The 70,595-nt window shown below is 53.5% G+C and overlaps 1 protein-coding gene and 1 pseudogene across 1 annotated transcript in view; one reads left to right on the top strand and one right to left on the bottom strand.

The window, feature by feature from the left end:
* LOC145418542 (protein misato homolog 1-like) overlaps positions 1-15,945 on the top strand; it is a 43,422-nt gene extending 27,477 nt beyond the window's left edge. Inside the window, exons 7-10 of the mRNA XM_080286910.1 lie at positions 159-290; positions 3,929-4,089; positions 10,097-10,218; positions 14,878-15,945. Of these exons, the coding sequence (XP_080143036.1) occupies positions 159-290; positions 3,929-4,089; positions 10,097-10,218; positions 14,878-15,146 (684 nt within the window). The 3' untranslated portion in view covers positions 15,147-15,945. The remainder of the gene's footprint in view (positions 1-158; positions 291-3,928; positions 4,090-10,096; positions 10,219-14,877) is intronic.
* An 8,143-nt stretch (positions 15,946-24,088) lies between these two features.
* LOC145418620 (uncharacterized) lies at positions 24,089-56,007 on the bottom strand (annotated as a pseudogene).
* Between the last annotated feature and the right edge of the window lie 14,588 nt (positions 56,008-70,595).

The raw sequence follows: 70,595 nt of genomic DNA, 5'->3' as shown, positions 1-70,595 counted from the left end.
TGATGGAGATTGATGATGATGATGATGATGATGATGCAGCTTGATGATGACAGTGATGATGGAGATTGATGATGATGATGATGGAGATTGATGATGATGATGATGATGATGGTGAATGGGTAGTAAACACTGGCTAAAGAAGACTAACAACTTTTCAGGAGTCCAATGCATACTTGAGCAGCAGTGTCCTTGGAGCCTTCTTGGAGACGGCCAGCACAGTGTATCGTACCCGCACCGGCCCTCTTCCTGTGTCTGCACTTGCACACATACTTACACTGGGAGGACGCAAGGTTAGTTTCATTTAGTGTTTGTTTTGAAAAGTGTTTGGAGCCATGTGCAGAATGTTTTTATTTATTTATTTATTTTTTACCAATGGTGTGGAGCCATGATTCTGGAAGCTTGAATAGTGAGTAAATGGTAATGAGGCTTATTCATTTGGACAGACTTTGTTTAGTATCTCATGCTATCAAGTTTTCCTGGCTTTCTAGACCCTACCTCACTCCATCTTGGTATGGGAAAGATCTTGATGATGATTGTGGTGATGATGGGAAAGCTTTGTAACTGGTGGTATGTGTTGTGTGGTTTACCTTATGGTGACTCTCAATGCTGCATTGTCTCTGGCAGCATCTTTTATCAATTCCTTAACCATGAGGTAGTTAAAGAATGTCATCCCGGCTTCACAGACCTGCCTCTTGGTGCTGTGCTGTCCACAATCACATTCATAGGTGTGTTCGCTCTGTGTTCATCCTCCATTCTCTTCACATGTCCACATTGCCTTAGTTTTCCCCTACACATCACCAGTGCCACCAATTGGCTACTTGTGTTTTTCGGCCTACAAGGAAGTTGAAAACACCAACATTAATAATTTTCAGTGTACCAGCATAAATGGCATCTAAAATAGCTAAATATTGTGCGAGAATAACTTTGACCTAAAATTAAATGCTTGCTGGATGGTGTTATGCTTCGGTTTAGCTGGAAAAAAAGAAGGGAAGGGGCAGTTTCTTAAACATCAAAAAGATCTTCAGTCTTCAGTGCTGTCTGTTTTCTTATATTATGGCTGCATTGAACCATAACATTGTTCAGCAAGTAGTTGATACTGCAGAATTAGTATGCACTGAGTAGTCGTGAACAGCACGGTGATCTTAAGAGAACTGAGTGAGCGAGCACCACTGCTGGCTGCGTGATGTCATGCTTGAAGATAGACATGTTTTCGTCCAGCCACGGTTTGACCTGTTGTATTCTTTTGACCTTGGTTGAGGTGACGTGCTGTGAGTACATGATGTGGTGTGAGTAACACCTGGTTCCTGCCTACACATGCCTTCCCCTCCCCCCCCCCCGTCTCTCTCTCTCTCTCTCGCTCTCCTTATTCCACTTTTTCTAGCTACAGTACCTAATTTCCCTTTATCATTGAGGTAAGCAATGGGGGTCGACAGAACGATTATTTATCTAAGATTGCAGAGAACAAAAGGGAGGCGGAGGAAAGATTTAGGAAGTGGAGAGATGGCATGGGCCACAAGGGCTTAAGAGTAAATACAGATAAAATGAAGGTGATGGTATCTAGGGCTGGTGGCAGTACTGTCAAATAAGGGGGAGAGTGGCCATGTATGATTTCCCACCAGGGTGTGGGAAATAATTCCATCTTATGCAGTGTATGTGATAATAGGATGCATAAGAGATGTAGTGGTGTTAAAGGTAGACTACAAGATAATGCAGTATATGTGATAAGTGGATACTTAAGAGATATAGTGGTATTAGAAGTAGACTGTTGGATAATGCTAATTTCATGTGTGCATTGTGTCGGGGAGAGCAGGTGGAGATTGTCAGGTGTGAAAGGATTGATCTTGCTGGTGAGTCTCTTGAGTGTATGGAAGAGTTTTGGTATTTGGGGACATGTTGTGTGCTGGAGGTGAGGCAGGAGCTAGCCCTGTGGCTAGAGTGAGGAGTGGTTAGAAGAAGTTCAGGGTGCTGTTGCCTCCCCTGACATTGAGAAGACTCTCTCTCTCTGGACTAAGGGATCTTTGTATGTGGCATGTTTTAGGAGTGTAATGCTGTATGGTAGTGAGATCTGAGCAGTAAAGGAAGAGGATATTCGCGGGCTCACACGAACAGAAACGGCGTGATTAGGTGGATGTGCAGTGCATCCCTGAGTGTGAGGCCTGGGGGGGTCTGGATTTACGATGGAAGAGCTGAGGTAGGTTGGGACTGGAGTGTAATGGTGTTATGATGAGGAGGGGTAGATTGAGATGGTTTGAGCATGTGGAGAGGATTGGGGATGATAATTGGGCGCAGAAAGTGAGAAGTGTTAACGTTAGGGGTAGGGTAGCAAAAGATAGACTGAAAAGACCCGTGACGAGGTTATTGAGTGCTGCCTCCGGGATAAGGGACTAAATAGGGAAGCTGCCAGAGATCAAGCAGCATAGAGAGCTGCCATTAGGTGATCAAGGCCGGCGCATGCAAGCATATTGGAGGCTTGAAAAACAAAACGAAATTAAATGAAACGAGTCTCAATACCAAAAGCGTTATATTTCTCACACATCTTTTCATTTATAAAGGCCCCAACATGCTTGCATTCATTGGCCTTGGTCACCTAATGGCAGCTCTGCATATTGCTTGATCTTCAGCAGCCTCTCTGTTCAGTCCCTTATCCCTGAGGTCACAATGTATGACTTCATCCCAAGTCTTTTTTGGTCTGCCTCTCAGAACCCTACACCCAATATTCATGCAGCATACAATTTCTCTTAGTGTAAGGGGGATAACAGTTTTGCTAGCTTCTTCCAACCACCCACAACAGAAGAAATTGTACTGTTTCAGTTCCCTTCCCCTAGTATAAGCACATCACACAAATAACAAGATGCTTCTGCTTCCAAAAAATTATTATTATGCAAGGAAGAAGGAACCAAAGGCCCCAAAAGACATCTGTCCAGTCTTTCCAAATACGTCCACTTCTCTTGCCTTGTTGATAAGACTAATTTATCGGTGTTTTCTGATTGTTACACTGAGTGACCAGCCAGATGGTTTTCTGTGACCCGGGAAGGCATTTCGTACAGAGGGTGGTACCACATAACCAAATGATGGCTGGTGGTCTAGTGGAGTAAGGTGTTTCAACCAGATGGAAGCTGTAAGGGCTTCCATCTGAGTGTTGTTTGGGGTTAATTGCTCACGTAATGCTGTTGGGGCAAGTGAAGCTGGTCACCCTTGCGTTAATTGTTGGAGCTGTGAAGCCTGGCCCAAGGCCCCCGTTTATATGGAGCACTGTGGGATTTGATGATGATTGATGTAAAATGCATTTTTTGTTGTTGCTTCAGACTTGACTGGATCTGAATATGAGGTACAGTACTGCAGAAATTCAGTCACTTCATCTGGCCACTTCCAATAATATTTTGGGGTTTTTGTTTGATGGGAGTACAGTAATTGGCCACTTGCAAGTTTGTAGTGAGGCCGAAACTTTTGACATATACCAATTTTTGTAGTATGAACATAAATTGTGTTTAGAACTGAAAAATTGTTGGTGAAAATAGCTTTTACAGTATCAGGTGTTTGGCAACCATTGTTATGCTTTGATTTTGCAGTAAAAAAGAAAAATATTGAGCAATATCTCAAGCATTTTGAAAAGGTGGACGGTCTTCGATTGTGTACTCTCATTATTTACGACAGAATGGAAACAGAAAATTGTTGAGCATGTATTTGATTTAATGTCAAAGCAAGTTTTACATGATATTTTTCTGTTTTAAGTGTGATATATTTTAATACTATGAAATTGACCGGTGTAGATATTGTGAACTTCCTTGTAGCCCCAAACTATTTAGTGGTCAGTTGGTGAGAATATGGCTTGAGGGGTTCATGTGACTTTGGAATTGATGCTTATATGGAGTTAAGAGAGTGGTAGACATTGTGCTTTCCATGTACATTAAATATGGTGTTCTTTCAGGTGGCTGGTGGAAGCATAGTGCTGCCCTTTGATGTCAGTATAAGTGATGAGACCTGGTTATCAAAGCACCTGGTGCCACTGAGTGCTGGTGCTGCTCTAACGCCAAACCTTATCAGTCAACTGCGAGCCATCAGAGGCGTTTTGCCAGCTACAGCTTCCAGGTAAGCTGTCCAAAGGCATACAATAATCTGTCCACTTGAACCCTCATCATTCCAGTGATGTATTTTTCATTTTAATTGAGCAGCCACCAGGAGAGTTGACTCTGTAGTTTTATTCTCTGTTCTAAGGTGTTCTTGTGTGCAGCATGTGTTAGGATTGTAATATTGTATGGTAGTGAGACTGGGCAAGGAGGAGATATGTAGGCTCAAATGTACGGGGATGATAGTGATTAAATGGATGTGTAAAAATGACAGAGGGCAACAGAGTTCAGTAGATATCCTGGTCACAGGTGCAGTTTTGTACTGCACATAAGATTAATAGCCATATACTATATGTAAATATAATATAGGTGGGGGCGCTCACCATCCACTCACTCAGTGTAGTGCTACTCTCAGGTGTCTGTCCTTTCCTCTCCTGCATCCTTCTTTCTTTCCGTCCTCTATTGTGTTTCTTTCCTTCATTCTTTCCTTGTCTTTCTTCCTACGGATGACTTTGCACTCCCTCTTCTGTCTTTCTTTCCGTCATTCTTTCCTCTTTCTTCTGCCTGTGGGTGACTGTACACTGTACACCAGGAAACCATTTACTACCTCAGTGATAACCATATACAGTAACCAAAATTTGGCGCCTGGTGGTTTAGTGGGTATTTACGGTGCTCTAATCAGATTGAGCCAGTGAAGGTTATATCTGAGGAGTGGTTGGGGTTTATTGCTCACGTAATGCCACTCAAGGATGAGTGAGGCTGGTCACTATCATCTTAAATGTCAGGACCAACTTGCCTAGCCCCGGGCTACACTCCTCATGGGACGACAACGTAGGATTGGGTGATGGATGGATGTATATATGCTAATACAGTATATATATATATATATATATATATATATATATATATATATAATGTGGTAGATGGGGGCACTCACCATCCACTCACTCGATGTAGTGCTGGTTTCAGGTGTCTGCCCTTTCCTCTCCATCCTTCTTTTCTTCCATTCTCTTCTGTCTTTCTTTCCTTCATTCTTTCCTTGTCCTTCTGCCTACAGGTGACTTTATACTCCCTCTTCTGTCTTTCTTTCCTTCATTCTTTCCACTTCCTTCAGCCTGTGCGTGACTCTACACTGAGTGACAAACCAAATGGTTTCCTGTGCATCAGGAAACCATGTACTAAGCTGGGTGGTAACCATATAACCAAATTATGGCGCCTGGTGGTTTAGTGGGTAATTATTGCGCTCCAATATGATTGAGCCGATGAAGGTTTATATCCAAAGGGTGGTTAGGGTTGATTGCTCATGTAATGCCACTCAGGGATGAGTGAGGCTGGTCACTCTCATCTTAAATGTCGGGACCAACTGCCTAACCCCGGGTTCCTACGCTCCTCATGGGGCAATTAAGGATTGGATGATGGATGGATATATATATATATATATATATATATATATATATATATATATATATATAAATAAAAGAGGTACAAGGTAGGGTAGTGGATGTTGGAGTGGCCCTGGTGAGAGAGGATAGTGTTTGGAAACTCCCTGTACTGTTGTTTGCAGATGATACTGTGTTGTTGAGTGAAGAGAAAGGGGAGCTGCAAGGCTTGGTGGATGAGTTTGGGAGAGTGTGTAAGAAACGGAATCTAAAGGTGAATGTAGGGAAGAGTAAAGTGATGGTCTTTGAGAGAGGTGAAGTCAGTGAATGGACAGCGAGGTTGGATGGTGAGGAATTGGAAAATGTGAGTACGTTTAAGTACAGTACCCATGCGTTCAACACGCGTTTGTCCAGCACGATTCTTGTCCAGCACGGAGAGCAATAATTAGTAAGATTTAATTCAGTTTAGTTACTGTAACACGGGTGCATTAGCATAACACGGACGGAGCTCTGAGAAGTGGGCGAAATCCGCAGCGTTCGCCTCTAGCACGATCACCCCTGGTCCAACACGGTCATACTGGACGTTCCCATGTTGCCGACAGCCAATCAAAACTTCCGATCAAGTAGCCTTCCCCACCCACTATCGTGAGGTGATCGTGATGTCGCCCAGTTAAAAACGCTTCTGCTCTCACGTGATGTTTTGTTTAAATTTCTCCTGCCACAGCGCCACTCAGTCACATAATTCGCATTGGAAGATGCTTTTTTCTTGCTGCATTTACTGCCCTTGTTACTGCATTTTACACTGCTCACGATGCCTAGGAAGCCTTCTGAGAACCCCAAGAAGCGGCGGCACCTCCCTCAGGCCACCAAGCTAGAAAGCATCAAGAGGAAGAAGAAAGGGGAGAGGAAAGTGGACATTGCCAAGGCCTACGACATGAATGAAGCCAACGTGAGGACCATAATAAAAAACCAAGACAAGATCCTGGCAGCAGTGAAGGCTTACAGATTGCTAGGACAGGCAGAAGCAGGACCTTCCATGGCTGTGGACGAAGATAGTGATTCTGAGTGTGATTTCGAAGGATTTATGAGGGAAGTTGAGGAGGAGCAGCAGCCATTACCCGCTAGTGACGCCAGCAGCCATCCTCCGGGGACCCAGTAGGACTACCTACAGCCTTGGATACCACCTTCCATTCCCAGCAAGCCCACCAACACTATCCTAAAAGGTTAGTTATCATTCATAGTACAGTACCATTTATTACAATAACAATAGTACCAATATATGTATAGGTATATGGTAGGTATTTAGGGTGACTTTTCCTAGGGTTGCTGACATAATTCATTTTTCCCCATAAGCTCTGTTGTTTGTCCAACTCGTTTTTGGTCCAACACAAGACCCATGCATGACGATATTACCGTGTTGGACGCGAGGGTACTGTACTTGGGTAGTGTGATGAGTAAGGATGGAGGTTTGGAAGGTGAAGGGCTTGAAAGGGTACAGCAGGGAAGAAAGGTTGCTGGTTCTTTGAAAGCAGTGATAAGAAACATGGAAGTGAGCATGGAAGTGAAAAAGTTACTACATGACAGTATTGTGATACCAACTCTGACGTATGGAAGTGAAGCTTGGACGTTGTTGGAAGGACACAAGTCAAGAGTGAGAGCAGTGGAAATGAGTTATTTAAGAGGAGCCTGTGGAGTCACATGGAGAGACAGGCTGACGAATGAGGATATAAAGGAGCGTTGTGGTGTGGATGTGGATGTGATAGGAAGCATTTTGAGGAACACACTGAGGTGGTTTGGGCATGTGGAGAGGATGGAGGGTGAGAGACTGATGAAGATAGTGTATGTGAGTGAGGTGAAGGGAGGGGGAGGCCGAGGATGAGATGGAGGGATGGGATGGAGAGGTATATGAGGGGGGGGGGTGTGAATTGGGAGCAGGGCAGTGAAATGGCGGGGGACAGGGCGACGTGGAGGCGATTTGTTTATGGCCACCCCAAGCGGGATTGAGGCGTCTGGGAATAGATAGATAGATATATATATATATATATATATATATATATATATATATAGATAGATAGATAGATAGATATACAGCTACTGCAAATTGACTTAGGACCTCCCCCCACAAGGTACAAAAAAAACAGAAATCATAGTGTATCACAATGTTTGTTCATGAAATGCCATTTATTGATAAAAAAATCATGTTTCCCTTGTTTTTCATGACCAGTTGGATGCATTTTGGCATGGAAGTACTTAGATCTCTAAAGTAATCTAAGGACATATCTTTGCACCAAACATTTGTCAGTTCAGTCCTGAGGTTGTCCAGATTGGGTGTCTTTTTCTCTGCCATGCTTTTCTTCATATTTGCCCAGCAGTTTTCTATCGGATTTAGATCCGGACTGTTGCCATTTTTCACCTTTCTTGACTTGTGACATGGAAGTGAATCATGCATGAAAAAGTCGCACCCATGAATAGCCAAAAAGTTTAACTAATGATATTTCAGAACTTCAGTGTACTAGGCACAATCCATCATTAAGTTCTTAGGAAGAAAGTAGAGGCCTCCCCTTCCCATTTCACCTGAGAAACACCCCCATACCATTACTGATTGTGGGTGCTTAACAATCGGTACCGTGTAAGCAGGGTGATATCAACTATGGGAGGCAGGGCGATGAACCTTGGCAGAACGCACCTGGAACACTTGAAATGTGCTTTCATCGGAAAACATAACTTTTCTCCACTCACCCGATGTCCAGTGTGCATACTTCTTGGCAAACTGAATGCGCTTCTTCTTCATGTAGTCAGTGAGAAGTGGTTTTTTGGCTGCGGTGCGGCTTGGCAAACTCAGCTTCTTCTGCAAGCGGTGTTGGATAGTTTGAATTGAGACGTCTTGTAACAGCTGGGGATGCATTCTCTTCAATTCGGCTGCCGTCAGTCGAGGAATCTTGATTACTTCCCTCTTCAGAAGTGAATCTGTACCTCTGGAAGTTGTCTTCTTTCCACCGCCATGCTTGTGCTCTGGTACGACATCATGTGGCAGACCGCGTGCTGCAGCAAGAATCTTCATGCCAGTCAACTTTGTGCATCCAGTAGGTTCACAAATCATGTTGATCCTGCCTCCAAGCAGTGGTACAGGCCCTCTCATCCCTTGAGCAGTACTTCCCAGGCTTGGCGGCTCAACTCTAGGAAAATAATAGGGCATCAGTAATGCATACGAAAGAGGGAGGTGCAAGCTCCAAGCGATGGGAACATATACTCCCAGTCTTGCTTCTTGGGAAGTACTGACGTGCTGAGTGTTTCACCACCTCCTGCCAACACCAGAGGAGTTGCCAGTTACTTCTTGCCTCCAAAAATAACTTGGTAGAGGTGGAAACACAAAGGAAAGACAGACAACTCTCCCATAGCAATATCTGTGTGTAGGTCCTAATTCAATTTGCAGTGGGTGTATATATATATATATATATATATATATATTTATACAGTATAGTACAGTATATATGTATGTAGGCCAAAGGGAAGGTGAAGAGATAAGGTGGATGAGTGTGTGAGGAAGAGGGGTATGGTAGTTGGTGAGGCTAGGGAAATGACAAGAGATTGAGCTGGCTGGATGAATGTTGAGAAGAAGTGCACGATCAGGGATATGGCACTCTTTTTTAACATTACATTGTTCGGATTGACTCTATCGAATACGTTTATATGAAGCTACAGAATGTGGTGAAAGCTATTTGGTGCATCAGATAGAGCCAGGATTCTGGGGCTTGAATGATGAGTGAATGGAAGTGTGGCCCATTGGACTGGGCAAACATGGCCTGTCTGGACATTGCTACTCCCCACCCTGCCCTGGGGTGGGAAAGGAGGTCTGGATGATGATGATGATGGCAAAGGATAGCCACAAAATTGACACCAACCTTGAAGGAATTGTCTTATGAGGAGGGATTAGAAAAGCTGAAACTGTAAACCCTGAGAGAGAGAAGAAAGAGGGGAGACTTGATTGCAGTATTTAGAGGCGTAAGAGGATATAGAATGTGTGGAGATACTTTTGTGAAAGCTGATGGAAGAACAAGAGGACTTCAGTTCAAGCTGAAGAAGAGTCGATGCCTCAGTGACATAAAGAAATGTAGTTTTCCAAACAGAACAATAGACGGTTGGAATAATTTAGAGGGAGAGGTGGTGGGAGCCGAGAGCATCCATGTGTTTAAATCTGGATCGGATAATAAACAATTGTATGAAAGAGATGGCACAACAGAAGTTTAGCTCATATGCTATATAATACAAATAGGTAAATACACACACACACACACACACACACACACACACACACACACACATACATGCCTACATACGTACATACATACATACATTAGGATGGAATGTGAAGTCTGGATGATGATGATGATGAGGCAAACCTTATATGTTATGGCAGAGGAGAGTGGAGCAGTACACATGGTAGATGAGAAAGAAGGGAGAGGAAAAGGAGTGTTTGACGGAGTGAGAGAAGTACATGAGGATAAATTAGCCTGGAGGCACTTATGTTGTGGCCATCCCCTTTTTTTTGGGGGGGGGGGGTTCATCCCCTTTTTGAAGGGTTCCCAGGAGGAAGTAAAGTGTTGAAAGTGATGCGATGATGATTTTGATGATTGTTACTTTGTATTGCAGAGGAGAGAGTAAAGCGTCGTGGGAGCCTCTGTGTGTGCAGGCCCGTGACCCTCTGTGCACAACACCACCCTTCCCACCCATATATGCACACCAGCATGATGCCCACACACCAGCCCACACCAGTAAGTACATTGATTTGTTTATGTACTAAGTCTTATTCCCTACACTCCTGTTTATATGGAGTTAAATGTGATATATTGGTTTTGTTGCAGTAAGTGCTTCTTATGTTACCTTTTCTGTTTATTTTTTGCCATGTGATTAGTGAAAGTTATGGAGTGAGGAAGACTGTGGACACCAGAATTGAAGAGAGTGTACTGAGATGGTATGGTCAGGTGGAGAGAATGGATAACAGAGTGGTGGAAGAGGTATATCTGAGTGAATTTGAAGGAGGGAGGAGGCGAGGTAGGCCAAGGAGAAGGTGGAGGGATATGGTGGATGTGTGTGTGTGGAAGAGAGGTATGGAAGTCGGTGATGCTAGGGAACTGACAAGAGACCGAGCTGGCTTGGTGAATTTTGTGCAAAGAAGTGCGTGATCCGGGATTTGGCACCCCTTTTTAATCATGACAGTGTTTGGATTGGCTCTGTCAGATAGGTACAGTATATATGAAGCTACAGAACATGGTGAAAATTTTTTTTTTTTTGGCCTATCTGATGGAGCCAGGATTTCGAGGGCTTGAATGATGAGTAAATGGAAGTGTGGCCCATTGGATTGGGCCAATTTGTGCTGTCTGGACGTTACTACTCCTCACCCTGCCCTAGGGTGGGAAAGGAAGTCTGGATGATAATGATAATGATGATGATGATGATGATGTTACATTATGTCAGAGTTCAGTGTTGTCCATAAAACTGATTTGCCTGTTTCCTCCAGTTAACAGTCAGTTGTATGAAAAAGGTTATAATGTCTTGTAAGACACACCTGGCTTATAATGAAGGCTACCTCCACAGAATGTTGTCCTTGCCTTTCTTAATCCACTCTAGGTTGTGGCTTCTGTTTGAAATGGTAATGCCATATGGTTACATTGAACTGAGAGTGAGTTGTACAAATCTGACAATGTTGTTGTTTGCTACAAGAACAAAAGTGGCAATATCTGTGGCAGGCAGCAGTACTATCAAAGCAGGAGTGTGACCATGTGCATTTTGCCACATGACTGTTGGAAGTAAATCCATTTTGTGTGATGCTTGTGTTAAGTGTGTGCATAAAAGATGTAATGGTATTAGAGGTAGGCGGCAAAGATGTTCATCCATCCATCATCCAATCCTACATTGTCCCATGAGGAGCGTAGCAGCCCGGGGCTAGGCAGTTGGTCCCGACATTTAAGATGAGAGTGAAGATTGTTCATTCATTTATATGTAAAGGTTCAAACATAACTGCATGCATCAGTGGTTCAAACATAACTGCATGCATCAGTGGTTCAAACATAACTGCATGCATCAGTGGTTCAAACATAACTGCATGCATCAGTGGTTCAAACATAACTGCATGCATCAGTGGTTCAAACATAACTACATGCATCAGTGGTTCAAACATAACTACATGCATCAGTGGTTCAAACATAACTGCATGCATCAGTGGTTCAAACATAACTACATGCATCAGTGGTTCAAACATAACTGCATGCATCAGTCTTGATCACCTAATGACAGCTTTGTAGACTGCCTGATCTATAGCAGCCCCTTTCTCTTGAGTCCTCTGTCACTGAAGGCATACTGTATGACCTCATCCAAAGTCTTTTTTAGTCAGCCTCTTGCAATGCTACCCTCAGCATTCACACCTCTCACCCTCCACACCCATTTGTGATCATCCATCCTCTCCACATGCCCAACCTCCTCAGTCTACCTCTTCTCATTTGAAAATGTTAATGTTGTATACCCCGTTGATGCAAAAACCATGTATAAATATTTGAAGGGACTGTGTATGTGGTGTTATTTTTTTGACAAGAAGGGCCAGGTTTATAATGATGATGATGTATTGATGATGATGATGATGCTGATGATGATGGTGATTGATGATGATGATGATGATAGTAGAAATGGGACTGTTGAAAAATGTACAAGTGCATAGATTGCATATGTTGAACAGGAAAAGAGAGAGTTTTTGACGCTTGTAACTGATGGGCATCAACTTCATTTTATTCTTCCAACTGCCAGAGTGTTTACGCAGCTTAGAACAGCAGCTAAGTATAGTAGAGTTGGTTTTATTGGATGGAACTGGGCCAGTCATGCAGGCTGAATAGCCATGGTTGTATGAAATTTGGTGATCTTTAGTTATGGGGCAGGTATTAATCTCCTTGGTTACTAGTGAGAACAACTCTCTGATCTGACCATACCTGGCCATCACCTGAACTGAAAGGTGTTAGGGATATTTGTCAGGTTTGAAATGAATGTTCTGTGTTGGAGGCCGTATCTAACACTTTAGTAACAAAAAGCCTTTGCTGAGCAGAAAAAAATAGTCGATATTACCCAGAAGTAAATGGAGGAGCATGTATTCAATGTAGATGGTAGGTGTTAGTGTCAAAGTGGTGTCCAGTGAAGATATATGGTACGTAGGAGGACTGCTGGGCCTCGGGGAACGGGCTCTGAAGCCTTTGTCCAGTCGACACATAAAAAAAAGAAAAATGAAAAGTCTCTCCTAAATAGCATATACTGTACTATGAGACGAAAAGTGAAATGGTACTTTTATGATGTAAGGGTTGACCCTTTGATGGCATTGGTTGAATTTTGTAGTTTTATTCAGGTTCGTTCATACTGTTTTATTTAGCCGAGGCAAATGTTGGCAGGTGGAGGACTTAATGCAGTTAATTAAACCTTTCAGTGCAGTAGACACACACAGTATGGTATTTATTCAAACCAACACCAAATGATTTTTTGCAGTGGAGGAAGAACACTGAACACTCCAGTACTAATAGTAGGTCCCACCCCAGCTTCATCCCAGCATGAACCTGGAGGACTGCAGGATGAATTTGCTCTTTTGCAGTCCCTCCTCCTCTTGGGGGATAGGGAAGTAGTTGAGAGACATTTGTATAACCAGGCAGTGGAGCCAGCTGGTTATATTGGTTCCACCTTGAGGAGATGTTCCCCTTCAACACCACACCACACCACACCGCACTTCACTGCACCGCACCGCACCGCACCACACCGCACCGCACCACACCACACCACACAACACCACAGCCAAAGGATTGAAAAGTTTGAAAAAGACTTCATGTAGTGCTCCCCACGTACCCTTTTGCTTCCTTTTTTATATTTTATTATTTTAATAAAGGCTCCGGTATGCTTGCATATGTTAGCTTTGGTTGCCTAATGACAGCTGTCCATGGTGCTCAATAAGTAGTAGCCTCTCTCTTCAGTGCCTTACCCCTGAGATCACACTGTTTTTGTATTACATCATATGGGGTCCTAACTTGTTGGCATCCCATTTTTGCAACATTTTTTAAAACTTTGCTTACTTTTGACATTTTTGAGCACTACACCCCATCTCTGTGCATCAACAGAGCCAGCCATTTTCACCATTACTGTGTTATTTGCTTTGTTCGCTTTGCATGCATCGGCTTTGGCCACTTAAATGCAGCTTTTCATGCAGCTTGCTCTCTTGCAGCCTCTCTATTCAGGTGCTTTAGCCAGACGTCACGCTCAATGATGTTGTCCCACGCCTTTTTTTCGATCTACCTCTTGCAGCTCTGCCCTCAGTGTTTGCACTTCTCACTGTCTGCATCTAATTGTCACTCATCATTTTATAGAAAATGGTCTTTAGTTATCGTTGTTGTTCTCGTATGTGTAGGCATTTGTCTGTTTTCGTCCTTTATGCTTTTCCAATTTCCTGTGTTATTGCTTGTGGTTTGTTGAGTCCAATAGGGAGCTTGGCTTTGTAATGCAGCATTGAAATTATTTTCCATTAGAGCTGGGCCTAAATTGTTTTACTGGAAAAAAATTGGCTGGAATTAGTCCACCATTTCAGCAGGGGATCAGGGAACTGTTACTGATTATTCCAGAAGGCAGTTAGTGTCAACATGTCCACCTCCCTTTGTGCATTTCAAAATTTAGCAAGAGTGAACTAATCAGACTGAAATCCAGAACAAAATGCACAACTAGATTGGGAGGCTGTTATTAGAATTTTTGTGTACCTCCTTTTCACGTTTTTATTGTCAGAACATGACAAAATTTTGCCTTAGTTGACCTAAAGAATTGGATTACTGGAATTATTTTTCCTGAGATTACTCTACGGGAATTATTAAGTTGGAACTAGACCAGACTTGATTTCCAGGAAAATTACGCATAACCAGACCATGGGAGCGATATGGAACTTGATTTTCACTAATGGCTTCCAGCTTCTCTTTGTCATTTCTTTCCTTTTGCTCCATTCTTATGTTGGAAATAAGTTCATGCATGTTTTTTGTACAGTGTGAAAGGGCTGATAAAAGCTTGCTAACACTACTGCAGAAGCAAATTGTTGTGTTGATATGGGACTGAAGCATGACAGGATGTGAGAAGGCTGAGAGTATTGCTTCTGTTACCATCAACTGTCATAAGCTGGACAAATTTAGTATTTTAGTACATACTGTACAGCAAATGCCACATTTATTTCCTTTCTTTATGAAAGGAAGAAGGAATCAAAGGCTAAAGGCCTGGAAAATTGTTCCCTCCCCAAAAAAATTTGAGAGAGCGAGCCAGGTTCAAATGACAGTGTTTTCAGCTGAGAGTGAATTGGGATTGCCCATCATAAGTAAAGGAGTAACCAGGACCTTAACATATTTAGTGTTAATAATACAACCATTACTGTACAGGACATAAGAATGGCAAAAGCACACAAGAGGTTCAGCAAGTACTTAGAAGTGTGAGTAGCCTGGGAGTGTTGCATCAGGGGGCCGGTGTGGGGCATATGTTGCGGCCTCTGCTCACTGCTGCGCACAAGATTGACATCACCAAGATACCGCCACTGTTGGAAGAAGGACTCGACAAGGATACCTGGATGGCTCTTGTGGAAAATTTACAGACTCTTGTGCTAGACTACTGCTTAGAAAATGAAGAAATGGATTGCACTGATGAAGACTAAGTAGTGCTGGTGTGTTTGTTAACTGGCAGAAATGGGTTTCTTCCTGAACTTAGTAATAAGTCATGGTTGTATAAGTTTGGTGAACCTTATTTTTGAAGTAAGAATGAATCCCCTTGGTGTCTAATCAAAGGTTAAAAGGGGTTGGACATCTTCATCAGGTTAGAAAAGTGCTCTGTAGTAATCGTGCAGCTGATGAATTAGGCAGGGATATGTGATTGAGTGATATGGAAAATGTACTGCTAGGAAAAATGAGAAATGAATTGTTTTGATGCAGGCCAAGTATAAGCACAGTCAAGTCTCTCTTGAAGTCGTGAATGTATGCAGGCAAAAAAGATACAGAAAGTGAAACAGCTCAGTGTGAGGCATGCATCTGGTTCATGACTGAGCTTTACAGCTTGCTTGGCTCTGGCAGTATGGTACTGTATAAATGCATTATGCTGCCCCCTCTCATGGGCTTTCAGTATTGCTGGTAGTGTTGGATGCTTTGAAGAGTTGCCTTGTCAGCCATTGTATCACATAGTGCACTGGTGAGTCTTCTGTTTCTTGTCAGCGCATGCTCCTTCGATTTGCTTGTTAGTCTTGTATCCTGGCCTCGTCCTACTGAGCAAACTTCATTTGATCACCGTGACCTTCTTTGCTGAATGGTCACCTTTTGTGGCATGGTGATGCTATTTTTCTTTTCAAGACTCTGTCCTCTGTGGATTAGCATTGTAGTCATTGCTTTTGCCATGTTTTATTTGTTTCATTTGGCTGAAGTTCGATGGGACAGCAGTCCTCATATGAGTATTGATTTGTGTATGACATGTGGCTAGATCTGCCGTTTTTGTTGCCCGATACACCATTGTGACTGATAAACCAGCCTAGGTGTTTTTTTGTTTTTTTTTGCCTTATGATTAAATGATGTATGGATGTATGTCCAGCATAAACATTTTTAAAGTAACGGTTATCTAGGAGTTCTGAAGGGGCATGCTTACTGGTCAGCTGTAGAATCAGAGTAAATGACAACTGACTCTTTGCTTATGCTTGCATTTTGAAGTGCTTCACATATTTGCTGTTAGTTTGGCCTGCATGGATGAGCATACACTGGGAGAGTACCATCCCAGGGAAACTGTTAGTATGACAAATGCTTCCCCAGCTGCATTTTCATGATTGACAGAGCCATCTGTATAGAACATAGCTGCATCTTGTGCACGCGGTTATTATTTTTTCCCTGTGTCTTCATAGCAGGTTAGAGTTGCATATTTTTTTACTCTTTTGTAGATGCCAGATGATTACATTGGCTACAGGTATTAGCCATGGAGATTACTTTTCAGTATTCTCAATCATATGATCTTTTCCATTCTGTAGCATTGTTGAGGTGTATACAGTGCCCTGCTGTACTAGGCCTTGAAGCATGTCTGTGAGCGTATGCAACCACCTTCCTTCCATGAATGTGTTGTGGTTATGTGTGATGGACCTCAGTATCTCTTTATTGGCTGGATTGTCACCTCCCCTGTGGGCTACTCTCATCACATGTTCAGAGTCACAAGAAAATAATCAGATCACCATGTCACGACAAGTAGATCTCCAGTAGGATTGCGAAGTCATGGGAGCTTGAGGAGGGCAGGGAGAGATGCATCTCCTCTCCGAGAGAGCATGGGCATCTAGGGGATCACAAGGAGTAAGTGAGAATGCCGTCACAAGGCCAGACAGTCACAGGAGGAGGAGACAAAAAAGTCACAGTCCTGGGAAATTCAACATAAACACATTATTATGCTGAGTAGGTTGGGTCTTCTGCCAGAGTGCAGGATGGTGAGAGTGTGAGAATGGTGATGAGAGAGCCTATTACTTACACAGTGAGCCGGAAGAACACTGCGGCTCATGACAGGTAAAAAGGAAAAAAAATTATCTATCTATCTATGTGTAGCCAGATGCCTTAAGCCCATAAGGGATGGCTACAAACAAATCTCCTCCATGCCACCTGGTCCCCCGCCATGTCACTGCCCTGCTGCCAGCTCACACCCTGCTCTCTCATATACCTCTCCACTCTATCACATCCTTGGCCTCCCCTTCACTCTCCCCCTCTTCACCTCACTTACGTACACTCTCCTCATTAGTCTCTCATTCTCCATCCTCTCCACCTAGCCCAACCACCTCAGTGTATTTCTCCTAATGCTTTTTATCACATCCACATCCACACCACAGTGCTCGTTCACTTCCTTATTTGTCAACCTGTCTATCTATGAAACTGCACATGCTCCTGTCAGATAACTCATTTCCACTGCTCTCACTCTTGGCTTCTGTCCCTTTAACAAGGTCCAATCTTCACTTCCATACATTAGAGTTGGTATCACATTACTGTCATGCAGCAACTTTTTTACTTCCATGCTCAATTCCCAGTTTCTTATCACACATTGAGGTGGTTTGGCCATGTGGAGAGGATGGAGAGTGAGAGATTGACAAGGAGAGTATGTGTAAGTGACGTGGAGGGGGAGAGAGGGAGGGGGAAGGCCAAGGATGAGATGGAGGGATGGAGTGGAGAGGTATATGAGAGAGGAGGGTGTGAGCTGGGGGAATGGAGAGTGAGAGACTGATGAGGAGAGTGCATGTGAGTGAGGTTGAGGGGGAGAGAGGTGGGGGAAGGCCAAGGATGAGATGAAGGGATGGAGTGGAAAGGTATATGGGAGAGGGGTGTGTGAGCTGGGAGGAGGGCAGTGAAATGGCGGGGGGACTGGGTGACGTTGAGGCGATTTGTTTGTGGCCACCCTGTAAGGCGTCTGGCAATATATAGATACATAGATAGATAGGTAAAGACTTCTCCCCTAAATTGCATAAAATAATTGTCCGTTAGCCAGAGTGAAAAGAAAAGGCATCAGGGTAGGAAATATGTTAAGAGTTGGTGCGAAAACCCGAGAAAGAATACCGTAGAATACCATAGTTAGTCCTTTTGTTTTCGTTTTTGTGTTTTGAAGGCTCCAACATGCTTGTATGTGTGGGCCTTGGTCACCAAATGGCGGCTGTCCATGCAGCACAATCTCTGGCAGCCACCCTGTTCATTGGCTTAATCCTGAGGTCACACTTAATGACCTCGCCCCATGTCTTTCTGGGTCTGCCCCTCACAACCCCACCCCTAATATTAACGCTTCTCAATTTCTGCACCCAATTATCATCCCCCATCCTCTCCACATGGCCAAACCATCTCAATCTACCTCTCCTCGTAACAACACCAATACACTCCAGTCCCATCCTTCCTCCCAAACCATCTCAATCTACCTCTCCTCATCACAGCACCAATACACTCCAGTCCCCATCCTTCCTCCCAAACCATCTCAATCTACCCCTTCTCATCACAACACCAATACAATCCAGTCCCATCCTTCCTCCCAACCCATCTGAATCTACCCCTTCTCATCACAGACTCGAATACACTCCAGTCCTATCCTACCTCTCAACTCTTCCATCGTAAACCCAGCCCCCCTCAGCCCTCGCACTCGGACGCACTGCACATCCACCTAATGATTGTCATTTCTATATGTCTGAGCCGGCGAATATCCTCCATTGAGCATAAGAATTAATAATGTTATCCTTGCCACTACCAGATGCTTTTATTCAAGTTAGAGATGTTTTGTAGTGTTTTATATCCAGTATTTATTTTTATTTATTAAGAGAGAATACCGTATAATACCATAGTTAGTCCTTTCAGCGTACGAATTATTTTATCCTTGTTACTGCCCGATGATTTTATTAATGATGGTTTGTAGTGATTTAAATTGTTGTTGTTTTTGAAGGCTCCAATATGCATGCGTCGGCCTTGGTCACCTAATGGCGGCTCTCCATGCTGCTCAGTCTCTGGCAGCCTACCAGTTCAGTGCCTTAACCCTGAGGCTTCATTGTATAACTATCATTTTAGCTCAGTCCTTGTTATAATAAAATGTGAGTTAATAGAAGAGAGATTTTTATTATTATTATTATTAGTAGTAGTAGTAGTAGTATAATAGTTGTTGTTGTAGTAGTAGTAGTAGTATATCATTATTATTATTATTATTATAATAAAAACCTCATTCTTCTATGAATGCACTTTTTTTTATCATTATCATTGTTATTATTATTGTTATAAAAATGAGTGTTCATTGAAGAGTGAGGTTTTTATTATCATTATTATTATTATTAATATTATTAATAAAATGTGTGTTCATAGAAGAGTGAGGTTTTTATTATTATTATTATTATTATTATTATTTTTATTATTATTATCATTGCTACTTGTATCCATTAGGTTTAGGCAAAGGGCACACACCATCCACTCACATGATGTAACACTACTTTCAGGGGCTTTACACTGAGTGACAGGGCAAATGGAATAGTGAAATCCAGGATAGTCATGTGCTGTAGCGGGTAACGCAGTACAGTGTAATACAGTATAGGCCAGCAGTACTGTACACCGAGCCTACGTGTTTGACAGGATGGTGTTTGGCCATCTCCGTTTTTATCAGGTGAGTAAAACACAAAATACATCAGTTGAGGTGCATTTTGACATGGGCGTCCTGAGGGAGAGGCAAGGGGGGCAGTTGTCCCCCCTTGGAATTGGACGGCTTCAGTTCCTGTTTAAGGATGACAGTGATTTGATTCGTGCATTCTGTCACTTACGTATTTGATGTATTAACTCATGTATGTATATGCCTGTGTGTATTTGGAAGTGTGTGTGTATTGTTATAGCTGCACATGTATGTATAAACAGTATAATCATGTATGTATATGCCTATGCCTACTTGGAGTGTGTGTATATTGATATAAGTGCACATATATGTATAATTAATTTGACCTCCCCTTAAAAAAACCTGTGGACGCCCCTGGTTGTGCAGTACAGTATAATACAGTATAAGCAAGCAGTACTGTACACACACACACACACACACACACACACACTGTAAACAAGAGTGTCCTAATGTCTGGTGATGCTGTTGGACATGATGGAGGATTTTTATGTTTAATACATACATTATTGCTGTGGGAGTACCTACCCCCCCTTTACCCCCCTTTTATCCCCTACCCCTACCCCCTCAAACCCCTCCCCTTCCCCCAAACCCCTACCCCCCCTCCCCCCTCCCACCCCTTTTCCCCCCTTACCCCCTACCCCCCAATACCTCCTTCCCCCCATACCCCTACCTCCCCTACCCCAACCCCCCTAACCTCCCCTTCCCCCCCTCCCCCCTCCCCCCCTACCACTGTACTGTGGCACTCCGTGTTAAATGTGCACGTTGGAAGAGTTTCCTGTGCAAACGCAACACCCTGGATGAACAGAGTGCATTCCTACTGTTTAAAAAGGCTCGAGCTGTTCTTCGTAAGACTGTTAAACGGGCTAAACGCCGTAGCTGGAGATTGTACGTTTCCACCATTACTACCAATACACCCATTGCATACGTCTGGAAACGTATACGCAAAATAGCGGGTAAACATCTTCCCATGCCCTCCCCTGCCCTACATTTGGATGGGGTGTCAGTTGCAGATGCTCATCTAGTTGCTAATGGCTTAGGTCTTCATTTTAGTAATGTTAGTAGCGGCTCTCATCTCTCACCTGACTTCCATACCCTTAAAGCTGCTACTGAATGTACCCCAGTTGTCTTCAAGCTGTCGTCTAGTCAGTCATATAACGCGCCATTCACGCTCCATGAATTGTTGTCTGCCCTTCGCCTTTGTAAGAACACTTGCGAGGGCCCTGATGGCATACACTATAATATCCTCCGTCACCTTTCCCCCCAGGCTATGGCCTTATTATTAACTATTTATAATCGTATCTGGACAGAGGATATTTTTCCTCCCTCCTTTCGTAGTGCCGTCATTCTCCCATTTCTTAAACCAGGAAAGCAAGGCCATGCCCCTCAAAATTATCGCCCCATTGCTCTTACTAGCAAATTGCTCGAGCGTATGATAAATCATCGTCTTATGTGGCTCCTAGAATCCAAGCAACTTTTGTCCTCTTCACAGTTTGGTTTTCGAAAAGCTCGCGGCACCTTAACTCCCCTCCTAAATCTAGAGACTTATATCCGTTCAGCCTTTGCCATTCGACAATCTGTTATCGCGGTGTTTTTTGACCTTGAGAAAGCTTATGACACAACCTGGCGCTATCATATTTTACGCACAGTTCGTTCTTGTGGTATTGATGGTAACCTTGGTGTTTTCTTAATGAATTTTCTATCAGCTCGCTTCTTTAGAGTCTGTGTCCAGCATACTTATTCAGATCCATTTCCACAATACGAAAGTGTTCCCCAAGGCAGTGTTCTTAGCACTTCTCTGTTTTTATTGGCAATTAATGGGATTGTTTCTTGTCTCCCAGTTGGTGTCCGCTCTTCTTTATATGGAGATGATTTTGCAATATATGCCTCAAATTCTGACATCTCTGCCCTTAGTGCTCTTATTCAACGTGCAGTTTCCGCTGCCTCAGAATGGGCCACTTCTCATGGCTTTCGGTTCTCTCCTCTTAAGTCTCATGCTATTACTTTTACTCGCTCTCATTATATTTCTCAACCACCTCTTTTTCTTTATGGTACTCCTCTCCCATACAAAACCTCCGCTTCCTTTCTTGGCCTTCTTTTTGACTCTCGTCTTACTTGGAAAGATCATATTACCTCCTTGAAAACCTTAGCCTTGCAACGCCTCCGTCTCTTACAAACTTTGTCTCATGTGTCGTGGGGTGCTGATCGGACTACTCTTCTTCGCCTCCATATTGTTCTCGTTCTCTCCAAACTTGATTACGGTTGCCAAGTTTATTCTTCTGCTTCAGACACCGTCCTCCAACAACTCGATTCTGTACATCATCACGGTTTACGTCTGGCTCTTGGTGCCTTTAAGTCCTCCCCAGTTGAGAGTCTGTATGCTGAATCAGGAGTTCCATCACTCTTCCGCCGTCGCGCTCTACTTTCTCTTCGTGTCTATGCTAAGTTGCAGTTTTCCTCGTACCCCTTCTCTCCTTCCCCCCGGTCTTGACTTAGACAGGTTTTCTTCTCCTAGGACCAAGCCACCTTTTGCAGTTCAAGCTCGTACTCTTCTCTCACACTCCTCCCTTACAATTTGTAATGTTTTCTCTTTCCGCACGTCTTTTTCCTCCGTGGCTACTTCCGCGACCCCATGTTTGCCCTTCTATTTTCCCTTATTCCAAGTCCAATTCTCCTTCCTTCATTCTCCGTTCCCGGTTTTCTGATCATCTCTCCCACCATTCCTCTGCAATACCTATATACACTGATGGTTCAAAAACCCCTGCAGGTGTTGGATTTGCGATTCTCTTTCCTAACACTTCTTATCACTTTAGCCTTCCTGCTTATACAAGTGTTCTAACAGCAGAGTTATATGCCCTTTTGTTTGCATTACGGTATATTTACCGTGCATCCTCTTCCTCATTTGTGATATTCTCTGATTCATATAGTGCTCTATCCCTTCTCCAGTCACCTTCTGCCTCTCATCCATTAGTCCTTCGTATCTTGGAATGGTTGTTCCGTATCTCCTCTCGTTGTAAAACAGTCCAGTTCTGTTGGGTCCCAGGACATGTGGGCATCGCGGGCAATGAATATGCTGAGCAGATGGCTCGCATGGCAGTTAGCAGGGATCTCTCTCCTTCCTTCCTCATTCCAGTTTCTGATCTTCTGCTCTATCTTCCTTCCTTCAACACCGGTGGCAGTCTTGTTGGGACTCTATCACTAATAATAAACTGCGTGTTGTTAAACCTTCTGTCTACCCCTGGTCGACCCCCTGCCACCGTAACAGGTGGGAGACCGCTTTACCCTACCCCCAACCCCCCTTACCCCCCCTTTCCCCCAACCCCCCTACCCCCCGCCCCTCCCCTTCCCCCATACCGCCCCTTACCCCCTCCCCCCCTTACACCCCCCTCCCCCAGCCCCTCTTCCCCCTCCCCCCCTCCCCCAGCCTCTTCCCCCAACCCACACCAACCCCCCCACCCTTACCACCCCCCTCCCCCCTCTCCCCCCAATCCCTACCCCCACTACCCCCCCTCCCCCAAACCCCTACCCCCCTGCCCCCAAACCCCTACCCCCCCTGCCCCCCGACCCCCCTCCCCCCCTCCCCTAACCCCCACCCCCACAACCCCCCCCTTACCCCCACTTCCCCCAACCCCTACCACCCCTCCTTACCCCAACCCCTACCACCCCTCCTTACCCCCACTTCCCCCAACCCCTATCTTCCCCTACCCCCCATATCACCCAACCCCCCATGCCCCTACTCCCCCTTACCCCCCACCCCTCCTTTCCCTCCCCCTACCCTCCTACCCCTCCTTTCCCTCCCCCTACCCTCCTAATCCCTTCCTATCCCCTTACCATAACCCCCCAACCCCCCTAAGCAAGCAACCCCCTTACCCCCAACCCCCTCCCCCCACCCCCAAACCCCTAACCCCCCTACCCTCCAACCCCCCCCTACCCACCCCCTACCCACCCCCTACACCCCTTCCCACCCCCTACACCCCTTCCCTCCCCCTACACCCCTTCCCTCCCCCTACCCTCCCAACCCCCCCACCCCCCTTTCCCAACCCCTCTACCTCCCTGACCCCCATCCCTTCCTCCCCTAAACCCCCTCCCCCCCTCCCCTCCCTTACCCCCACTTCCCCCAACCCCTACCGCTCCCCCATCCCCCCTACCCTCATGTCACCCTACTCCCCCTTACCCCCTTACCCCCAACCCCTTCTTTCCCTCCCCCTACCCTCCTAACCCCCCCACCCCCTACCCACCCAACCCCCCTACCCCCCTCCGAGCCCCCCATCCCCCCCAACCCCCCCTTACCCCAGCCCCCCTCCCCCCTTCACCTCAACCAACCCTGCCACCCAACCCCCCTCCCCCAACCCCTACCCCCCTTGCCCCAACCCTTCTACCTTCCGACCCCCCTCCCCTAACCCTCCAACCCCCACTACCTCCCTCCCCCCTATCCCCCCCTTCCCCCTATCCCCCCTTCCCCCTACCCCCCTACCCTCCGAACCCCCCCTCCCCCATACCCACCCAACCCCCCTAACCCCCTCCCCCATACCCACCCAACCCCCCTAACCCCCTCCCCCATACCCACCCAACCCCCCTAACCCCCTCCCCCCCAATCGCCCCTACCCCACCACATAGCCCCCCCTACTCCCCAACCCCACCACATAGCCCCCCTCCCCCCCAACCCCACCACAGCCCCCCCTCCCCCCCTCAGACCCCCTACTCCCCTCCGACCCCCCCTCCCCCCCAACCTCCCCTTACCCCTGAACCCCCCAACCCCTTACCCCCCTCTCCACCAACCCCCCCTACCTCCCCTGCCTCCCTACACCCCCTACCCTCCCCCATTACCCTCCCTACCCTACCCCTACCCTCGTTTACCCCTCTTACCCCCAACCCCCCTATGCCCTACCCCCTTTTTCCCTCCCCCTTCCCTCCCAACCCCTCTCCCCCAACCCCCCCTTTCCCCCTCCCCCCAACCCCCCCACCCCCTCAACCCTCCTACTCCCCCTACCCCCAACCCCCCCACCCCCTCAACCCTCCTACTCCCCCTACCACCCCAACCCCCTACCCACCCAACCTATACCCCCCCTTCCCCTCTATCCCCCTTTCCCTCCCCCTACCCCCCTATCCGGCCCTAACACCCTCCCCCAACCCCCCTCATCCCTAATTCCTCTATCCTCTCTACCCCCCTCCCCACCCAACCCAACCCTCCCCTATCCCCCTCCTACAACCCCAATCCTCCCACTACTCCCTTACCCCCCTACTCCTCCCCCGCCTACCTCCCCACCCCCCACCCCCCCTCCCCCAACCCCCATTTTCCCCCCCTCCCCCAACCCCCATTTTCCCCCAAACCCCACCCTCACCCCCAAACCCTCCTACCCCCCTTACCCTCCCCCTGCCCCCCCTTACCCTCCCCCTGCCCCCCCTTACCCCCCCATACCCTCCCTCTCAACCCCCCCTTTCCCCCCTACCCCCCCTACACCCCACCCCTCCCCTTCCCCCAACCCCTCTGACCCCCCTTACACCCCCTACCCTCCTTGTCCCCCCAACCCCCCCTATCCCTATCCCCTCTACCCCCCCTTACCCCCCACCCCTACACCCCTTTACCCCTCCCTTCCCCCTTTACATCCCCGAATCCCCCCTACCCCTACCCCCCCACCCTTACACCCCACCCCTACCACCCCCACTACCCCCCTACCCTCCACACCCTCTTCCCCCCTATCCCCTCCCCCCCATACCCCATTCCCCCTATCCCCTCCCCCACAACCCCCCTACCCTCTTACCCCCTCCTCTCCCCAACCCCCTCCCTTACACCCCACCCCTACCACCCCCACTACCCCCCACCCCCCTACCCCCAAACCCCCTCCCCCATGACCCCCCTACCCTCCTCCCACCCGGACCCTCCTACCTCCCCCAACCCCCCTTACCCTCCCCTACCCCCTATTTCCCCAATTACCCCCAACTCCCCCTGCCCCCAACCCCCCTACCCTTCTACCCCCTCCCCAAACCCCCTTCCTCCCAATGCCCCCCTACTCCCCCAAACCCCCCCTACCCCCATCCCCCCTCCCCTCTAACCCCCCCTACCCCCATAACCCCCCCTGCCTCCCCTATTCCCCCTACCCTTCTACCCCCCTCCCCCAACCCCCCTACCCTTCTACCCCCCTCCCCCAACCCCCCTACCCTTACCCCCTATCCCCCAAACCCCCCCTACCCCCATCCCCCCACTCCCCCCCTACCCCCAACTCCCCCTGCCCCCCTATCCCTCCTAGCCCCCTTACCCCCCTATCCCCCTTACCGCCAATCCCTACCCCCCTCTCCCACAAACCTCCAACCCCCCTATCCCCCCATACTCCCCCTTCCCCCCCTTACCACCCCCACCCCCTGCTCTCGTTTCCTTCCCCCTACCCTCCTAACCCCCCTACCTCCCCCTCCCCCTACCCTCCGCCCTACCCTCCAACCCCCCCCTCTGCCCTACCTCCCTCATAGCCCCTTCTACTCCCCCCCAACCCCCCTACCCCCCAACCTCCCATTACCCCCCTACCCCCCATTACCCCCCTCCCCCAATTACCCCCCCTACGCCCTACCCCATCATTCCCTCCCCCTACCCTCCCAACCCCCTATCACCCCCTCCCCCAACCCCCTCTATCCCCCCTTACTCCCCCTACCCCCCTTTTCCCCATGACCCTCTTACCCCCCTTTTCCCCATGACCCTCTTACCCCCCTACCCCGAACCCCCCCTATTCCCCCTCCCCCACAACCCCCCTCCCCCCATTACCCCCCTATGCCCTACCCCACCATTCCCTCCCCCTACCCTCCCAACCCCCTATTCCCCCTCATAGCCCCCCCTCCCCCAACCCCCTCTATTCCCCTACCCCCCTTTTCCCCATGACCCTCTTACCCCCCCTATCCCCCCCAATACCCCCAACCCCCAATACCCCCCAACTCCCCCACTTTTCCCCTCTACCCCCCTTTCCCTCCCCTTACCCCATACCCTCCTGACCACCCCCAACCCCCTACCTCCCCCCATCCTTCCCTACCCCCCAAACCCCCCCTCCCCCAACCCCCCCTCCTCCCCAATTCCTGTACCCTCTCCTATCCCCCTCCTTGCTCCCCCTACCCCCTCAACCCTACCCCTCCTCCTACCCCCCCTTCCCTAACCCCCCTTTTCCCACAAACCCCCCCTTACCCTCCCCCTGCCCCCCTACCCCCCCATACCTCCCCATTCCCTCCCTGCCCCTCAACCCCCCTTTCCCCCCTACACCCCGCACCTCCCCTTCCTCCAACCTCTCTGACCCCCCATTACCCCCTACCTTCCTACCCCACTTTCTCCCCCCAACCCCCCCTATCCTACCCCCCTTACCCCCCACCCCTACACCCTCTTGCCCCCCTTCCCCTACCCCAAATTTTTCACTCCTACCCCCTCTTCTCCCCTTACCCCCCCTTCCCCTACCCCAAACCCTCCCCCCTACATCCCTCTACCCTCCTACCCCCTCTTCTCCCCACTCCCCCTACCCTCTTACCTCCTCTTCTCCCCAACCCCTTCCCTTACACCCCACCCCTACCACCCCCGCTACCCCCCTCCCCCCCTCCCAACCGAACCCTGCTACCACCCCTACCTCCCCCTCCCCCCCAAACCCCCCTTACCCTCCCCCAATCCCCTATTTCCCCCCTTACCCTCCCCTACCCCCTATTTCCCCCCTCCCCCAACCCCCCTATTCCCCCTACCCTTCTACCCCCCTTCCTCCCAACGCCCCCCTACCATCCCCCCACTACCCCCTACCCCTTCAACCACTCCTGCCCCCCCTATTCCCCCTACCCTTCTATCCCCCTCCCCCTTACCCTTACCCCCTGACACACCCTTCCAATGCCCCCCTACCCCCAACCTACCCTCCCCCACCCCCATTACCCCTTACCCCCACCCCAACCCCCCTTACCCCCACCCCCCTTACCCCCTACCTTCTACCAGCTCTTACCCCCCTACCATCAACCCCCCTTACCCCCCTACCTTTCTACCCCCCATTCCCCCCTACCTTTCTACCCCCCATTCCCCCCTACCTTTCTACCCCCCATTCCCCCCTACTTTTCTACCCCCCATTCCCCCCTCTCCCAACCCCCATACACCCCCCCTTCCTCCCAACGCCCCCCTACTCCCCCACCCCCCCCTACCCCCATCCCCCCACCTAGTCCCCCACTACCTCTTTCCCCCCTACCCCCCTCCCTTTCAACCTCCCTGCCCCCCCTATTCCCCCTACCCCCTTACCCTTCTACCCGCTCTTACCCCCCTACCCCCAACCCCCCTTCCCCCCATAACCCCCCCTGCCCCCCTACCCCCAACCCCCCTTCCCCCCATAAGCCCCGCTGCCCCCCTACCCCATACCCCGCTTCCCCCCAAAACCCGCCCTGCCACCCTATCCTTCTACCCCTCCCCCAACCCCCTTTACCCTTACCCCCCTTCCAACACCCCCCTATCCCCCAACCCCCCCACCCCCTTACCCTTCTACCAGCTCTTACCCCCATAACCCCCCTGTCCCCCTACCCCTCTACCCCCCCTTTCCCCCTTCCCCCTCTACCCCCCCTTTCCCCCCTCCCCCTCTACCCCCCCTTTCCCCCCTCCCCCCTTACCCACCTACCCCCCTTCATCCCAACGCCCCCCTACTCCCCCAAACCCCCATCCCCCCTACCTAGTCCCCCACTACCCCTCTTTTTTCCCCCTCCCCCCTACCCCCGTAACCCCCCCTATTCCCCCTACCCTTCTACCCCCCTCCCCCCTTCTCCAACCCCTCTTACCCCCCTACCCCCTTACCCTTCTACCCCCTTACCCTTCTACCCGCTCTAACCCCCCCTACCCCCTTACCCTTCTACCCGCTCTAACCCCCCCTACCCACGTAACCCCCCCTGTCCCCCTATTCCCTCTACCCTTCTTTCCCCCCTCCCCCCTTACCCACCTACCCCCCTTCATCCCAACGCTCCCCTACTCCCCCATCCCCCCACTACCCCTCTTTTCCCCCCTACCCCCATAACCCCCCCTATTCCCCCTCCCCCCCTCCCCCCACCCTCCTTACATCCCCTACCCCCCTCCTCCAACCCCCCTTACCCTTCTACCCGCTCTTACCCCCCCTGCCCCCCTATTCCCCCTACCCTTCTACCCCTCCCTCCCCCTCCCCCCTTGCTTCCCCTACCCCCTTCCACCAACCCCTTACCCCCCCTACCCCCTTACCCTTCTACCCGCTCTTACCCCCCCTACCCCCAACCCCCCCTTCCCCCGTAACCCCCCTATTCCCCCTACCCTTCTGCCCCCCTCCCCCTAACCCCCCTTACCCTTATCCCCTTAACCCCTCTTTCAACACCCCCCTACCTCCTTACCCCCCTCCCCCAACCCCCCTTACCCCAACCCCAACCCCCCTTAACCCAACCCTAACCCCCTTTACCCCCCACCCCTTACCCTTCTACCAGCTCTTAACCCCCCTACCCCCCTCCCCCATAACCCCCCCTACCCTTCTACCCCCCCTTTCCCCCTCCCCAACCCCTCTTACCCCCCTACCCCTATTCCTCCCAACGCCCCTCTACTCCCCCATCCCCCCACTACCCCTCTTTTCCCCCCTACCCCCCTCCCCCAACCCCCCTTACCCCTCCTACCCCCTTACCCTTCTACCAGCTCTTACCCCCCTACCCCCATAACCCCCCCTACCCTTCTACCCCCCCATTTCCCCCCTCCCCCAACCCCCCTACCTCCATTCCTCCCAACGCCCCCCTACTCCCCCAAACCCCCCTACCCACCCAAACCCCCCCTACCCCATCCCCCCACCTAGCCCCCCACTACCCCTCTTTTCCCCCCTACCCCCATAACCCCCCCTATTCCCCCTACCCCCCTCCCCCCACCCTCCTACCCCCCTCCCCCCACCCTCCTTACATCCCCTACCCCCCTCCTCCAACCCCCCTTACCCTTCTACCCGCTCTTACCCCCCCTACCCCCCTATTCCCCCTACCCTTCTACCCCTCCCCCCTTGCTTCCCCTACCCCCTTCCACCAACCCCTTACCCCCCCTACCCCCTTACCCTTCTACCCGCTCTTACCCCCCGTACCCCTCTATTCCCCCTACCCTTCTACCCCCCTCCCCCTTACCCCCCCTACCCTTCTACCCCCCTCCCCCTTACCCCCCTACCCCCTCAACCCCCCCTGTCCCCTTTACCCTTCTACCCCCCCTCCCCCCAACCCCCCTTCCAACGCCCCCCTACCCCCGTAACCACCCCTGCTCCCCTTTCCTCCCTACTCCTTACCCCCCCTACCCTTCTACCCGCTCTTACCCCCTCTACCCCGAACCCCCTTTACCCCCCTCCCCCTCAATTCCCTTACCCCCTTCCCCCTACCCTCCTATCCCCCTAGCCCCTCCTCCCTCCTTACCCCCCCTTCCTCCCAACGCTCCCCTACTCCCCCAAACCCCCCGGCCCCCCCTCCCCTACTCCCCCAAACCCCCCGGCCCCCCCTCCCCTTCCCCCAACCCCCCCTCATACCAACCTCCCTACCCCCCTACCGCGTTCCCCCAACCCCCCCCTACTCCCCCAACCCCCCTACCCCCTACCTCTACACCCCCTTCCCCCTCAACCCCCCTTTTCCCTCCCCCTACTTTCCTACCCCCATACCTCTACACCCCCTTCCCCCCACCCATCTTCCCCCCTCCCCCCCTTCCCCTCCCCCTATCCTCCTACCCCCCTAACCCTCCCTACCCCCCACCTCTCCCAACCCCCCTACCCTCCCTCTACCGCCCTACCCCCCACCCCCCATCTGGTGGGGATTGGGAGAGGGGGTTGGGGGGTAGTTCGGGGTTAGGGGGGGTTGGGGGGATGGGGGTAGGGGGAAGATTGGGGGGTAGGGGGGGATGTAGGTGTTAGGGGGCGGTTTGGGGGCTAGGGGGGCTAGATATGGGTTATGGGGGGTTGGGGGAAGGGGGGTAGGGGGGGATGTAGGTGTTAGGGGGCGGTTTGGGGGCTAAGGGGGCTAGATATGGGTTATGGGGGGTTGGGGGAAAGGGGGTAGTTCGAGGTTAGGGGGGGATGGGGGTAGGGAAGGGAGGTAGGGGGGATGTACGTGTTAGGAGGGGATGGGGGTAGGGAAGGGAGGTAGGGGGGATGTACGTGTTAGGGGGCGGTTTGGGGGGTAGGGGGGCTAGGTAGGGGTTAGGGGGGAGGGGGGAAAGTAGGGGTTAGGGGGGTAGGGGGTGTAGCGGGGGATTAGAGGGGGTAGGGGGAATATTGGGGACGGGAGGGTTGGGGGGATAGGGGGGATGGGGGGGTAGGGGAGGGGAGGGTAAGGGGTGTAGGGAGGAGGAGGGTCGAGGGTTAGGGGGGGTAGTGGGCGGTTGGGGGTATGGGGAGGGTTGGGTGATTGGGGGGGTTAGGGGGGTAGGGGGTAGGAAGGGGATAGAGGGGGTAGGGGGTAGGAAGGGGATAGAGGGGGATGGGGGTAGGGGGAAGATTGGGGGGAAGGGGGGTAGGGGGGAATGTGTTAGGGGCGGTTTGGGGGCTAGATATGGGTTATGGGGGTTGGGGGGAAAGGGGGTAGTTCGAGGGGGGTTGGGGGAAAGGGGGTAGTTCGAGGGGGGTTGGGGGATGGGGGTAGGGGGAAGGTTGGGGGGAAGGGAAGTAGGGGGGGATGTACGTGTTAGGGGGCGGTTTGGGGGGTACGGGGGCTAGGTACGGGTTAGGGGGGTTGGGGGAAGGGAGGGAGGGGGGAAAGTAGGGGTTAGGGGGGGAGAGGGTGTAGCGGGGGGTTAGAGGGGGTAGGGGGAGTATTGGGGACGGGAGGGTTGGGGGGGTAGGGGAGGGGAGGGTAAGGGGTGTTGGAGGTTGGAGGAGTAGGGGAGGAGGTAAGGGGTGTTAGGGGGTTGGAGGGTAGGGAGGAGGGGAGGGTCGAGGGTTAGGGGGGGTAGTGGGCGTTTTGGGGTATGGGGAGGGTTGGGTGATTGGGGGGGTTAGGGGGGTAGGAAGGGGATAGAGGGGGTTGGGGGTATGGGGTGTAGCGGGGGGTTAGAGGGGGTAGGGGGAGTATTGGGGACGGGAGGGTTGGGGGGGGATGGGGGTAGGGGAGGGGAGGGTAAGGGGTGTAGGGGGTAGGGAGGGTCGAGGGTTAGGGGGGGTATGGGGAGGGTTGGGGGTTAGGGGGGGTAGGGGGTAGGAAGGGTAGGGGGTAGGAAGGGGATAGAGGGGGTTGGGGGTTAGGGGGGGTAGGGGGTAGAAGGGGATAGAGGGGGTTGGGGGGTATGGGGTGTAGCGGGGGGGTATGGGGTGTAGCGGGGGATTAGAGAGGGTAGGGGGAGTATTGGGGACGGGAGGGTTGGGGGGGCTAGGAGGGGATGGGGGATAGGGAGGAGGGGAGGGTCGAGGGTTAGGGGGGATGGGGGATAGGGAGGAGGGGAGGGTCGAGGGTTAGGGGGGGTAGTGGGCGGTTGGGGGTATGGGGAGGGTTGGGTGATTGGGGGGGTTAGGGGGTTGGGGGGGTAGGGGGTTGGGGGGGGGGAATTGGGTAGGGGGGAGTGGTTGGGTTTTTGAGTAGGGGGGTTTGGGGGTAGGGGGAAAGAAGGGGTTTGGGGGTAGGGGGAAAGAAGGGGTTTGGGGGTAGGGGGTGTAGCGGGGGGGTATGGGGTGTAGCGGGGGGTTAGAGGGGGTAGGGGGTGTAGCGGGGGGGTATGGGGTGTAGCGGGGGGTTAGAGGGGGTAGGGGGAGTATTGGGGACGGGAGGGTTGGGGGGGCTAGGGGGGGATGGGGGATAGGGAGGAGGGGAGGGTCGAGGGTTAGGGGGATGGGGGTAGGGAGGAGGGGAGTGGTCGAGGGTTAGGGGGTAGTGGGCGGTTGGGGGGTATGGGGAGGGTTGGGTGATGGGGGGTTGGGGGAGAGGTAAGGGGAAGGGGTGGGGAAAGGGGGAAAAGAAGGGGGAGTGGTTGGGTTTTTGAGTAGGGGGTTTGGGGGTAGGGGGAAAGAAGGGGTTTGGGGGTAGGGGGAAAGAAGGGGTTTGGGGGTAGGGGGTGTAGCGGGGGGGTATGGGGTGTAGCGGGGGGTTAGAGGGGGTAGGGGGAGTATTGGGGACGGGAGGGTTGGGGGGGCTAGGGGGGGATGGGGGATAGGGAGGAGGGGAGGGTCGAGGGTTAGGGGGGGTAGTGGGCGGTTGGGGGTATGGGGAGGGTTGGGTGATTGGGGGGGTTAGGGGGTAGGGGGTTGGGGGGGTAGGGGGTAGGGGGTTGGGGCGGTAGGGGGTTGGGGGGGTAGGGGGTTGGGGGGGTAGGGGGTTGGGAGGGGGGGAATTGGGTAGGGGGGAGTGGTTGGGTTTTTGAGTAGGGGGGGTTTGGGGGTAGGGGGAAAGAAGGGGTTTGGGGGTAGGGGGAAAGAAGGGGTTTGGGGGTAGGGGGAAAGAAGGGGTTTGGGGGTAGGGGGAAAGAAGGGGTTTGGGGGTAGGGGGAAAGAAGGGGTTTGGGGGTAGGGGGAAAGAAGGGGTTGGGGGCTGTAGGGGGAGGGTAGCGGGGGTAGGAGGGAAGACGGGTAGGGGGGTAGGTTTTAGGGTTATGGGGGAGGGGGGGAGGGGGTAAGGCGGTAGGGGGATAGGTGGATTGTGGGGGTATGGAGGTTGGAGGGCTTGGGGGTAGGGGTGAAGTAGGGGGTGAAGGGGTGAGGTAGGGGGTGAAGGGGTAGAGGTAGGGGGGATAGGGGAGGTAGGGAAGTAGGGAGGTAGGGAAGTAGGGGGGGAGGGAAGTAGGGGGGGAGGGAAGTAGGAGGGGTTGGGGAGTAAGTAGGGTAGGGGGAAGGACACTCAAGGGGAGGGGTGAGGGGAGGACACTCAAGGGGAGGGGTGAGGGGAGAAACACTCAAAGGGAAGGGGGGGAGGGGGGAAACTCAAGAGGGAAGGAAACTCAAGAGAGGGAAAAAGGGAAGGAAACTCTAACGGAGGGGGGGGGAAGGCCGGAAAGGACACTCAATGGGAGGGAGGAAGGACCCTCAAGAGGAGGGGGGAAGGACACTCGAGGGGGAAGGGGGAGTAGACACTCCATGGGGATAGGAGGGGAAGACACTCCATGGGGGTAGGAGGGGAAGACACTCCATGGGGGTAGGAGGGGAAGACACTCGAGGGGGAGAAGGGAAAAGAATGACGGCGGGAGGGGGTCACGAAAAGGAAGAGAGGGAGGGAAAGAGGCACTGGACGGGGAGGAGGGGAGGTAGGGAGGGAGGGAAGCACTGGAGGAGGGAGGGAGGGAAGCACTGGAGGAGGGAGGGAGGGAGGGAGGGAGGAAGCACTGGAGGAGGGAGGGAGGGAGGAAGGGTAGCACTGGAGGGGGAAGGGGGGGAGGGAGGGAGGCACTGGAGGGGGAGGGAGGGAGGCACTGGATGGGGGGAGGGGAGGGAGGCACTGGAGGGGGGGAGGGGTGAGAGGCACTGGCGGGGGGGAGGGCAGGCGGCGAGGGTCGGGTGACACTGGAGGGGAAGGGACGGCAGCACTGGAGGGGGAAGGGAGGAGGGAGGGAGGGCGGCACTGGAGGGGGAGGAGGGAGGGAGGGCGGCACTGGAGGGGGAGGAGGGAGGGAGGGCGGCACTGGAGGGGGAGGAGGGAGGGAGGGAGGCACTGGAGGGGAAGGGACGGCAGCACTGGAGGGGGAAGGGACGGCAGCACTGGAGGGGGAAGGGAGGAGGGAGGGAGGGCGGCACTGGAGGGGGAAGGGAGGAAGGGAGGCACCGGAGGGGAAGGGACGGCAGCACGGGAGGGGGACGGGAGGGAGGCACTGGAGGGGAAGGGACGGCAGCACTGGAGGGGGAAGGGAGGAGGGAGGGAGGGCGGCACTGGAGGGGGAGGAGGGAGGGAGGAAGGGAGGGCGGCACTGGAGGGGGAGGGGGGAGGGAGGACGGGAGGGCGGCACTGGAGGTGGAGGAGGGAGGGACGGAGGCACTGGAGGGGGAAGGGAGGAGGGAGGCACTGGAGGGGGAAGGGAGGAGGGAGGCACTGGAGGGAAGGGACAGCACTGGAGGAAGGGACGGGCACTGGAGGGGGAAGGGAGGAGGCACTGGAGGAAGGGAGGAGGCACTGGAGGGGGAAGGGACGGCAGCACTGAAGGGGGAAGGGACGGCAGCACTGGAGGGGGAAGGGACGGCAGCACTGGAGGGGGAAGGGAGGGAGGCACTGGAGGGGAAGGGACGGCAGCACTGGAGGGGAAGGGAGGAGGGAGGGAGGGAGGGAGGCACTGGAGGAGAAGGGAGGAGGGAGGGAGGGAGGCACTGGAGGGGAAGGGACGGCAGATTCGAGGGGGAAGGGAGGAGGGAGGGAGGGCGGCACTGGAGGGGGAGGGGAAAGGAAGGCACTGGAAAGGGAGGGTAAGAGGCACTGGAAGGGGAGGGAAAGACGGGGGGAGGCACTGGAGGGATAGGGAGGGCGGGAGGGACGCTCTGTAGGAGAGGTAGACACTGTAAGGGGAGGGGAGGGGAGGGGAGAGAGGGGGGGAGGGGAGGGAGGGGGGGAGGGGAGGAGGGGGAGGGAGGGAGGCACTGGAGGAGGAGAGAGAGAGGGGGGGAGGGAGGGAGGCACTGGAGGAGAGAGGGAGGGAGGGGGGAGGGAGGGAGGCACTGGAGGAGGAGAGAGAGAGAGAGGGAGGGAGGGAGGCGCTGGAGGTGGAGAGGGAGAGACAATGAGGGATGGAGGCACTGCAGGGGGAGAGGGGGAAGGAGGGAGGGGGGAGGGAAGGAGGGAGGGGGGAGGGAAGGAGGGAGGGGGGAGGGAAGGAGGCACTGGAGGAGGAGAGGGAAGGAGGGAGGGGGGAGGGAAGGAGGCACTGGAGGAGGAGAGGGAGGGAGGGAGGCGCTGGAGGTGGAGAGGGGGAGACAGGGAGAGATGGAGGCACTGCAGGGGGAGGAGAGGAGGAAGGAGAGAGGGGAGGCAGTGGAAGGGAAGGGGGGGGAAGAGAGGCAGGGAAGCACTGGAAGGGGAGGGGAGGAGGAAGTGAGGGAGGCACTGGAGGGGAAGGGGATCAGGCTATCCAGCTATCCTGTGCTAGAAGAAACTTCGACAAAATAATTTTGGGGGGTCTATTTTATTATCAATATATTATTTTTATCATTTTCTTTTTTTTGTTCTTGTATTTTTTTTCCCTATCCTGTGCCAGAACAAACTTCGACAAAAAATTTTTTTTTGGGGGGGAGCTATTTTATTTTCAATTTCGTTTTTTTTTTCCCTTGAATTTTTCCTTTTTTATTTTTTTTTTTTTTCCAAAACATTGGCTATCCTGTGCTATAAGACGGGAGGGAGGGAGGCACTGGAGGAGGAGGCGGGGAAGGAGGGAGGGGGGGAAGCGGGGAAGGAGGGAGGGGGGGAAGCGGGGAAGGAGGGAGGGGGGGAAGCGGGGAAGGAGGGAGGGGGGGAAGCGGGGAAGGAGGGAGAGGGGGAAGCGGGGACGGAGGGAGGGGGGGAAGTGGGGAAGGAGGGAGGGTGGGGTGAGGGGGAAGTGGGGAAGGAGGGAGAGGGGGAAGTGGGGAAGGAGGGAGAGGGGGAAGTGGGGAAGGAGGGAGGGGGGAAGTGGGGAAGGAGGGAGGGGGGAAGCGGGGAAGGAGGGAGGGGGGGAAGTGGGGAAGGAGGGAGAGGGGGAAGCGGGGAAGGAGGGAGGGGGGAAGCGGGGAAGGAGGGAGGGGGGAGGCGGGGAAGGAGGGAGAGGGGGAAGCGGGGAAGGAGGGAGGGGGGAAGCGGGGAAGGAGGGAGGGGGGAAGCGGGGAAGGAGGGAGGGGGGAAGTGGGGAAGGAGGGAGGGGGGAAGTGGGGAAGGAGGGAGGGGGGAAGCGGGGAAGGAGGGAGGGGGGGAAGTGGGGAAGGAGGGAGGGGGGAAGCGGGGAGGGAGGGAGGGAGGACGCGGGGAAGGAGGGAGAAGAGGAAGTGGGGGAAGGAGGGAGGGGGGAAGCGGGGAAGGAGGGAGAGGGGGAAGCGGGGAAGGAGGGAGAGGGGGAAGGGGGGAAGGAGAGAGGGGGGAAGTGGGGAAGGAGAGAGGGGGGAAGTGGGGAAGGAGGGAGGGGGGGAAGTGGGGAAGGAGGGAGGGGGGGAAGTGGGGAAGGAGGGAGGGGGGGAAGTGGGGAAGGAGGGAGTGGGGGAAGGGGGGAAGGAGGGAGGGGGGAAGCGGGGAAGGAGGGAGAGGGAGAGGGGGAAGGAGGGAGAGGGGGAAGGAGGGAGGGGGGGAAGCAGGGAGGGGGGCAAGGAGGGAGGGGGGCAAGGAGGGAGGGGGGGAAGGGGGGAGGGGGGGACGGAGGGAGGGGGAAGCGGGGAAGGAGGGAGGGGGGAAGTGGGGAAGGAGGGAGGGGGGGAAGTGGGGAAGGAGGGAGGGGGGGAAGCGGGGAAGGAGGGAGGGGGGGAAGTGGGGAAGGAGGGAGGGGGGAGGGGAAGGAGGGAGGGGGGAAGCGGGGAAGGAGGGGGGGAAGGAGGGAGAGGGGGAAGTGGGGAAGGAGGGAGAGGGGGAAGTGGGGAAGGAGGGAGAGGGGGAAGCGGGGAAGCAGGGAGAGGGGGAAGTGGGGAAGCAGGGAGGGGGGGAAGCGGGGATGGAGGGAGGGGGGGAAGCGGGGATGGAGGGAGGGGGGAAGCGGGGAAGGAGGGAGGGGGGGAAGCGGGGAAGGAGGGAGAGGGGGAAGTGGGGAAGGAGGGAGAGGGGGAAGCGGGGAAGCAGGGAGAGGGGGAAGTGGGGAAGCAGGGAGGGGGGGAAGTGGGGAAGGAGGGAGGGGGGGTTTGGGGGTTGGGGGGGTTTGGGGGGTTAGGGGGGGTAGAGAGGGGGTTAGGGGGTAGAGGAGGGTTGGAGGGTAGAGTAGGGGGGGTTGGGGGTAGGGGGAGGGGATGTAGAGTAGGAGGGAAGGGTGTGGGGGGTAAGGGGGGGATGTAGTGGACTACGGTAGGGGGGTACGGGTTAGGGGATAGGGGGGGTTTGGGGGGAAAAAGGGGAGGGGGGAAAGAGGGGTAGGCGGGAGATGGGGGGGTAGGAGGGGAGGGGAGGTATGGGGTTAGGGGATGTATGGGGTTAGGGGGGGTTGGGGGGTGGTTGGGTTTTTGAGTAGGGGGGGTTTGGGGGTAGGGGGAAAGAAGGGGTTTGGGGGTAGGGGGAAAGAAGGGGTTGGGGGCTGTAGGGGGAGGGTAGCGGGGGTAGGAGGGAAAACGGGTAGGGGGACAGGTTTTAGGGTTATGGGGGTAGGAGGGAAGACGGGTAGGGGGATAAGTTTTAGGGTTATGGGGGAGGGGGGGAGGGGGTAAGGCGGTAGGGGGATAGGTGGATTGTGGGGGTATGGAGGTTGGGGGGCTTGGGGGTAGGGGTGAAGTTGGGGGTATGGAGGTTGGAGGGCTTGGGGGTAGGGGTGAAGTAGGGGGTGAAGGGGTGAAGTAGGGGGTGAAGGGGTGAGGTAGGGGGTGAAGGGGTAGAGGTAGGGGGTGAAGGGGTAGAGGTAGGGGGGATAGGGGAGGTAGGGAAGTAGGGAGGTAGGGAGGTAGGGGGGGAGGGAAGTAGGGGGGGAGGGAAGTAGGGGGGGAGGGAAGTAGGAGGGGTTGGGGAGGGAAGTAGGAGGGGTTGGGGAGGGAAGTAGGAGGGGTTGGGGAGGGAAGTAGGAGGGGTTGGGGAGGGAAGTAGGGGGGAGGGAAGTAGGAGGGGTTGGGGGTGTAAGTTGGGTAGGGGGAAGGACACTCATGGGGAGGGGTGAGGGGAGAAGGACACTCAAGGGGAGGGGTGAGGGGAGAAACACTCAAAGGGAAGGGGGGGAGGGGGGAAACTCAAGAGGGAAGGAAACTCAAGAGAGGGAAAAAGGGAAGGAAACTCTAACGGAGGGGGGGGGAAGGCCGGAAAGGACACTCAATGGGAGGGAGGAAGGACCCTCAAGAGGAGGGGGGAAGGACACTCGAGGGGGAAGGGGGAGTAGACACTCCATGGGGATAGGAGGGGAAGACACTCCATGGGGGTAGGAGGGGAAGACACTCGAGGGGGAGAAGGGAAAAGAATGACGGCGGGAGGGGGTCACGAAAAGGAAGAGAGGGAGGGAAAGAGGCACTGGACGGGGAGGTAGGGAGGGAGGGAAAGAGGCACTGGACGGGGAGGTAGGGAGGGAGGGAAGCACTGGAGGAGGGAGGGAGGGAGGGAGGGAGGGAAGCACTGGAGGAGGGAGGGAGGGAGGAAGGGTAGCACTGGAGGGGGAAGGGGGGGAGGGAGGGAGGCACTGGAGGGGGAGGGAGGGAGGCACTGGAGGGGAAGGGAGGGAGGCACTGGAGGGGAAGGGAGGGAGGCACTGGAGGGGGAGGGAGGCACTGGAGGGGGAAGGGAGGGGAAGGGAGGAGGGAGGGAGGGAGGCACTGGAGGGGAAGGGACGGCAGCACTGGAGGGGGAAGGGAGGAGGGAGGGAGGGCGGCACTGGAGGGGGAGGAGGGAGGGAGGGAGGCACTGGAGGGGGAAGGGAGGAGGGAGGGAGGGAGGCACTGGAGGGGAAGGGACGGCAGCACTGGAGGGGGAAGGGACGGCAGCACTGGAGGGGGAAGGGACGGCAGCACTGGAGGGGGAAGGGACGGCAGCAGGGAGGGAGGGCGGCACTGGAGGGGGAAGGGAGGGAGGGAGGCACTGGAGGGGAAGGGACGGCAGCACTGGAGGGGGAAGGGAGGGAGGCACTGGAGGGGAAGGGACGGCAGCACTGGAGGGGGAAGGGACGGCAGCACTGGAGGGGGAAGGGAGGAGGGAGGGAGGGCGGCACTGGAGGGGGAGGAGGGAGGGAGGGCGGCACTGGAGGGGGAGGAGGGAGGGAGGGAGGGAGGGCGGCACTGGAGGGGGAGGAGGGCGGGAGGGAGGCACTGGAGGGGGAGGAGGGAGGGAGGGAGGCACTGGAGGGGGAATGGAGGAGGGAGGCACTGGAGGGGGAAGGGAGGAGGGAGGGAGGGAGGCACTGGAGGGGAAGGGACGGCAGCACTGGAGGGGGAAGGGACGGCAGCACTGGAGGGGGAAGGGACGGCAGCACTGGAGGGGGAAGGGAGGGAGGCACTGGAGGGGAAGGGACGGCAGCACTGGAGGGGAAGGGAGGAGGGAGGGAGGCACTGGAGGGGAAGGGAGGGAGGCACTGGAGGGGACGGGACGGCAGCACTGGAGTGGGGAAGGGAGGAGGGAGGGAGGGCGGCACTGGAGGGGAGGGGAAAGGAAGGCACTGGAAAGGGAGGGTAAGAGGCACTGGAAGGAGAGGGTAAGAGGCACTGGAAGGGGAGGGAAAGACGGGGGGAGGCACTGGAGGGATAGGGAGGGCGGGAGGGACGCTCTGTAGGAGAGGTAGACACTGTAAGGGGAGGGGAGGGAAGGGGAGGGGAGGGGAGGGAGGGGAGGGGAGGGGAGGGAGGGGGGAGGAGGGAGGGGGGGCGGGGAGGGGAGGGAGGGGGAGGGGGAGGGAGGGAGGCACTGGAGGAGGAGAGAGAGAGGGAGGGAGGGAGGCACTGGAGGAGGAGAGAGGGAGGGAGGCACTGGAGGAGGAGAGAGAGAGGGAGGGAGGGAGGCGCTGGAGGTGGAGAGGGAGAGACAATGAGGGATGGAGGCACTGCAGGGGGAGAGGGGGAAGGAGGGAGGGGGGAGGGAAGGAGGGAGGGGGGAGGGAAGGAGGGAGGGGGGAGGGAAGGAGGCACTGGAGGAGGAGAGGGAGGGAGGGAGGCGCTGGAGGTGGAGAGGGGGAGGGAGGGAGGCGCTGGAGGTGGAGAGGGGGAGACAGGGAGAGATGGAGGCACTGCAGGGGGAGGAGAGGAGGAAGGAGAGAGGGGAGGCAGTGGAAGGGAAGGGGGGGAAGAGAGGCAGGGAAGCACTGGAAGGGGAGGGGAGGAGGAAGTGAGGGAGGCACTGGAGGGGAAGGGGATCAGGCTATCCAGCTATCCTGTGCTAGAAGAAACTTCGACAAAATAATTTTGGGGGGTCTATTTTATTATCAATATATTATTTTTATCATTTTCTTTTTTTTGTTCTTGTATTTTTTTTCCCTATCCTGTGCCAGAACAAACTTCGACAAAAAATTTTTTTTTGGGGGGGAGCTATTTTATTTTCAATTTCGTTTTTTTTTTCCCTTGAATTTTTACTTTTTTTTTTTTTTTTCCAAAAAATTGGCTATCCTGTGCTATAAGACGGGAGGGAGGGAGGCACTGGAGGAGGAGGCGGGGAAGGAGGGAGGGGGGGAAGCGGGGAAGGAGGGAGGGGGGGAAGTGGGGACGGAGGGAGGGGGGAAGTGGGGAAGGAGGGGGGGGGGGAACGGGGGAAGGAGCGAGGGGGGAAGTGGGGAAGGAGGGAGGGGGGAAGCGGGAAGGAGGGAGAGGGGGAAGCGGGGAAGGAGGGAGAGGGGGAAGCGGGGAAGGAGGGAGAGGGGGAAGTGGGGAAGGAGGGAGGGGGGGAAGGAGGGAGGGGGGGAAGGGGGGAAGGAGGGAGGGGGGGAAGAGGGGAAGGAGGGAGAGGGGGAAGCGGGGAAGGAGGGAGAGGGGGAAGGGGGGAAGGAGGGAGAGGGGGAAGTGGGGAAGGAGGGAGAGGGGGAAGGAGGGAGAGGGGGAAGCGGGGAAGGAGAGGGGGAAGCGGGGAAGGAGGGAGGGGGGGAAGTGGGGAAGGAGGGAGAGGGGGAAGTGGGGAAGGAGGGAGGGGGGGAAGGAGGGAGAGGGGGAAGTGGGGAAGGAGGGAGAGGGGGAAGTGGGGAAGGAGGGAGGGGGGAAGCGGGGAAGGAGGGAGGGGGGGAAGCGGGGAAGGAGGGAGGGGGGGAAGCGGGGAAGGAGGGAGAGGGGGAAGCGGGGAAGGAGAGAGGGGGGGAAGCGGGGAAGGAGGGAGGGGGGGAAGCGGGGAAGGAGGGAGGGGGGAAGCGGGGAAGGAGGGAGAGGGGGAAGTGGGGAAGGAGGGAGGGGGGGAAGCGGGGAAGGAGGGAGGGGGGGAAGAGGGGAAGGAGGGAGAGGGGGAAGCGGGGAAGGAGGGAGAGGGGGAAGGGGTGACGGAGGGAGGGGGGGGAGTAGGGAGGGGGGGAAGCTGGGAAGGAGGGAGGGCGGTAAGCGGGGAAGGATGGAGAGGGGGAAGCGGGGAAGGAGGGAGAGGGGGAAGCGGGGAATTAGGGAGAGGGGGAATCGGGGAAGCAGGGAGAGGGGGAAGTGGGGAAGCAGGGAGGGGGGAAGCGGGGATGGAGGGAGGGGGGAAGCGGGGGATGGAGGGAGGGGGAAGCGGGGAAGGAGGGAGGGGGGAAGCGGGGAAGGAGGGAGAGGGGGAAGTGGGGAAGGAGGGAGAGGGGGAAGCGGGGAAGCAGGGAGAGGGGGAAGCGGGGAAGCAGGGAGAGGGGGAAGTGGGGAAGCAGGGAGGGGGGGAAGTGGGGAAGGAGGGAGGGGGGGTTTGGGGGTTGGGGGGTTTGGGGGGTTAGGGGGGGTAGAGAGGGGGTTAGGGGGGTAGAGGAGGGTTGGAGGATAGAGTAGGGGGGTTGGGGGTAGGGGAGGGGATGTAGAGTAGGAGGGAAGGGTGTGGGGGTAAGGGGGATGTAGTGCACTACGGTTGGGGGGTACGGGTTAGGGGATAGGGGGGTTTGGGGGGAAAAAGGGGAGGGGGGAAAGAGGGGTAGGCGGGAGATGGGGGGGTTGGGGGGGTAGGAGGGGAGGGGAGGTATGGGGTTAGGGGATGTATGGGGTTTGGGGGGTTGGGGGGTGGTTGGGTTTTTGAGTAGGGGGGGTTTGGGGGTAGGGGGAAAGAAGGGGTTTGGGGGTAGGGGGAAAGAAGGGGTTGGGGGCTGTAGGGGGAGGGTAGCGGGGGTAGGAGGGAAGACGGGTAGGGGGACAGGTTTTAGGGTTATGGGGGTAGGAGGGAAGACGGGTAGGGGGATAAGTTTTAGGGTTATGGGGGAGGGGGGGAGGGGGTAAGGCGGTAGGGGGATAGGTGGATTGTGGGGGTATGGAGGTTGGGGGGCTTGGGGGTAGGGGTGAAGTTGGGGGTATGGAGGTTGGAGGGCTTGGGGGTAGGGGTGAAGTAGGGGGTGAAGGGGTGAAGTAGGGGGTGAAGGGGTGAAGTAGGGGGTGAAGGGGTGAAGTAGGGGGTGAAGGGGTGAAGTAGGGGGTGAAGGGGTGAGGTAGGGGGTGAAGGGGTAGAGGTAGGGGGTGAAGGGGTAGAGGTAGGGGGGATAGGGGAGGTAGGGAAGTAGGGAGGTAGGGAGGTAGGGAAGTAGGGGGGGAGGGAAGTAGGGGGGGAGGGAAGTAGGGGGGGAGGGAAGTAGGAGGGGTTGGGGAGGGAAGTAGGAGGGGTTGGGGAGGGAAGTAGGAGGGGTTGGGGAGGGAAGTAGGGGGGGAGGGAAGTAGGAGGGGTTGGGGAGTAAGTAGGGTAGGGGGAAGGACACTCAAGGGGAGGGGTGAGGGGAGAAGGACACTCAAGGGGAGGGGTGAGGGGAGAAACACTCAAAGGGAAGGGGGGGAGGGGGGAAACTCAAGAGGGAAGGAAACTCAAGAGAGGGAAAAAGGGAAGGAAACTCTAACGGAGGGGGGGGGAAGGCCGGAAAGGACACTCAATGGGAGGGAGGAAGGACCCTCAAGAGGAGGGGGGAAGGACACTCGAGGGGGAAGGGGGAGTAGACACTCCATGGGGATAGGAGGGGAAGACACTCCATGGGGGTAGGAGGGGAAGACACTCGAGGGGGAGAAGGGAAAAGAATGACGGCGGGAGGGGGTCACGAAAAGGAAGAGAGGGAGGGAAAGAGGCACTGGACGGGGAGGTAGGGAGGGAGGGAAAGAGGCACTGGACGGGGAGGTAGGGAGGGAGGGAAGCACTGGAGGAGGGAGGGAGGGAGGGAGGGAGGGAAGCAGTGGAGGAGGGCGGGAGGGAGGAAGGGTAGCACTGGAGGGGGAGGAGGGAGGGAGGCACTGGAGGGGGAGGGAGGGAGGCACTGGAGGGAGGGAGGGAGGCACTGGAGGGGAAGGGAGGGAGGCACTGGAGGGAAGGGAGGGAGGCACTGGAGGGGAAGGGAGGGAGGCACTGGAGGGGGGGGAGGGAGGGAGGCACTGGAGGGGGGGGGGAGGGAGGGAGGCACTGGAGGGGGGGGGAGGGAGGGAGGCACTGGAGGGGAAGGGACGGCAGCACTGGAGGGGGAAGGGAGGAGGGAGGGAGGGCGGCACTGGAGGGGGAGGAGGGAGGGAGGGCGGCACTGGAGAGGGAGGAGGGAGGGAGGGAGGAGGGAGGGAGGGAGGCACTGGAGGGGAAGGGACGGCAGCACTGGAGGGGGAAGGGACGGCAGCACTGGAGGGGGAAGGGACGGCAGCACTGGAGGGGGAAGGGACGGCAGCAGGGAGGGAGGGCGGCACTGGAGGGGGAAGGGAGGGAGGGAGGCACTGGAGGGGAAGGGACGGCAGCACTGGAGGGGGAAGGGAGGGAGGCACTGGAGGGGAAGGGACGGCAGCACTGGAGGGGGAAGGGACGGCAGCACTGGAGGGGGAAGGGAGGAGGGAGGGAGGGCGGCACTGGAGGGGGAGGAGGGAGGGAGGGAGGGAGGGCGGCACTGGAGGGGGAGGAGGGAGGGAGGGAGGCACTGGAGGGGGAGGAGGGAGGGAGGGAGGCACTGGAGGGGGAAGGGAGGAGGGAGGCACTGGAGGGGGAAGGGAGGAGGGAGGGAGGGAGGCACTGGAGGGGGAAGGGACGGCAGCACTGGAGGGGGAAGGGACGGCAGCACTGGAGGGGGAAGGGACGGCAGCACTGGAGGGGGAAGGGACGGCAGCACTGGAGGGGGAAGGGAGGGAGGCACTGGAGGGGAAGGGACGGCAGCACTGGAGGGGAAGGGAGGAGGGAGGGAGGCACTGGAGGGGAAGGGAGGGAGGCACTGGAGGGGAAGGGACGGCAGCACTGGAGGGGGAAGGGAGGAGGGAGGGAGGGCGGCACTGGAGGGGGAGGGGAAAGGAAGGCACTGGAAAGGGAGGGTAAGAGGCACTGGAAGGAGAGGGTAAGAGGCACTGGAAGGGGAGGGAAAGACGGGGGGAGGCACTGGAGGGATAGGGAGGGCGGGAGGGACGCTCTGTAGGAGAGGTAGACACTGTAAGGGGAGGGGAGGGAAGGGGAGGGGAGGGGAGGGGAGGGATGGGAGGGGAGGGGGTGGACGGGAGGGGACGGAGGTGGGGAGGGGAGGGAGGGGGGGAGGGGAGGGAGGGGGAGGGGGAGGGAGGGAGGCACTGGAGGAGGAGAGAGAGAGGGAGGGAGGGGGGAGGGAGGGAGGCACTGGAGGAGGAGAGAGGGAGGGAGGCACTGGAGGAGGAGAGAGAGAGAGAGGGAGGGAGGGAGGCGCTGGAGGTGGAGAGGGAGAGACAATGAGGGATGGAGGCACTGCAGGGGGAGAGGGGGAAGGAGGGAGGGGGGAGGGAAGGAGGGAGGGGGGAGGGAAGGAGGGAGGGGGGAGGGAAGGAGGGAGGGGGGAGGGAAGGAGGGAGGGGGGAGGGAAGGAGGGAGGGGGGAGGGAAGGAGGGAGGAGGGAGGGGGGAGGGAAGGAGGCACTGGAGGAGGAGAGGGAGGGAGGGAGGCGCTGGAGGTGGAGAGGGGGAGGGAGGGAGGCGCTGGAGGTGGAGAGGGGGAGACAGGGAGAGATGGAGGCACTGCAGGGGGAGGAGAGGAGGAAGGAGAGAGGGGAGGCAGTGGAAGGGAAGGGGGGGGAAGAGAGGCAGGGAAGCACTGGAAGGGGAGGGGAGGAGGAAGTGAGGGAGGCACTGGAGGGGAAGGGGATCAGGCTATCCAGCTATCCTGTGCTAGAAGAAACTTCGACAAAATAATTTTGGGGGTCTATTTTATTATCAATATATTATTTTTATTTTCTTTTTTTAGTTCTTGTATTTTTTTCCCTATCCTGTGCCAGAACAAACTTCGACAAAAAATTTTTTTTGGGGGAGCTATTTTATTTTACAATTTCGTTTTTTTTTCCCTTGAATTTTTCCTTTTTTATTTATTTATTTTTTCCAAAACATTGGCTATCCTGTGCTATAAGACGGGAGGGAGGGAGGCACTGGAGGAGGAGGCGGGGAAGGAGGGAGGGGGGGAAGCGGGGAAGGAGGGAGGGGGGGAAGCGGGGAAGGAGGGAGGGGGGGAAGCGGGGAAGGAGGGAGGGGGGAAGCGGGGAAGGAGGGAGGGGGGGAAGCGGGGAAGGAGGGAGGGGGGAAGGGGGGAAGGAGGGAGGGGGGGAAGCGGGGAAGGAGGGAGAGGGGGAAGCGGGGAAGGAGGGAGAGGGGGAAGCGGGGAAGGAGGGAGAGGGGGAAGAGGGGAAGGAGGGAGGGGGTGAAGGAGGGAGGGGGAAGCGGGGAAGGAGGGAGGGGGGGAAGCGGGGAAGGAGGGAGAGGGGGAAGCGGGGAAGGAGGGAGAGGGGGAAGCGGGGAAGGAGGGAGAGGGGGAAGTGGGGAAGGAGGGAGAGGGGGAAGGAGGGAGAGGGGGAAGCGGGGAAGGAGGGAGAGGGGGAAGCGGGGAACGAGGGACGGGGGGAAGGGGGGAACGAGGGAGAGGGGGAAGTGGGGAAGGAGGGAGGGGGGGAAGGTGGGAGAGGGGGAAGTGGGGAAGGAGGGAGAGGGGTACGGGGGGATGGAGGGAGTGGGGGAAGCGGGGGAAGGAGGGAGGGGGGGAAGTGGGGAAGGAGGGAGTGGGGGAAGCGGGGAAGGAGGGAGAGGGGGAAGTGGGGAAGGAGAGAGGGGGGAACTCGGGAAGGAGGGAGGTGGGAAGTGGGCACGTAGGGAGTCGGGGAACTGGGTACGGAGGGAGGGGGGGACGTGGGGAAGGAGGGAGGGAAGCGGGGAAGGAGGGAGGGGGAAGCGGGGAAGGAGGGAGAGGGGGAAGCGGGAAGGAGGGAGAGGGGGAAGCGGGGAAGGAGGGAGGGGGAAGGAGGGAGGGGGGGAAGCGGGGAAGGAGGGAGGGGGGGAAGGAGGGAGAGGGGGAAGCGGGGAAGGAGGGAGAGGGGGAAGCGGGGAAGGAGGGAGAGGGGGAAGCGGGGAAGGAGGGAGAGGGGGAAGTGGGGAAGGAGGGAGAGGGGGAAGGGGGGAAGGAGGGAGAGGGGGAAGTGGGGAAGGAGGGGGGGGAAGTGGGGAAGGAGGGAGAGGGGGAAGTGGGGAAGGAGGGAGAGGGGTAAGTGGGGAAGGAGGGAGAGGGGGAAGTGGGGAAGGAGGGAGGGGGGAAGTGGGGAAGGAGGGAGGGGGGGAAGGAGGGAGAGGGGGAAGCGGGGAAGGAGGGAGAGGGGGAAGCGGGGAAGGAGGGAGAGGGGGAAGCGGGGAAGGAGGGAGAGGGGGAAGTGGGGAAGGAGGGAGAGGGGGAAGTGGGGAAGGAGGGAGGGGGGTAAGTGGGGAAGGAGGGAGAGGGGGAAGAGGGGAAGGAGGGAGGGGGGTACGAGGGGAAGTAGGGAGAGGGGGAAGTGGGGAAGGAGGGAGGGGGGGAAGTGGGGAAGGAGGGAGGGGGGAAGCGGGGAAGGAGGGAGGGGGGAGGCGGGGAAGGAGGGAGGGAGGGAGGGAGGGAGGGAGGGAGGCACGAGTGGGAGGGGTGGAGGGAGGGAGGGAGGCACTTGAGTGGGAGGGGTGGAGGGAGAGAGGGAGGCACTTGAGTGGGAGGGGTGGAGGGAGAGAGGGAGGCACTTGAGTGGGAGGGGTGGAGGGAGAGAGGGAGGCACTTGAGTGGGAGGGGTGGAGGGAGGCACTTGAGTGGGAGGGGTGGAGGGAGGCACTTGAGTGGGAGGGGTGGAGGGAGGCACTTGAGTGGGAGGGGTGGAGGGAGCCACTGCAGGGGGAGTACAAAGGAATACAAAGGAAGGCAAACAGCAACACACCTTATGGTCCTTTCGTGGCCATTTGTTACAGAGTAGACTATGACTACAGTGTCTAATTTTACATGACGAAGGATAACGAGAGGAAAGAAGGCGGCGAGCGGGGGAGGGAGGGAGAAACTGGAGGGGGAGGGAGGAAGGCACTGGAGAAGGGAGGAAGGCACTGGAGGAGAAGGGAGGAAGGCACTGGAGGAGGAGGGAGGAAGGCACTGGAGGAGGAGGGAGGAAGGCACTGGAGGAGGAGGGAGGAAGACACTGGAGGAGGGAGGGAGGGAGGCACTGGAGGGGGAGGGAGGGAGAGAGGCACTGCAGGGGGAGATTGAGAGAAAGGAAGGCACTGGAGGAGGAGGGCGGGAGGGTGGCAGACACTAGAGGGGGAGGGGGAGAGGGAAGGAGGCACTAGACGGGGAGGGGGGGAGGGAGGCACTGGAGGGGGAGACGGGGAAGGGGAGGGGAGGGGGAGGCACTGGAGGAGCAGAGAGGGAGGGAGGCACTGCAGGGGGAGAGGGGGAGGGAGAGATGGAGGCACTCGAGGAAGAGAGAGGGAGAGAAAGACGGGGAGGAACGGAGGGAGAGGGGGAGGGACGGAGGGAGAAAGCGAGGCACTGGAGGGGGAGGGAGGGAAGGAGGCACTACAGGGGGAGGGAGGGAGGGAGGCACTGGAGGGGGAGGAAGAGGGAGGGAGGCACTGGAGGGGGAGGAAGAGGGAGGGAGGCACTGGAGGGGGAGGGAGGGAGGCACTAGAGGGGGGGGAGGGAGGGAGGGAGGCACTGGAGGGGGAGGAAGAGGGAGGGAGGCACTGGAGGGGGAGGGAGGGAGGCACTACAGGGGGGGGAGGGAGGGAGGGAGGCACTGGAGGGGGAGGAAGAGGGAGGGAGGCACTGGAGGGGGAGGAAGAGGGAGGGAGGCACTGGAGGGGGAGGGAGAGGGAGAGAGGGAGGGAGGCACTGGAGGGGGAGGGAGAGGGAGAGAGGGAGGAGGCACTGGAGGCAGAGGGGGGGAGGGAGGCACAGGAGGGGGAGGGAGGGAGGCACAGGAGGGGGAGGGAGGCAAGCACAGGAAGGGGAGGGGGGAGGGAGGCACTGGAGGGAAAGGGAGGGAGGGAAGTAGCCACTGCAGGATGGAGGGAGGGAGGCACTAGAGGGGCAAGGAGGGAAGGAGGCACTGGAGAGGGAAGAGGGGAAGCAACGAGCCACTGGAGGGGTAGAAGGGGAGGGAGGCACTGGAGGGAAAGGGAGGGAGGGACGTAGTCACTGCAGGATGGAGGAAGGGAGGCACTGGAGGGGGGGAGAGGGGGAGGGAGGAAGCCACTGGAGGGGGAGAGGGGGAGGGAGGAAGCCACTGGAGGGGGAGATGGGGAGGGAGGCACTGGAGGGGGAGAGAGGAAGGTAAAGACGGGAAGGAACGGAAGGAGACGGGGAGGCACTGGAGGGGGAGGGAGAGGGAGGGAGGCACTGGAGGGGGAGGGAGAGGGAGGGAGGCACTGCAGGGGGAGGGGCAGGGAAAGAGGGAGGGAGGCACTGCAGGGGGAGGGGCAGGGAAAGAGGGAGGGAGGAACTGGAGGGGGAGCAGGGAGGGGGAGGGGGGAGAGAGGCAGACACTGGAAGGGGAGGGGGGACGGAGGAAGGCTCTGGCGGGGGAGGAAGGAGGGGGAGTGGGGAGAGAGGGAAAGGAGGGGGAGTGGGGAGGGACTGAAGGGGGAGGGACGGAGGGACTGAAGGGGGAGGGAGGGAGGGACTGGAGGGGAAGAGAGGGAGGGAGGCACTGATGGAAAAGAGAGGGAGGGAGGGAAGCACTGGAGGGGGAATGAGGGAGGAAAGCACTGGATGGGGAGGGAGGGAGGGAGGCACTGGAGGGGGAGGCCGGGAAGGAGGGAGGGAGGGGAGGAGGCGGGCAAGGAGGGAGGGGAGGAGGCGGGCAAGGAGGGAGGGGAGGAGGCGGGCAAGGAGGGAGGGGAGGAGGGAGGGGAGGAGGGAGGGGAGGAGGGAGGGGAGGAGGGAGAGGGGGAGGGGAGGAGGGGGGAAAGTCAGGGACGGAGGGAGAGGGAGGGAGGGAGGCACTGGAGGGAGGGAGGGAGGCACTCGAGGGAGAGGGAGTGAGGTACGTACTGGATGAGGAGGGAGGTAGGGAGGCACTGGAGGAGGGAGGGAAGGAAGCACTGGACGGGCAAAGAGAGAGGGAGGCACTGGAGGAAGGAGTGACGGACCCACTCGAGAGGGAGGGGGGGAGTGAGGCACTGGAGGGAGAGGGAGCCACTAGAGGGGGAGGGAGGCACTGGAGGGAAACGGAGGAAGGGAGGTAGCCACTGGAGGAGGGAGGGAGGTAGCCACTGGAGGATGGAGGGAGGGAGGGAGGAACTGGAGGGGGAAGGACAGGGAGGGAGGCACTGGAGAGGCAGGGGGAGAGGGGGAGAGGGAGGGAGGCACTGGAGTGGCAGGGGGAGAGGGGGCGAGGGAGGGAGGCACTGGAGAGGCAGGGGGAGAGGGGGAGAGGGAGGGAGGCACTGGGGGGGAGGGGGAGGGAGGCACTGGGGGGGAGAGGGAGGGAGGCACTGGGGGGGAGAGGGAGGGAGGCACTGGGGGGGAGAGGGAGGGAGGCACTGGGGGGGAAAGGGAGGCATTGGAGGGGGAGAGGGAGAGAGAGGGAGGCACTGGAGGGGGAGGGGGAGGGAGGCAGGCACTGGAGGGGGAGGGAGCAGGCACTGGAGGGGGAGGGGGGGAGGAGGGAGGGGGAGGGGAGGAGGGAGGGGAGGGGGAGGGGAGAAAGGAGGGGAGAAAGGAGGGAAGGGGGATGGAGGAAGGCACTAGAGCGGAAGAGAGAGAGGGAGGGAGGGAGGGAGGCACTAGAGCGGAAGAGATGGAGGGAGGGAAGCACTGGAGGGGGAGGGAGGGAGGGAAGCACTGGAGGGGGAGGGAGGGAGGGAAGCACTGGAGGGGGAGGGAGGGAGGGAAGCACTGGAGGGGGAGGGAGGGAGGGAAGCACTGGAGGGGGGGGAGGGAGGGAAGCACTGGAGGGGGGGGAGGGAGGGAAGCACTGGAGGGGGGGAGGGAGGGAAGCACTGGAGGGGGGGAGGGAGGGAAGCACTGGAGGGGGTGGAAGAGAGGGAGAGGGGCACTGGAGGGGGAGGCAGGGAAGGAGGGAGGAAGGGAAGCACTGGAGTGGGAGGGGGGGGAGGGAGAGAGGAAGGCACTGGAGGAGGGACAGCGAGAGACGGAGGGGGGAGAGGGAGGGAGGGAGGCACTGGAGGGAGGGAGGGAGGCACTGGAGGGAGGGAGGGAGGCACTGGAGGGAGAGAGGGAGGCACTCGCGAGGGAGGGAGGAAGGTACGCACTGGATGGTGGCACTGGAGGAGGAGAGGAGGAGGGAGATACTGGAGGGGGAAGGTGGGAGGGAGGCACTGGAGGAGGGGGGGAGGGAGGCACTGGAGGAGGGGGGGAGGGAGGCACTGGAGGAGGGGGGGAGGGAGGCACTGGAGGGGGAGGGGGGGATGAGGCACTGGAGGAAAAGGGAGGGAGCAAGGCACTCGAGGGGGAGGGAAGATAGCCACTGGAGGATGGAGGGAGGGAGGCGCTGGAGGGGGAGAGGGGGCGGGAGGGAGGCACTGGAGGGGGAGAGGGGGCGGGAGGGAGGCACTAGAGGGGGAGAGGGGGCGGGAGGGAGGCACTGGAGGGGGAGAGGAGGAGGGAAAAGGGGGAGGGACGGAGGGAGAGGGAGAGGGGGGGAGGGAGGGAGGGAGAGGGGGAGGGAGGGAGAGGGAGAGGGAGAGGGGGGAGGGAGGGAGGGGGAGGGAGAGGGGGGGAGGGGGAGGGAGGGAGGGAGAGGGAGAGGGGGGGAGAGAGGGAGGGAGAGGGAGAGGGTGGGAGGGAGGCACTGGAGGGAGAGGGAGAGGGGGGGAGGGAGGGAGGGAGAGGGAGAGGGGGGAGGGAGGGAGAGGGAGAGGGGGGGAGGGAGGGAGGGAGGGAGAGGGAGAGGGGGGGAGGGAGGGAGGGAGAGGGAGAGGGAGAGGGGGGGAGGGAGGGAGGGAGGCAGTAGACGGGGAGAGGGAGTTCAAAGTTCAAATAATTTATTTCCATAAAATATGGTTATTCTTACAAATCGGTATACAAAGTCACAGACAAAAATAGTCATGTCATATTCGATACATGATAATATCAACTACAAATCACTTAAAATTAACTCCCTAAGTTTAGATTTGAAAACATGTAGGTAAATTATTCCACACTTTGGGTCCTAGTATGGTGATGACTCTGGCACCACAGTTTGTTCTGGCTCTAGGCACAAAAAGGTTATTTCGCTGTCTTGTTGTACTGGCTGTGTTTTCAGTGACAGTGGACAACTTTAGATACCACTCCGGATAAAAACCATTGACAGCCATATAAACAGTGGTACATCTGTCAAAAATATGTTTATCTTTAATCTTTAACCACTTTAATTCCTTTATGATGGGGGTTACATGATCATACTTTCTTGCTCCCCCAGTAGCTACTTTAGCTGCAAAATTTTGTAATTTCTGAACTTGGTGAAGTAAGGTATCATTTGTCGTACCCATATACCTATACAGTAATTTATTATGCTAAGAGCTAGAGACTGTACAACAATTTTTCGAGTTGACTTATCAAAGTTTTCACATATTTGATTTATGAACATAAGTGTTCCCATGACTTTCTTATTTAATTCAGTAGTATGCACATCAAAAAACATATATCTGTCGGTGTAGACACCTAGATTTTTTACACTAGTGCTCGGGTAAATGTGCTCGCCAGAACAATTTATGACAGTGTTAGGAGGAATATGTGATAGAAGTTGTCTATTACCTATGAAGATACATTGTGTTTTTCTTGGTTTTAGCATAAGTCCATTTCTAAGAAAATAATGTTTTGCAATCCGTAAGGTTCCTTCTGTTTTGGAGATAAGAGCCTCGAGATTATTTATAGTGTCAGCATGGAGAAATTAGGTATCATCAGCATATTGTACCAAAGAACATCCATTTATACTCTCAGCAAGGTCATTAACATAGATGGTAAACAAGACAGGACCAAGGATTGAGCCTTGAGCGACCCCGTAAGCTACATTCAGTTTATCAGATATAGCGTTGCTCAGGCGGACAGATTGAGTCCTATTTTCTAGGTAACTTTTGAACCAGAAGCAGTCAATATTAAGCTTAGCACATTTACTTAAAAGAATGTCGTGACTAATACTATCGAAAGCTTTGGAGAGGTCACACAAGGTTGACAGTGTAACTTGCTTAGAGTCCATGTTATATATTTTCTGTTATGACAGTAAGAGCGGTCTCGGTGGATAATCTAGGATGAGATCCATGTTGCGTATTAGACAGTGATTTGTTAGATTCCAAGAAGTGTATGAGCTGACTGGCAACAACCTTTTCGAGTATTTTAGAGACAATGGGCAATAGTGAGATTGGTCTGTAATTGCTTACATCATTTACATCACCACTTTTATAGAAAGGAAGTACCAATGCATGTTTCCAGGCTGTAGGAAAAATGCCTGTTGCGACAGAAGTATTGATAATACAGGTTAAGTAAAAAGCTATAACACAGTGCGTCCTTAACAAATCTCAGTGAAATGCCATCCGAGCCCACAGAACGAGTCTCATTTAAGCCTTTTATCGTAAGAATGATAGTGTCGGTATCTACAGGATAAGGTCTAAAAAGATTACATTCACTTGAGATTATATTTGGAAATTGATAGAACCTGACACGTTTTCACCGTGGAGGACTTCTTGTGTTCGTTCATACGTCTTCTTACCGACATTTGCAAAATGAAAATTGAATTCGTCAGCTTTATTTTTATCACAGTTGTAACCGTCCGAGTTAATTTTACAGTTTGGGATAATTTCTCTTATTATTTTCCACGTTGCTGAAGTGCTTCCTCTGCTATTACATAACCGACTGCGATAGTAGTCTGCTTTCCCCTCTGTAATGAGAGCTTTAACAAGCTTCTTTTCTTGTTTATATTGTTCATAGAGAGCTATATTATGTCGATCAGATTTAAGTTTTTTATGAGTATCATTTCTAACGCTCATAGCTTGCCGTATACAATCGTTCATCCATGGTGTAAACGGTCTTTTAATCTCCTTAGTTACAAAAGGAGCACAGGCATTTAAACAATTAACAAAAGTATCAGCAAAAATATTCACTTGTGTGTTTACATCATCAGTTTTCAAAATCTTATCAAAATCGTCTGTGCTCTGTAGAAGTCTAAGACAAAAGTCGTCTTTGTGGTAGTTCCCAAGGTGACGAAAAGTTCGAACAACGGGCGGTCTCTTAGGTTTACTAAAATCTACTGAGATGCTAATAAGATCATGATCTGCAATTACTTGGGGAATAACATCATAACTGTTTATGACACCAGGTTTGTTAGTGATTACAAGATCCAGCAATGTTGCAGACGTAGGTGTGACTCTAGTAGGTTTATCTATTATCTGAGTTAATTTATTATTCTTTAAGATCTTTTTAATCTTGTTATCATTAGCAAATTGATTATCATTGAAGTCACCAAGAACAAAAAATGTTTTATTTCGCATACAAATTGATCTAAATGTATCCTGTATATAATCAAAAGTGGCAACTGGAGCTTTAGGGTGTCGGTACATGCATCCGACAATAACGGCTGGCAATTTGCGACACTGTACCGTTACCCAGACATCTTCAATGCCTGGTTGCTTAGGGACATTTAATTCTATGACACTGGCTGATAAGACATCCTTGATATAAATGCATACGCCACGTCCACGGCCACTGTCACATCGTAATATCTTATACTCTGGTATATTAACAAAATCGTTCGGGGTAATGAGAACAAGCCATGATTCACTAACACATAGGATGTCAATAATTCTGTCTTTCAATAACAATATTATTTCATCCAAATTACACTGTAATGATCGAGCATTAATATGTTCAATAGTTAAAAAATATCCTTTAGTGTTTACATCGGCAAGGCACGGGAGAGGGGAGGGGGGGGGAGAGGGGAGAGAAGAGAGGGAGAGGGGCACTGGAGGGAGGGAAGGAGGAACTGGAGAGAGCAAGGGAGGGAGGGAGGCAATGAAGAAAGCAAGGGAGGGAGGGAGGCAATGGAGAGAGCAAGGGAGGGAGGAAGGCAATGGAGAGAAGGGAGGGAGGGAGGCAATGAAGAGAGCAAGGGAGAGAGGGAGGCAATGAAGAGAGCAAGGGAGAGAGGGAGGCAATGAAGAGAGCAAGGGAGAGAGGGAGGCAATGAAGAGAGCAAGGGAGAGAGGGAGGCAATGAAGAGAACAAGGGAGAGAGGGAGGCAATGGAGAGAAGGGAGGAAGGGAGGCAATGGAGAGGTGAAATGAGATACAAGCAGTGTGAAAGGGAAAGAGAAAAGGGAGATATGAATAGAAATACCAAGAGTCAAGGAAGCAGAGACAAAAGGGGAGACAGCTGAGAGAAAAGGGGAATGGAAAAAACACAGAAATAGGGATAACAAAAGGAGAAAGTGGGAACGAGAGCTACGGAACTGAATACTGAGAACGATAATGAGAAAAATTGGAAAAGGGGGCAAGGTAACAGGAAGCAGAAAGAAAGTGTGTTACTCTGGCAAGGACGCAGGGAAAGAACTAAGCCGGAAAAGACGAAAGTACTGAGGGTGAGTAGAACGAATGTAACATTCAAATAAACAGGGAGGGACAGGAACAGAGATTTTTGCGGAGAGAAAGTAGAGATTATGGGTGGGAAGAAAATAGTTAATTTAGGGGGTCAGAAAGAGAAGGGGGATGTTAAGAACGGAACACAAGGGGAGGGAGGGAACGACAGTGGCAAGAGCGGAATGAAAAAAGATTTCGGGGGACAGGGACAGACGGAGAAAGGAGAGAGAAAAAGAGCATACAGTTATTACTGGGGGAAGAAAGCAGTGAAGGGAAGGGATTTAATACAAGTAAAGAACTAGGGAAAGAGTAATGGAGAAAAAAAGGTAAGATATGTGACAGATGAAAAAAGTATGACCAAGTTGTGACACAGGGAGGGAGAAAAGATGCGTGAGGTAAGGAGGGAGTGACAGAGGGGGGAGAGAGACGAAGGAAAGAGGAAGGAAGGTAGGAACTGAGCAGATAGCTTTAAAGAAAGGGGAAGGAGGGCAAAGGAAACTGGGGATGAGACAAAGGATCCAGAGAGAGAGAGAGAGAGAGAGATGGGGGGGGGAGGGGCAGTACACAGACAGGCACAGACAGATAGGTCGACAATTATTGTGTGTGTGTGTGTGTGTGTGTGTGTGTGTGTGTGTGTGTGTGTGTGTGTGTGTGTGCGCGCGCGCGCGCTTCCGTTCGTGTCACTCCCCTGTTCCATTATTTCACTTGCGTGTTTTCTTCCTCTCAATCCTTTTTTTTTTTAAATCATTATTTCTCCTGATTGTTCTTACCACTCCAAGTCTCTCTCTCTCTCTCTCTCTCTCTCTCTCTCTCTCTCTCTCGGAAAAAAGAGATTGTTCTCATAGTCTGTATCTCTTTAATACGGCCACTTTCTGAGTTGGTGTGGAATTTTGGTCGCTTGAAAAAGACATACATCAACTCAGGAGACAAAGATATCAGGTTCGCCTGAGGGCTGTGGGACCTTTTTAGTAGGAACTCGTAGACCACGAGGTTATCCCGGCGCACGACTAAGGTTGTCATTATCGTACCATGGCAACCTACCATTCAAAAGTGCGTCCGATTTCGTATCATCTTATACACGAATAATAACATTATACAAGAATATATTATACACGATTATTATTATATACGAACATATTGTACACGAATCACATGCATCGCATGTTATACACGAAATCAGACGCACTTTTGAATGGTAGGTTGCCAGGGCACGATAATAACAACCTCAAGAGTCGTGTGCCGCGACTATAGTTAAAGTATTTAAAATCAGAATGGGTTTCACAATCATTACATAGAAAGTTGCTTACTCTTAACACGGACTCGGCACACAACCATGACTGGAAGCTGTAAATGAAAAAATTTACCAGCAGAATTAGGTGAAAACTTTTTCACGTGCAAGATCTGCACCGCATGGAACTGACTGAACATGGACGTTGTTAACACTACAGTAGAAAAGTTGAAGGGATTCATTGGCAGGATCTTACACTAGAATAAATGTGAATTGGATATGCATTCCCAGGCAAACAAGAAGTATCTCCACGGTATGGACTGCATAGTCATTAAGATCCTAAGTTTTCCTTGTAACTCCTCTCTCTCTCTCTCTCTCTCTCTCTCTCTCTCTCTCAGTGTAGTAAACCTTTTCCTAACTTGGTTTATGATTTATACTGTACTATTCCTTTATTAGCTGTTCGGACTACACGTAATCAGAGAGGTGCTTGAAGTACAGCAACCCCTAGCTGGCTGTGAGCGAGAGTGTGGAGGGTACCGGGTGGGGTTATGGGGTCGGAGAGAAAAGTGGGGGGGTTGGGTGGGAGTGTGGGACTATGAGGAAGGGAGGAGGAGGGGATACCTCTCCATCAAGCAGTGTTACAAACACGGAAAAGGAAACGAACATCTTCCGACGTCTGTACCTACCTATGAGTTTGTGGGTGTTGGTACCTCGTTGTTATTAGGTGAGTCTGGGTACCTACTTGTGGTTGGGTGTGTGGGTGTGGGTACCTGATTGTGGGTGGGTGCATGAGTGTGTGGGTGTGGGTACCTGATTGTGGGTGGGTGCATGAGTGTGTGACTTTGGGTACCTTGTGGTGCAGCGGTAGTTTTCCTTAGGTAGGTGGCTCAATTATCACTCACGGGTGGTCTGGGTGTCAATGTGAATTTAAGACGTCTGAGTGCGTTAATGGAGACAGAGACAGACAAAGCGAGAAAGAGAGAGACAGAGACAGAGACAGACAGTGTATGTATGTATGTGTGTGTGTGTGTGTGTGTGTGTGTGTGTGTGTGTATTTGTGGGGACTGCTGAGTAGGCTGGTGGCTAGGGTGTAGGTGATTGTGGGTTGATGAGTTTCTGGACAAATAAGTATGTGAAGTGGTGGGTGTTGGAGATGGCATACATATGTGGGTCTGGGTGAAATGAGGACATATGGATCAGGGTGTGAATGGGTGATTCAATACAGGAGGATGTGAGGGGTTTGGTGGATGGGTGACCCGATCTATGGGTGAGGCCATGATAGGTCAGTATAAAGGTCAGGATGTGGGAGGGATGCTGTACGGGTAAGGTTGTAGCTGGGATGCTGTAAGGGTAAGGTTGTAGCTGGGATGCTGTAAGGGTAAGGTCGAAGGTGGGATGGTGTATGGGTAAGGTCGTAAGTGGGATGATGTATAAGGTTGCAGGTGGGATGCTGCATGCGTAAAGTTGCAGGTGGGATGCTGTATGGTTAAGGCTGCAGGTGGGATGCTGTATGGGTAACGTTGCGGGTGGGATGCTGTATGAGTAAGGTTGCGGGTGACATAGTGTATGAGTAAGGTTGCAGGTAGGATAGTGTAAGGGTAAGGGTGCAGGTGAGATGGTGTATGAGTAAGGCTGCAGGTGGCATGGTGTATGGGTAAGGTTGTGGGTGGGATGGTGTACGGGTAGGTATGCCAACAGGTGTGGGTGGATAGGTATGTGGACAAGTGTAAGTAGATGCCGTAACTGGGAAGTTCCTGAATAAAAAGTATGTGTGAGGATGCTAAGGCTGTGGTGTGTCTGACTGGTGAACTGAGTGATTTTTACTATCACGATGTTGCATTTAAACATGATTATGTCATGTCTCCACGGTAGTTCAATCTGTATATGGATGGGGTTATAAACCAGATAAAAGGTTGGCCAGTGGATGTGGGAGCGATCTTGATCAGAGAGGGCAGTGCTTGGACACTTCCCATATTGTTTACAGATGATTCTGTATTGTTAAGAGAAGAGCAAGGGAAACTGCAAGGCTTGGTGAATGAATTTGGGACTGTGTAAGAAACGGACTCTAAACGTGAATAGAGGGAAGAGTAAAATTATGGTCTTCGACAGAAATGACGGCACTAAATGTACAGTGAGGGTAGATGATAAGTAAGTGGAAAATGAGAGTAAATTTAAGTTCTTGGGAGTGTCATTACTAAGGATGCAAGTTTGGAAGGTGAAATGCTTCAAAGGATATATATATATATATATATATATATATATATATATATATATATAAAGGTTGCTGGCTGATGATGATGATGGTTCTTTGAAAGCAATGATACGAAACAGGGAGGTGAGCACGGAGGTAAAAAAAAAAAAAAAAAAAAAAAGCTGGATGACAGCATTGTCATGCCAACTATAACGTTTGGAAATGAAGCTTGGACATTCTTGGAAGGACACAAGTCAAGAGTATGAGCAGTGGAAATGAGTTATTTGAGAGGAGCATATGAAGTTACATGGACAGAGACTGACATATGAGGAACTGATGGAGCTCTGTGGTGTTAATGTGGATGTGGAGTTACACAGAGCGACAAACTGACAAATGACAAAGTGAAGGAGCGTTGTGGTGTGCAAATAAATGTGATAGAAAGCGTTATGAAAAATAAATTGAAGCGGTTTCACCATGTGGAGGATGGACAGTGAGACACTAACGAGGAGAATGTATGTGAGTGAGGTGTAGTGGGGGAGAAGATGGGGCATCAAAGGGAGAGATACATGCGAGAGATGAATGCGCGCTGGGAGCAGGGCAGTAAAATCGCAGGGGACAGAGTGACATGGAGGAGATTTGTTTTTACCACCCCTTATGGGATTAAGGTGTCGGCCAATAGACAGACGGATGTGTGAATATGTGGGTGTGGATGGGTGGCTGGATGTGTGAATATGTGGGTGTGGATGGGTGGCTGGATGTGTGAATGTGGGTGGTTACATATGTGGGTGGTTACATGTGTGGGTTCGTGACTGAGTGGTTGTGTAGGTATGTGTGTGGATGGGTAGTTTAACAGTGGGTGAGTAGGTCATTGTGTGTGTGGGTATCTGGGTGGATAGGTAGGTGTGGGTAGCTGGTTGTGGGTGGTGGATAGGTAGGTGTGGGTAGCTGGTTGTGGGTGGTGGATAGGTAGGTGTGGGTAGCTGGTTGTGGGTGGTGGATAGGTAGGTGTGGGTAGCTGGTTGTGGGTGGTGGATAGGTAGGTGTGGGTAGCTGGTTGTGGGTGGTGGTTGGATATGTAGGTAGCCATGGATGGGATGGGTGAGTGTGTGAGCATAGGGGGTGAGGGTGTGTAAATATTCATGGTGTTGGTGTATATGTGTAGGGGTTAGGGTGTGGTGGGTGGGTGGGTGGAGGATTAACAATGTGTGGCCATCCATGTGTGGCCATCCGTGTGTGTATGAATGTGTGGGTGTGGGGATAGTTAGGGTGGGTGTGGATGAGTAGTTAAGGGAGTAGTTAAGTTTGGGTGTAAGTGTGGATGTGGATGTTGGTTGGTTGCTAGGCGAGTGGTTAAGCGTGGTGGAGTTTGTGTGACTGCTGGGAAGAGGATGCATGGTTGTGTTGAGTTGGCTGTGGGGTGTGAAGTGAGTGAGAGAGTGGGTGGGTGGGAGGGTGTATGGGTGAGTGTATCGTCGGTGGCTAAGAAGATGTATGGGTGTCGGTGGGTGGGATGGCGGTAGGGGTAGGTGGGTGGGATGGTGGTAGGGGTAGGTGGGTGGGATGGCGGTAGGGGTAGGTGGGTGGGATGGCGGTAGGGATAGGTGGGTGGGTCAGAGGTTTGGGTATGGGTTGTAAAGATAGGCATTAGAGGGATACAGTTAGGGCATGTACAGGTACGGGATGGAGGGGTTGGTGTGGTAGGGATAGGGTTGTAGGAGTAGAGGTTGGAGGAATAGATGCAGTAGGGGCAGAAATTTAAGGGCTCGGTAGGGTACGGCATGGAAATGTTGCTGTGATAGGGGTTAGAGTTGGGGGTGTGGGTGTGGTAGGGGTTCGGGGTTGGGTGTGGGTGTGGTAGGGGTTCGGGGTTGGGTGTGGGTGTGGTAGGGGTTCGGAGTTGGGTGTGGGTGTGGTAGGGGTTCGGTCTTGGGGGAGGGTGTGGTAGTGGTTCGGGGTTGGGTGTGGGTGTGGTGGGGGTGGGGGGTTGGGTGTGGGTGTGGTAGGGGTTCGGGGTTGGGTGTGGGTGTGGTAGGGGTTCGGGGTTGGGTGTGGGTGTGGTAGGGGTTCGGGGTTGGGTGTGGGTGTGGTAGGGGTTCGGGGTTGGGTGTGGGTGTGGTAGGGGTTCGGGGTTGGGTGTGGGTGTGGTAGGGGTTCGGGGTTGGGTGTGGGTGTGGTAGGGGTTCGGGGTTGGGTGTGGGTGTGGTAGGGGTTCGGGGTTGGGTGTGGGTGTGGTAGGGGTTCGGGGTTGGGTGTGGGTGTGGTAGGGGTTCGGGGTTGGGTGTGGGTGTGGTAGGGGTTCGGGGTTGGGTGTGGGTGTGGTAGGGGTTCGGGGTTGGGTGTGGGTGTGGTAGGGGTTCGGGGTTGGGTGTGGGTGTGGTAGGGGTTCGGGGTTGGGTGTGGGTGTGGTAGGGGTTCGGGCTTGGGTGTGGGTGTGGTAGGGGTTCGGGCTTGGGTTTGGGTGTGGGTGTGATAGGGGTTTGGGCTTGGGTTTGGGTGTGGGTGTGATAGGGGTTTGGGCTTGGGTTTGGGTGTGGGTGTGATAGGGGTTCGGGCTTGGGTTTGGGTGTGGGTGTGATAGGGGTTTGGGCTTGGGTTTGGGTGTGGGTGTGATAGGGGTTTGGGCTTGGGTTTGGGTGTGGGTGTGGTAGGGGTTTGGGCTTGGGTTTGGGTGTGGGTGTGGTAGGGGTTAGGAGTTGGGTGTGGGTGTGGTAGGGGTTAGGAGTTGGGTGTGGGTGTGGTAGGGGTTAGGAGTTGGGTGTGGGTGTGGTAGGGGTTAGGAGTTGGGTGTGGGTGTGGTAGGGGTTAGGAGTTGGGTGTGGGTGTGGTAGGGGTTAGGAGTTGGGTGTGGGTGTGGTAGGGGTTAGGAGTTGGGTGTGGGTGTGGGTGTGGTAGGGGTTAGGAGTTGGGTGTGGGTGTGGTAGGGGTTAGGAGTTGGGTGTGGGTGTGGTAGGGGTTAGGAGTTGGGTGTGGGTGTGGTAGGGGTTAGGAGTTGGGTGTGGGTGTGGTAGGGGTTAGGAGTTGGGTGTGGGTGTGGTAGGGGTTAGGAGTTGGGTGTGGGTGTGGTAGGGGTTAGGAGTTGGGTGTGGGTGTGGTAGGGGTTAGGAGTTGGGTGTGGGTGTGGTAGGGGTTAGGAGTTGGGTGTGGGTGTGGTATTCGTACTGGTTGGAGGTTGGGTGTGAGTGTCATAGGGGTGGGAGGGGTGGGCACTGTGGGAGTAGGGGTTAGACGGGTGGGTGTGGTGGTGGGTAAGGAGTAGGGGGTGGAGCCACGGGTGGGGTAGAGGTACTGGTTGAAGAGGTAAGTGCAGTAGGACCATGAAAGGTGGTGGGGTTTGAGCAGCTGGGTGGATGGGTGGAGTGGGGATAGAGCCAGAAGGGGTGATTAGGGTAGGGCTAGGGATGGGAGGGATGGGTGAGTGAAGTACAGGTTGGTGCGTAGGCTGCTGGCTGGGGTGGTGTGGAGGTAGGGGTGGGTGGGTGGGGTAGGGATACAGGCAGAAGGGATCAGGCTTGGAGTAATTACATATGCTTTCAGTCAGTTACAATTACAATTAGAATTACTTGCCCATTATTACATTACAGTTACAAATACAATTACAGGGAAGGAAAAATATGACAAATACAATTACAATTACAATTACTCAGTTTTAATACTTCCAAATTACAATTGCAATTACAATTACAACCTAGTTTGTGTTCAATTATATTTCAATTACTTATACACAGGTAAAAAAAAAATAAATTGCAGATTACTCAAAACATTTATACACTTTTTTTTTTTTTTATCATCTAATAATACTGTCTCGTGTAACATGTTTACTTCAGAGCAAATCCACCCTTCTCTCTCTCTGTCTCTCTCTCTGTTCAGGATATCATACTATATACGTTTATCAAAGTATTTGTGTGACGTAATTATAATTGTTCTTCTCCTAAATGCTCAATTACAATTACAAATACAATTACTATATTACTTAAAAACACAATTACAATTATAATTACACATCATTAGAAATAACGAATTACAATTACAATTATCTTAAAAATGTGTAATTAATTATATTTCAATTAAATTACAATTACAATTACTCCAAGCCTGGAAGGGATACGGCTACGGCAGGAGGGTGATGGGGTACGAATAGTTAGGTGGGTGGGGTAGAGGGAGCTAGGAGTGAATGGGTAGGGTTGGAGAAGGGGGAGCAGTAAGTGAGTGGGGTAGGGGGTTGGAGGTGTGGGTGAGGTAGGAGTACGGGTAAAGGCAAAAAGGGTGGGGTGTAGTGTGGAAGGGTAGGGATGTGTGGGGTCAAGTAGGTGAGGATGGGGTCGAGTAGGGAAGGATGAGGTCAGGTACAGGCGGGTGGGGTCAAGTACAGGAGGATGGGGTAGGGTAAAGGAGGATGAGGTAAGGTACAGGCGGGTGGAGTCGGGTAGGGGCAGGTGGGTTCGGGAAGTGGTGGGTGGGGTCAGGTACGGGTGTGTGTGATAGGGTAGGGTACGTGGGTGCGTTAGAGTAAGGGATGGGTTGGTGAGTGTTGTGGATGTAGGGATGGATAGGTGGGTGGTGTGGATGTAAGGGTTGGATAGGTGGGTGGTGTGGATGTAGGGGTGGGTGGTGTGGATGTAGGGGTGGGTGGTGTGGATGTAGGGGTGGGTGGTGTGGATGTAGGGGTGGGTGGTGTGGATGTAGGGGTGGGTGGTGTGGATGTAGGGGTGGGTGGTGTGGATGTAGGGGTGGGTGGTGTGGATGTAGGGGTGGTGTGGATGTAGGGGTGGTGTGGATGTAGGGGTGGATGGGTGGATAGGTGGGTGGTGTGGATGTAGGGGTGGATAGGTGGGTGGTGCAGGGGTATGGGTGGAGAGCTATATGTAAATGAGTATGTGGATAGGTATGTCAGTGGCTATATGCACAGGTATACATGAGTATGTGAATAGGTGTATGTGCTTGAAAATGTGGATAGGTGTATGTGCAACAGTATGTGAATAGGAGTATGTGCATGAGTGTGTTGATAGGTGTATGTGCAAGACTATGTGAATGGTTCTATGTGCTTCAGTATGTGGATAGGTATGTCTCGGTGAGTGTGTCCAGAGGTGTCAGTTGGGGAGTATATGAAATTAACACTTGGGAGGAATGCAAAAGTCTCAGTGGTAAGTATGTGAATGTGTGGCTTGGTGCATGAATGTGTCAGTGGGTGGGTGAATGTGTAGGTGTGGGGGTCAGTGGGGATCAGTGGATGTGTGAATAGGTAATGGTGTGCATGCATGAGGGTGTAGGTGGGTGTATGTATGGATGGGTAGGTGGGTGTATGTAGGGATGGGTAGGTGGGTGTATGTAGGGATGGGTATGTGGAAAGATGGGTAAGTATTATGATGATTTATGTGGGGTGGGTATCTGGGTCTGTCTGAGGTGAAAAAGTTGGTCTATGAAGTGGATAAGTATTGTGGGTCTGTGAGATGGGTTAGTGTGTAAGTGGGTCTGGTGGGATGGGTAGGTAGGTGGGTCTAGTGGGGTTTGTGGGTAAGTGGGTCTAGTGGGGTTTGTGGGTACGTGGGTCTGGGTGGGTAGCTAAGTGATTTGTTAGGTGTGTGTGGATGAAGGTGTGGGTGTGGGTGTGGGTGAGGGTGTGGGTGAGGGTGAGGGTATGGATGCTAGTGAATAAATGGGAAAGTGGTTAGCCATGGGTCGGGTAAGTGGATGTGTGATTGTAGGGGTATGGGTAGATGAAGTGTGGGTGTCGGCTGGTGCATGGGTGGGTATGTAGATCTGGATGTGTGGGTAGAGGAAGTGTGTGTGTTGTGCGTGTGCGTGCGTGCGTGTGCGCGCATGCGCGCATTGGAGTTTGGGTGATTATGTGGATCTGGGTGTGTGGGTAGAGCAAGTATGGGTGTCGGTTGCTCTGGGGATGAGTTTGTGGGTAGTGTGTAGGTGACGACGTAGGGATGTGGGTGTTGATGTAAGTAACTATGTAGGTGAGCTGTTAGGAGTGGGTGTGGATGCTGTAGATCAGTAGGCAGGTGTGGATGGGGTGGGTGGGTCGGTGGGGGTGGGGTACCTGAGTGAATGTTTGGCGGTGACATGGGTGGGTGAATGTTTGTGGGTTGGATGGATGCAACAATGTTGGGTTGTAGGTGGATGGGCATCGATTAGTAGGTATGTGGATGCATTGGGCCATGCGTGGGTGCGGATGGGTGGATGTGGGTGGATAAATAATATGGTGTAGGTTAGTGGATATGTGGAGGAGTCGATGCAGTGGTTATTGCATGGTAATGTCAGTAGGTATATATCAGTGACTAAGTGCACTGATGTTGGTTGAGAGGAATATTAAGGTGTCGGTTGTGGGAATGGGAAGATGTCACTTAGGGGGAACATGAAGGTGTGGGTTAGGGGGGAATGTGAAGGTGTGGGTTAGGGGGGAATGTGAAGGTGTGGGTGACAGGAATGTGGTGTGAGTAGTTAGTGGTGGGTTGTTCAATCTGTATATGGATGGGATTATAAAAGAGATACAAGGAAGGGCAGTAGATGTGGGAGCGACCCTAAGGAGAGAGGGCATCGTTTTGAAACTTCCTATATGGTTGTTTGCATATGATACTGTTTTCTTAAGTGAAGACGGAGCGTATAAGAAACAAAATCTAAAGGTGGATGTAGGGAAGAGTCAAGTTATGGTCTTCTAGAGAAATGAAATCAATAAATGTACAATGCGGCTCGATGATGACGAAACGGAAATTATGAGTGCATTTAAGTACTTGTGTATTGTTAGGAGTAAGGATGGAAGTTTGGAGGGTGACGTGCTTGAAAGTGTAAAACAAGGAAAAAAGGTTGCTACTTCTTTGAAAGCAGTGGAAAAATTACAATAGAAAAGTGACCATGAAAGTAAAAAGCCCATTCAATGAAAGCAATGTGATACCAATGCTAACATTTGGAAATTAAGCTTCGACAGTGTTGGAAGGACACAAGTCAAGAGTGAGAGCAGTGAAAAGGAGTTGTTTGAGAGGAGCATGTACAGTTACATGGAGCAACAGACTAACAAATGAGGAAGTGAAGGAACATTGTGGTGTGGTTGCAAGTGTGATAGAGACTGAGACACTCATGAGGAGAATATATGTGACTAAGGTGTACGGGGAGAGAGGGAGGGGATGAGATGGAAGATATATGAGACAGGGGTGTGTGAACTGGGAACAATGAAGTAAAATAGCAGGGGACAGGGCAACATGGAGGACATTCATTTGTGGCCACCCCTTACGAGATTAAGATGTCTGGCAATAGACGCGTGAAGGAATATGTGCGTGTGGGTGGATGCGTTTTTGTGTGAATGTGGGTAGTTAAGCATGGGAGTGACAAGGCCAGTGTGTGTGTGTGTGTGTGTGTGTGTGTGTGTGTGTGTGTGGGTATCTGGGTGGATAGGTAGGTGTGGGTAGCTGCTTGGGGGTGGGTACGTAGATATGTGGTTAGCCATGCATAGGATGTGTCAGTGTGTGAGTGTAAGGAATGTGGGTAAAAATTGATGGTGTGTGTGTGTGTGTGTTGGGTTGAGGGTATTGTAGATGGGTGGGTGAGTGACAATGTGTTGCCATCTGTGGGTGTGTGACCGTGTGGGTGTAGGCATCGGTAGGGTGGGTGTGGATGGGTAGTTGAGGGAGTAATTAAGTATGGGTGTGAGTGTGGATGTGGATATTGCTTGGTACACAGGTGAGTGGTTAGGTGTCTGTGGAGTCAGTGAGTGTGTGACTGTTGGGGTAAAGATGTATGGGTGTGTGGGGTAGTTGGGTTTGGGTGTGAAGTGTGGGTGTGAAGTGTGGGTGAGGAAGTGGGTGGGTGAGAGGGTGTATGGTTGAGGGTATCGTCGGTGGGCAGGAAGGTGTATCGGTGTCAATGGGTGAGTGGGTATATGTGGGTAGGGAGGGGGTAGGGGGAGATGGGTGGGGTAGGGGGAGATGGGTGGGGTAGGTGGGGAAGGGGTTGTGGTATAGGTTGTAGAGATAGGGATTGTAGGGGGAGATGGGTGGGGTAGGGGGAAATGGGTGGGGTAGGGGGAAATGGATGGGGTAGGGGGAAATGGATGGGGTAGGGGGAAATGGATGGGGTAGGGGGAAATGGATGGGGTAGGGGGAAATGGATGGGGTAGGGGGAAATGGATGGGGTAGGGGGAAATGGATGGAGTAGGGGGAAATGGATGGGGTAGGTGGGGAAGGGGATGTGGTATAGGTTGTAGAGATAGGGATTGGAGGGGAAGGGATAAGGCTTGTAGAGGTAGGGGTTCGAGGGGTTAATAGGATAGGGGTACGGTGGTAGAGGCTGGGGTTGGAGGGATGGGTGTGGTAGGGATTGAGTTTGAGGGGTGGATGTGGTATGGGGTGGGGGTTGGAGGGGTAGAGGCATAAGGGGTGGTTAGGGTAGCGCTAAGCGTCGGAGGGATGGGTGAGTGAGGAACAGGTTGGTGGGTTGCCTGGTGGATGGGGTGCGGTGGAGGTAAGGGTAGGTGGCTTGGGTGGGTGGCTCGTGTGGGGTAGGGTGGGTGGGTGGATGGGTAGGTGCGACAGAGTTAAGGATTGGTCAGTGGGTGGTGTGGGTGTATGGATGCACAGGTGTGTGGTGTGCGGGTAGGAGTGGACAGCTATATGTGATTATGTGGATAGGTATGTCAGTCGGTATATGCATAGGTATACGTGAGTATGTGAACAGGCGTATGTGAACAGGCGTATGTGCAGGAGTATGTGGATAGGTGTATGTGTGTATGTGGATAGGTACATCTCGGTGAGCATGTGCACAGGTGGCGGCTGGGAGTATATCAAATTACCACTTGGGAGGAATGTGAAGGTGTCAGTGGTACGTATGTGAATGTGTGGGTCGGTGCATGAATGTCAGTGGGTGGGCAAATGTGTAGGTGTGGGGGTCAGTCGGTGGGTCAGTGGGTAAAGCTGTGCATGGGTGGGGGTGTAGCTGTAGGTGGGTGTATGTATGGATGGGTATGTGGACAGATGGGTAGGTATATGACGTTCTACAATGGGTGGGTTGGCGAGGTGGGTAGGTAGGCCTATGTGAGGTGGGTAGGTCAGTAGCTAGGTCTTTGTGAGGTGGGTAGGTGGGTTTAATATGTGAATAAGTGGTGTGGTCCCATGAGATGGGTAGGTGGGTAAATGGGTCTGGTGGGGTGCATAGGTAGCTTGGTCTGGGTGGGGTGGGTGGGTAGCTGGGTGTGATTATGCAGTGAGTATGGGTGGGGTGGGTGGGTAGCTGGGTGTGATTATGCAGTGAGTATGGGTGGGTTGGGTGGGTAGGTAAGTCAGTGGTTAGATGTGGATGTGGGTGTGGCTGTGGCTGTGGATGCTGGTGGGAAGGTGGGTACGTCGTTTGCCATGGGTTGGGTCAGAGGATGTGATTGTAGGGGTAATGATAGGGGAAGAGTGATTGTACTCGTACGTTGGTGTATTGATATGTGGATCTGAGTGTGTGCATAGAGGAAGTGTGTGTGTTTATGACTGAGTTGCAGGATGGGTGAGTATGTGGATGTGTATGTGGGTAGAGCATTTGTTGATGTCGGTTGCTGTATGGGTATATGGGTATGGGTGTTTAGGTGACGATGTTGGGATGAAGGTATGTGAGTGTAGATGTGAGTGGCAGTTGGACAAAATTCAAAATAAAGCCATTAGATTAATCAATAATCCTGCCATAATGCAGGACCTTCCTCCATTATCAGTACGTAGAGATTTTGCTTCTTTAGCATTATTTTATCGATATTTTTACCGTAAGTGCTCTGACCAACTGGCTTCAATTGTGCCTCTCCTTCACATTTTCTCCCGAAATACTTGGGCAGCTGGGAGTGCCCATGAACTCACTCTCTCTCCCCCACAATGCAGAACCTCTGCTTATCAAAATTCATTTATCCCCAGAACTACTACTCTCTGGAATTCACTTCCTTGGGAGTTGCTTCCCACATACATTTAATTCACTTCAATTTAAATCCAGTTGTTATAAATATTTTATGAATGGAGGATGCTTTTACGCACATGGACTTATTTTTTTCCCTTTGTTTTTGCTTCCTCCATTCATTATAAAACAAAAAAAAAAAAAAAAACGTAAGCCTTGGCCAAAAACATTCCCACTGAACATATATTATAATTACCAGATATATGATAAATCTCAAGGTGATGGAATTTATTCAAAGGTGTCATCGTATAACAAGGGTGGATTGTATTCCTTCTACCTCCACATGATTTAACTCTTGAGAGACTTTTCAAAGGAGACTTATCCAACTAGATGGCTAGATACAGCCTTCATCAAACACTTCACAACAAGAAATTACTCTAAAGTTGGTATATTTGGAGGTATCAGTGCCACTGGCTGAAGGCATCCCTATCCAACACTGTATCTTTAATTACCTTGAAAACAGGACATTGCAGGGATGGATGATCTTGCTGCATCACCTGCAAAATGGGACTGCATTAGCAACTTGGCCATTTAATATTTTACCTCATTCAGTCTGGTGATATGTTTTATATTTCAGTCTTGTTACCTCCAGACATTCCCATTCACCTAAATAGTTTCTCTGAGCTAGAATGGTTAGATACAAACTTTATTAATCCCTCACCTACTGCAGGTTATGATATTATAAAGAAAATACTAAAAATATTTAGGTGCTATGAATAAGCCAGATAAAAAATAAACTTATGGAACATGCCAAAAGATTAAGTGAAACTGGAAAACTGTCTCATAGTAAGAAACACTGAAATGAAGTTGTGGCATTATTACTTACCTCCATGGGGTGAACAGATGAGAGTTGGTATGGAGTGGAGAAAGAAATGGTATGTCCACAGCCACTGATGATTAAGCCTGAAGGCTGCCCATCGCATCTTCAAACCCCAGCCAGTTACTTTCCGAAGCACCTGTAAAACTTTTAACACTTACTGTTCTGTATATTACTATCCTGTACATTGTTTGTTATACAGCAGATCAATACAGTTGACCATTGTGCTGGAGAGAGACACCGGCAAAGTGTCATGATACAACAGAGGACTTCTGCTGCCATTTTCAAAAGTGTCCCTCAGCTCCATCCATATCCCGAAAGGCTGGGAGGAGGAGGAGGGAAGTAAGATGAGAGGAAAAACCCAGTAGGATGGAAGTTGTGGAAGCAATGAAGAAAGTCAAAATGGGGAAAGCTCCAGGAATTGATGGAGTGTGTGGTGAAATGCTGATGCATGGGTGCGAGATAGTAGAAGAATGGATATGGAAGAGTTGCTGATTGGCGTTGGAGGAAGGTGGAGTCCAGGAGGATTGGAAGTCAGGTATAATTATTACCCTGTAAACAGAAAAATGGAGGAAAGATGTGTGGTAATCATAGGGGCATTTCTCTTCTTAGTGTAACAGGAAGAATAGAGGGTAAGATACTTACTGACAGAGATAGGGAAATAGCAGGGGAATTAGTTGGAGAAGTACAGGGAGGCTTAAAGAAGGGAAGAGGTTGTGCAGATCAGATATTGATTCTTAAGTTTATAGTGGAAAAGCTTCTAGAGAAGGGAAAGAAGTTGTATGCAGCCTTCATGGATTTGGAGAAAGCATATGACAGGGTGGATAGACAAGGAATGTGGAAAGCATTAAGAATTTATGAAGTAAATGGGAGGTTGTTGAATGCCATGAAGAGTATGTATGAGGCTGCTAAAACTGCAGTGCATGAGGATAGTGAACTGGGTGAATTTTTCTACCTGCCTGCTGAATTGGCACATGGAATGTGTCATGTCTCCATGATTGTTCAATCTGTATATGGACGGGGTTATAAAATAGATACAAGGAAGGGCAGTGGATGTCAGAGAAATCCTAATGAGAGAGGGCAGAATTTGGAAACTCCCTTTAGCGTTTGAAGAAGATATTGTTGTTAAGGAAAACGAAGGGGAACTGCAAGGCTTGGTGAATGAGTTTGGGAATTTGCGTGAGAAACGGAATCTAAAGGTGAATGTGGGGAACAGTAAAGTTTTGGTCTTCGAGAGAAATGAAGCCACTTAATGTACAGTGAGGCTGGATGAGGAGTAAATAGAAAATGTGAGTGCATTAAAGTATTTGGGTAGTGTGATGAGTAAAGGATGGAGGTTTAAAGATGAAGTGCATGAAAGGGTACAACAAGGAAGAAAGGTTGCTGGTTCTTTGAAAGCAGTGATAAGGAACAGGGAGGTGAGCATGGAAGTAAAAATATTACTGCATGGCAGC

This window comes from Coenobita brevimanus, chromosome 115 (assembly GCF_032717465.1).
Source record: "Coenobita brevimanus isolate Jiangsu-jjx chromosome 115, ASM3271746v2, whole genome shotgun sequence".
NCBI classification, from domain to species: domain Eukaryota; kingdom Metazoa; phylum Arthropoda; class Malacostraca; order Decapoda; family Coenobitidae; genus Coenobita; species Coenobita brevimanus.
This window is presented reverse-complemented; position numbering and strand designations above follow the sequence as displayed.